This window comes from Lactuca sativa, chromosome 5 (genome assembly GCF_002870075.4).
Source record: "Lactuca sativa cultivar Salinas chromosome 5, Lsat_Salinas_v11, whole genome shotgun sequence".
In the NCBI taxonomy this organism is placed as follows: Eukaryota; Viridiplantae; Streptophyta; class Magnoliopsida; order Asterales; family Asteraceae; genus Lactuca; species Lactuca sativa.
Genome location: NC_056627.2, coordinates 110529641 through 110601729, shown reverse-complemented (window position 1 = coordinate 110601729; position 72089 = coordinate 110529641). Strand labels below are relative to the sequence as shown.

General features: G+C 38.1%; 1 protein-coding gene and 1 pseudogene across 1 annotated transcript; both read right to left on the bottom strand.

Annotated features, from left to right (window-relative positions):
- Nucleotides 1-35747: 35747 nt before the first annotated feature.
- On the bottom strand, nt 35748-37474 carry LOC111915486 (homeobox-leucine zipper protein ATHB-6). The gene is made up of 3 exons (XM_023911145.3): nt 36951-37474; nt 36491-36870; nt 35748-36419 (listed from the first exon to the last, which is right to left on the bottom strand). The coding sequence occupies exons 1-3, from the start codon at nt 37009-37011 to the stop codon at nt 35991-35993; spliced, it is 870 nt and encodes a 289-aa protein (XP_023766913.1). The 5' UTR covers nt 37012-37474; the 3' UTR covers nt 35748-35990.
- Nucleotides 37475-67458: 29984 nt separating this feature from the next.
- On the bottom strand, nt 67459-67576 carry LOC111915487 (5S ribosomal RNA; annotated as a pseudogene).
- Between the last annotated feature and the right edge of the window lie 4513 nt (nt 67577-72089).

Genomic DNA, 72089 nt, shown 5'->3' with positions numbered 1-72089 from the left:
CATTAAACCGTGAACATACATAAAAAGAACGCCCAAATCTGACTTCGTATGAGGAAGTTATGATTTTTCGAAGTTTTCGTATAGCGGTAGACAACTAAAAACTCGAAATCGAGATCGAGTGACTTTTGGCCGAAACAACCTGAATGTGAATCGAAGGTCTCGACAATGGTATTGCAACGGTAAAAAGTCTGGCAAAAATGGACGTCGAATAAAGAAATTATGGATTTTTAACGGACTTTTTGCGTCCCGGCCTGTTAAAAATAATTAATTAAAAAAATAAAGTCAAAACTAGCCGACGAAGTCTAAATGAAAATTGTAGATTCTATTCTCACCTACACGTGCATATATAGAACGTCGAAAACGGATCTCATACGCGGAAGTTACGGATTTTACAAGTTCGAAGGGCGCAAACCGAGACGATTTATGCCCAGCGTACTCGGGTGCTAGACCTCGGATCGTCCACGTCGCCCCTCTACGCCTCTATGCCTATCCCATCCAAAGTCTGGCAGGTGAGGATGCGGTAAGCTATGACGCACGAGTACGCCCTGTGTAACCTCGTACGCCCAGCTTATCGAGGGTCTTCAGCCTTTATAAAAGGGATGCGAGGCTTCCGGGCATAAGTGCTCAATTCCTCTCTTTCTCTTGAGTTTTTACTCCGTTTTGCGTGAAAGAAATATCCCGAAGCCTCGGTTTTCATACCCAAGCCCCGAAGGAAGTTTTACGCTCCCGAGATTCTCGAGAATCCCGAGAAATCCGCTTTCTCGAGCCGAAATTCTACTCAGTTTTCGTCTCACTTTCTTCAATCAATCAGGTGAGTTCATACCCCTATAACTACGTTTTCAACTACTTTATAAATGATTTTATACACTTTCAAATGGGGGGGATACAAGTAAAACACACGGTTACTCTCGTGTGGAAAACAATAAGCTTTTACTACACTTATAACAAATCATATGTGATTCTTAACTATCATATGAAAATGTTCGCATGCAACACCTATTCAATAACATCTTGCCGTTTAAGAATATATACATGATGTTATTCGAATGTCAAACACTTCATTTATATTTTGGTGAATAACTATTCAATAGGGTTATTACAAATGTTATACTTACAGACCAAGCTGATACTGCACTAGAGTTTATCATACAACGAATCATACAATTGAGAAAAACTATAATAGGTATAGTTTACTAAATATTCAAGAAGTTTTACATACTATAAGTACTATATCAAAGAAATACTTTCATATACAAGAACAAAAGAGCTTTCCATACATAAATCTATTTGATACTAAGTTTTGTGAGACGTTCAGCTTCACATACTTTCGAGTATGCAGTTAAAGTCTTGTATTATATACCATAATCTCTTGTAGGGAGAGCGTGATACTTGTGTATAGATCTATACGAGATTGACAATCCCGCACCTAAACTGTTAGCTACAGTTAGACCAGCAGGTCTGGGGTAACAAACGTCATAACACTCCAACGCCTGAAGAACGTCGTTACAAGCAGTCTGGATCAATTGCATGGTTGTAAAACTCATATGGAGTATTAAAAACACGTTGATTTACGGGGTTATCAAATGTCTCAGCGATTTTATACATACATAAATCTACTATTCTAGGCATGAAAAACACTATTGCCGTATAGTTTTTGAACTTTTAAACTATCATACACTTATGGAAAAATATTGGAATTTTAGAAACGACATTCAAAACGGTCGGGTCTTAGTTGAAGACTACTTTTATACTAGTAGAAAATATGGGATTTTCTAGGAGTTTTCAAACATCGATAAACAGATTCATTCAAATTTATACAAGCATTGACATCAAATACTTATGAACTCACCAGCTTAAATGCTGACCTACTCTTTCAAATCTACTTGTATTTCTCAGAGATTCAGTAATACACGTAAACCGTAGCTTTTGGAGAAGTGATGCTAAGGCGTCAGTTTTAAACTCATTTTGTCATCATATTGTAATTTGTTTTTGAAACAAGTATCTTAAAAAAATGTAACTTTTAAATTATATATATGATGGTTGTGTTTACTTTCTTTACTATGTACTCAATTGTTTCGATACTACATGAAGTCATCCTCCCCCAAACGATTCTGACATTCTGGTTTGGGGTGTGACATCTAACTACAACAGGATGGGGCACACTGCCGGTTTCTCCAATGCTTGGGCAAGGCCGATCAACCAAGTCCCCGACGTTGGTGTGGGCCAGGCTTGCTATGGTTGTGGCGAGGTGGGCCACTACAAAAGGAACTGCCCTAAGGTAGGGAATGCCAGTGGAGTAGGAAGGGTTTTGGCTATAGGCCACGAGGAAGCAATTGTCGACCCCACAGTGGTCACTGATACGTTTTTGCTCGATAACTCTTATGCATACATTAGGTTTGATAGTGGAGCGGAGAGGAGTTTTGTGAACCAAAAATTTGCTCACTTACTTAAGCAAAAATCACGAGCACTTAAAGAACCATTCACTGTAGAAATGGCTAACGGAAAGACTGAGAGCACTGGCAGTATATACATTGCATGTACTCTAACTCTAGATAGCAATTCTTTTTCAATCGACCTCATGTCAGTCTCAATTAAAAGTTTCAACGTCATTATTGGCATGGACTGGTTGAGTTTACATCGTGCCAACATCATGTGTTATGAAAAGGTTGTTCGCGTTAATTTGCCGTCTAATGAAACTCTAGTAGTCTATGGCGACAAACCCGGCATGAACCTTCGTATCATCTCGAGTATTCAAGCCAAGAAGTACTTGCGAAAGGAACGTCGTGCATTCCTTGCTCATGTTGTCGATGTGATCCAAGAGACGAAAGACATAAAAAACAACCCAGTCATACGCGATTTTCCCGACATCTTTCCAGAAGAACTACCAGGATTACCTCTACAACGTAAAGTCGAGTTCAGAATCGACTTAGTTCCAAGGGCTACCCCAGTAGCCAAATCTCCCTATCGTCTAGCACCAGCTGAGATGCAGGAACAATCCGGTCAACTTAACGAGCTGCTCAGCAAGGGCTTATTAGACCAAGCTTCTCACCCTGGGGAGCTCTGGTCTTGTTCGTGAAGAAGAAAGATGGATCGTTTCGTATGTGCATCGACTACAGAGAGCCAAACAAGCTTACCGTTAAGAATCGTTACCCTCTGCCTCGCATAGACGATTTATTAGACCAACTGCAAGGGGCGAATTACTTTTCAAAGATAGATCTAAGATCCGGGTATCACCAGTTATGAGTGCTTGAGGAGGATGTTCCGAAGATAGCCTTCCGAACTCGTTATGGACACTAGGAGTTCGTAATGATGCCATTCGGATTGACTAATGCGCCCGCAGTATTCACAGACTTAATGAATAGGGTATGTCATCCCTACTTGGATCAATTTGTCATTGTGTTCATTGATGACATACTTATCTACTCTCATAGTAAGGAAGAGCATAGTAAGCATCTACGTCAGATCTTGGAAACATTACGATGAGAGAAGCTCTACATGAAGCTCTCTATATGCGAGTTTTGGATTCGAAGAGTCGAATTCCTGGGTCACATTGTTAATGAACACGGAATTCATGTGGACCCTTCCAAAATAAAGGCCATTGAGAACTGTTCAGCACCAAAGACGCCTACAAAAATTCATCAATTTCTAGGCCTCGTTGGCTACTACTGTAGGTTCATTCAGAACTTCTCGAGGATCACAAAACCGCTTACTACATTGACCCAGAAAGGCGTGGCCTTTGACTGGGAGGAGAAACAAGAGAAGGCGTTCCAAATGCAGAAACGAGCCTTATGCAGCGCACCGAAACAATACCTCCCAGAAGGAATAGAATACTTTGTGGTTTATTGCGATGCATCAAACCAAGGACTCGGTTGTGTTCTCAAGCAAAGAGGTAAGGTCATCACCTATGCCTCAAGATAGCTAAAGACGAATGAGGTCAACTACACCACACCTGATCTTGAGTTAGGAGCAGTTGTGTTTTCTCTAAAGATCTGGAGACACTACCTATACTGTACAAAAAGCACTATCTTTACAGACCACAAGAGCCAACTGTTGGATTAGTGTCTAAGTCCATAACTATTTTGGTATGTACTTGACCTGATGGTGCAAGGTCCTTTTGGGTTGCCTTCACCACATCAACTTGATAGGATGAATTATGGAGAGAAAGGATTAATTATGATTTATTAATATATTATTAGAATAATATATTAAAGGAGAAATCGTATTGTTTAATTAATATTAGTCAAAAATTAATAAGAATTAATTTTGTGGCTACAAGACATTAATTAAATGAAGGGGACTAGAACTGTCAATTTTGTGATAGTTGAATATTAGGCTAATGGACTCCATAGAGGATGGAGTGGACGAATTCTATGGGGGAAACCCATTAGAAATCGTCCAAGGCCTCTAAGGAGGGATTCCATGGGTTGCTTAGGGCCTAAGCATCCAAATTAGGGTTTCCTTGTGAGATAACCCTAATAGTGACCCCTTGGGCACCAAAAACGTGGGAAACTGAATCCTTAGGGTTTCTACACGTTTTTGGGTGTCTCTTCTCTTCTAATTCTTCATCCTCTTGCTCTTGGTGTTTGTGAACCATTAGAGGAGTGACATTTGTGACTCTAAGCTTTCTAAAGTCATTACAAGGAGGATTTGAGATTGTTATTGCTACATAACAATCAAGGTAATATCTTAAACCCATTGTTATGTTAATATTGATTATCATATACTAGATCTAGGGTTTGAAGTTCTGGATGAATTGCATTTACAATAGAGAAACCTAGATCCAAGCATTAGGGTTTGTATGAGCACATAGGATGTTCTTATGGCCAAAACCCATTAGTGGTATCAGACACTTGATTGGTTTCTATTGTATTGATGCCTAGCATATTCATTCTTGTTGCAAAATTGATTTTTTGGCTCCCTGACTGCTGAACTCGGCGAGTTGGCTCCAATTCGGCGATTCCATAGAGGAACTCGGCGAGTTCGAGCGTCAGAAGGAGGCAGTTTCGGGATTTCTTGCTGTTTTACTCATGGATACTTGCCTTAACTGTTTTGGGTCATTAAAATCCGATTTTAAACATAATTTTTAGTATATCCTTGATTAAACAAAAGATAATTACCAATTGATTAGATAATAACATTCTTATATGATTAAAGTTTGATTATTTGTATTAATTGAGTAACTTATCTTGCAAGAAATTGTTTTTAGGTCAAATGTAGATAATCATTAAATTAATTGTTTAATTTAAATTATTTGCTATTTGATCCTTTGTGTTTTGAATTGTTTCAAAACTTGAACTCAAGTTTTGGAATTTAAAAGTTGATTGAAAGTTAATTTAGAGATGTTAAATTCTAAAACCCTAATATTGTTTTGAAAAATTCAAATCTCACCCTTATGGTTTTATTAATTAATTAAGGTGTATAATTAAAAGAGATTTAATAAATCCATAGAGTTTTTGGTTTACATTTAATTAAATTAAAGGTATAATTTTTAAATTAGACCAACTAATATTTTAAAAGTGTAAAATATACCCTATATTATATATAACATTGAAAGTCTAATACTATATATGTATGAGTAAAATTTAGTCTTACCTTTAGTAGGCCTCATTCACGAAGTTGGTCTATAGGGGGTGTTTAAGGAAATTGCCTATAAAATGGCAATTGAATGGGTATCCACTCTTACCCACCGCACTCTTGACTAGTGGAGGGTCGTTAGCCGAACGGGTAGGATAGGACATAAACCTTCCATTAAAAGTATAATGAAGTACAAAGTAACTAAAAGTTTTTTTACAAAATTCCCAATATTAGTTACTTTAGGCAAAATTGAATTGATGCAATTCCATGAAATTACACTTTGTGCCCTTGCGAAGACGTTAGTGGAGCGTGTGTGGTTAACCGGCACACTAAATGGTTCTAAGAAAAGGTAGCAAAGGGTGACACAATGTTTGTCATAGTTCGGTGGAGCGTGTGTGCTTAATCGACACATCGAATAGGTGACTGTAACATGTGGGGGCATCATGTAGATTTTCATGGTTATTCACACCTGCTTTGTGATCCTCGGCATCCAAGTCACAAACTAGAGGGGCATATCGAGATTTAAACATGCCATTGAAAAGTTCAATGAATCTCAAAGGATCTAGGAGTTTTCAATACATTTAAAACTTAATCTGTTTTTGTTTTTTATGGTGGAAAATTAGTGAATCGTCATTCACTTACCTTCAAATGTTCTGCAATTTGGGTTACGGCATCCCTCTCCCGAGTTATGTAATATTTTGTTGGGTCCTAGCCTTAGTATATCATTTGGGTGATTTACTAAGGACTCAATAAATCAACTAACTTGAATTTATTTTCTCCCGTTTTGTAGATGTCAAAGTATGACAATCATGGTCTTTCCAAATTTCAAGGAAAAGGTGTTCCTGCTGAAAATAAGTTGTTCCGCTATTCAAGTGAAGAATCAAGGTGGACTAGTTTGATTTCATTTCCTCCTCCTCCTCCTGTTGTTCTCCCTAACCCACAAGATCGAAGAATTGAAAGGTTCAATGTCACTAAAGCCCTATTGGCAATGAAACATGAGGATGGTAAGCCCGTGTGTGCCCACATTCTAGGAATGAAATCACACATCGATAGCTTGATTATGTTGGCTGCGTCATTCCATGATATGTTGGTTGTAGACTGGGTTCTGCAATCACTCCCTGAATCATATAATGATTTCAAAAGAAAGTATTATATGATAGATCATGACACAAACCTCATTGACCTAACTTACATGCTCATTGCTGCTGAATCAGAAATGATTTGGCAAAGCAATGGAACATATTTGTTGGGAAAGTCAACCAACCATGCTTCCGAGGACGTTCTAGGAGAACCGATCTGCGTTTGCTGCCAAGTGAAAGGGCGTTGGATACAAGTCTGCCCTAAGAGCCTAAAGAGTCCAGAAGATGGGAGAGTCAAAGAGTATGGATGTGCTCCAGGTAAAATCCACTATCTAACTCCATTAAGTTCCTATTCATTGATTCTTAATACATAATGTGATAAGATTCCATTTGAATGTTTTGCAGGATCAGTGAAAGGAGAGGAAGCCTGATGGAAAAGCAAGATGAGTCTGATCATGAAGAGATGGATCTCGATCACATGGATTCGAAGATTAGATTTTGAGCTTAGAAATATATGATATAGTTGTTAGGAATATTTGATTACATAGTTTTTCAGTTGATTTTGCATTGTAAGGACAAATGTTTTCCGCTGCTTTTATGAATAAAATAAATTTTTGTTGGACGTATTTATTTATTTATTTGTTTATTTATTTATTTCCTTGCAATGAAATCGTTATGAAAAATTGATGTTTGCATATTTCTACAACGAATGGATGTGATTCTTAATTATGTTAATTGTGGAAATGTCAAGAATTTACCAAATAGGGAGAGTTTCTCATCATCCAAGTTTCAAGGGGACAGAAACTTGGAATCATGCAACAAGTATTGTATGATGAATGAAAAACTTTCACATTTGGGAAATTTAGACTAATTTGTTGACAAAGTGTCGAGTGAAGGACTACGAGATCGAGTACATAGAGTTGTGTGTTGTTTAAGTCCACCACAAGAGTGATAAAGATATTCGTCATGATTTACTAAAGGTTTAGTAAATATGATCATACTTATAAGATTAAGTGTAATTCTGAATTGATTGAAAGAGTTTTAATCACTAGCAGAACGAATCAGAAAAATCAAGTAGGCAGAAAGATAAAAGTTTCTTTATTCTAAGAAGAAGTGAGAGTACCTTTTATTATGTATTATGATATGTCTTAATGATTAAGAACCATATCTCAATTGATCCTCTAAGTGAGTCTTAGTGCAATTGCATGTCTAAGAAGAGGAATCAAGAATTGAAGAAATGGTTAAATCAAAAAGTCAATCATACTTCGTTCCAAAACAAGTCGTAGATTATGACATTGAGTGACAAGTATTAAGAAGGTTTATAACATTCATCAAATGTAGAATTTAGAAAAGGTTTCTCTTATTCTTGCACATTTGGAATTGGTAAGTTGTGATGTCTGGGATAAAACAAAGACCAACTAGGACCAATTTTGTAAAGTGTTTTATCTTGGTAAAGGCTACACTAACTCTTGAATATTTGTTTGTCAAGAAATGTTTATTGACAAGAGAATCTTATATGTCAAGGAGTCAGTGGGAGTCTTAATGGTCTTGAAAAGGTTCAAGAACTAACCAAGAATAAACCTTATCGATCATCACTAGCACACGAGTTGAGGTCTACAACCTATCGTGTTGACACTATTTTGCTTCTGTGCCATTCCAATTGAGTTAATGATGCATATGAGTTCTATGAGTTCTCATTTGAATGTATAAAAGGCAAGCACCTTGATCAATGAAAAGTACATTGATAGGAAAGGATGAGCTGCTTAACTACTTGGAAGACATGGTGGGCACTCGTGTTACCATAAGGCAAGAAATCAAAATTAAGAGTGTTCGGTCCATATGAGTTTGGATTTGTCGCAAACTTTGGTTTTGACGAATTTGCATGGATAGGAACACATACACCATTAAAATCTAAGTGTCATAAGATTCCCTCCTTCATGAAGATGATTGTAAGGAAATGCTTTCACTAAGTGAGATTTTAAGAAGATAGTTATTGTGAATTGTATTCTCGAATTCGATTATGGTCACGGTATCCCTTTCCATGATTTGAATTGTGAGATTTAGCAATTAGTCTGGATTGTTTAGACACACATATGAGCTATCTAAGGCAAAGGTGTATAAGACTAAGAAGCTTGATAAAAGATTATCAAAGTATTAGGTATTAGAAATATGAAATTAAGAAATTCAATAGGTATTGTTTTTATGGAAGTTAAGTTGTTTTCTGAATACATGTCAAAGCTAGTGGGAGCATAAGTGTTATGCTATTATAATCATCATGATAGTGGGAGCATAAATGTTATGCTTGTATGATTATTAAGACAAGTATTGCATGTTAGCAATATTACTTATAGAAAACAAGAGTTATACTTTGCAAAGTTGTAAGGATTGAATAGTTTTTTTGCTATAATTAAGGGAGAGAATATTATGCTTCATTTCAAAACTAAAGGCTTAGGTTCTGGAATGTTAATAAACTTAGTCAAGGATACATAGTGTGTTCTTAAATTTCGATTATGATTACGGCTTTCCTCTCATAGTTCGAATTGTAAGAACATAACACATAAAATATTATGGCAGAAGATTGATAAATTATCAAATCTTTATGTAAGACATTATGCATCGTGACCCATATGCTTTAGATATAGGATCGATTGTAAGTGCTATAATATTTGACCACTCTAAAATTTTCCAAATGTCTAGCGCATTTAGAGGGAAAAAGGACAAGAATCGGTTTTGACTAAGATAATTACACAACTATCAAAAGACGATCCAAAGCTTGCTAAGGATTGGTCGCTTGTGAGTAGTTGGAAGTATGATATTGGATGGAGCATATCGACATTATAATGAATAGTTAAGATTCTATTAAGAATGAGTTGTCATATGGTAAGTATGGAAAGGTTTCCATATTGGGAGTTGGATATTGAGAATCTATGTCTAGATTAGAAACCTTTATGCAAAAGGATGTTCAAAGGAATGTACTTTGAGTGAGAGACATCACATCTATGGAATTGTCTTGTAACAATTTTTGATAGAGAGCTTTGTAGTTCATTGGCAATAGTAATTGTGACCTTAGTGCAGTGAGATTACAAAAGGATCATTGCATAAAATGTTAGAATCTAACATATTCTATAAGTGGCAAGAATTTGATATTCTTAGACTTGTGATAAGGATTGGGAGTTGTGAAATGAGTATGATTGGAAATGTGATCTATTTCACAAAGTAAGGACTATAGGTTAGCATTGTGTGCATGCTAAGAGCATGGAACAAGTGTAGTTGTAATTCAAGTAAGAAGTTGATTACCTGAAACAACAAATAATGAGTAATCGATATGGTGATAAATAAAAGGTGTTTTATTTATACTCAAAGGTTTGAGGCCATATGGGATTAGTATTATTCTTGTGTTTCACTTTGCATGTTTTGACTTCCTGCATAATTTAATTGGTTCAGAACAGTAAAATTATTCGAACGGGCCACAGTCGTTCGTATGTTGGAAGTAGGTACGAATGAAGACTGTCGTGAATTGGTGTGTGGATTGTCTAAAGTGTATTAGACATAAGCAAATGTTTGCTGCAACGTTCATGAGTGCTTATGAATATGATTTGAGCATTGGACTAAACCCACACTCACTTGGATCACTTCATGGATTTTATCATGAGTGATTGGTGAGACGATAACATCTTATATTCTTGAAACCGAGATGTGTGAGTTGTATCTTGCGAATCGGTTGCATATTGATAATATGTAAACGCACCAGTAACTTGGTGTTAGAAAACATATTGTTGTGTGTGATTCGGTAAGTGAGTGCAAGGAAGCATTGAATCAAAGTTTATCTGTTCCTTTTATCCAAAGTAGGATAAAAGCGATATCTTTGGGCCCCTCGATGATTTAGTGATGGCACCTAAGTACTTGTCCAAGCCGGGACTAAATCGATGGTTCAATTGTAGTCTCTTGTCAGTCGTCATAAATCGGAAGTCGGGAAATAGTATAGAGAGAATGATTAAGTTCATGTCTCATATCTATACGATATCTAGAATGGAGGAATATATGATCCCTTATCTAAAGGACACGCGTATCTGATTAGATCAGAGTTGACAGTGGCTTTGGAAAGCTATGATTGCAGATCAGGATCTGAAGTCATATGCAGAATAGTTGTTAGACTTATCCAAGTGGGAGACTGTTGGATTAGTGTCTAAGTCCATAACTATTTTGGTATGTACTTGACCCAATGGTGCATGGTCCTTTTGGGTTGCCTTCACCAAAGCAACTTGATAGGATGAATTATGGAGAGAAAGGATTAATTATGATTTATTAATATATTATTAGAATAATATATTAAAGGAGAAATCATATTATTTAATTAATATTAGTCAAGAATTAATAAGAATTAATTCTGCTGCTAAAAGACATTAATTAAATGAAGGGGACTAGAACTGTCAATTGTGTGATAGTTGAATATTAGGCTAATGGAATCTATAGAGGATGGAGTGGACAAATTCTATGGGGGAAACCCATTAGAAATTGTCCAAGGCCTCTAAGGAGGGAGTCTGTGGGTTGCTTAGGGCCTAAGCATCCAAATTAAGGTTTCCTTGTGAGATAACCCTAATAGCCTCACTATTTAAGGACCCCTTGGGCACCAAAAACGTGGGCAACTAAATCCTTAGGGTTTCTACACGTTTTGGGTCTCTCTTCACTTCTCATTCTTCATCCTCTTGCTCTTGGTGTTTGTGAACCATTAGAGGAGTGACATTTCTGACTCTAAGTTTTCTAAAGTCATTACAAAGAGGATTTGAGATTGTTATTGCTACATAACAATCAAGGTAATATCTTAAACCCATTCTTATGTTAATATTGATTATCATATACTAGATCTAGGGTTTAAAGTCTTGGATGAATTGCATGTACAATAGAGAAACCTAGATCCAAGAATTAGGGTTTGTATGAGCACATAGGATGTTCTTATGGCCAAAAGCCATCACCTACAACATATAATCAACCAAAAGGAGCTCAATATGAGACAACAACGGTGGGTTGAGCCACTCAGTGATTACGAATGAGAAATTCATTATCATTCGAATAAAGCCAACGTAGTAGTTGACGCCCTGAGTCAGAAAGAATACTCTGGTCATAGAGTCAAATCATTGACTATGACTATCCATTCACACTTGTCCACACAAATTAAGGAGGCTCAGCTTGAAGCCTTGAAACCTGAAAATGTGGCGGGTGAATCCTTGAGAGGGATGGATAAGAACTTGGAAGTCAAGGGTAGCGGAGCCTTATATTTCATGGATCGAATCTGGACACCGAAGCACGGTGGCTTCAGAGACTTGTTCATGGCAGAAGCGCACATCACTCGATATTCTGTCCATCCAGGTTCAGATAAGATGTATCTGGATCTTAAAAAGTTATAGTGGTGGCCTAACATGAAAGCAGAAATTGCTACCTTTGTGAGTAAATGTCTTATTTGCGCCAAGGTTAAGGTCGAATACTAGAAACCATCAGGTTTACTCCAACAACCAGAGATATCGGAATGGAAGTGGGAGCGGATCACGATGGACTTCATAACCAAGTTGCCTAAGACTACGGGTGGTCTCGATACCATATGGGTGATCGTAGACAGGTTAACCAAGTCCGCACACTTCCTACTTATCAAAGAAACTGACAAGATGGAGGAACTAACGAGAACCTACACTAGGGAGATCGTACGACAGCATGGTGTTCCCATATCCATTATCTCTAATAGAGATAGTAGATTCACTTCGAGGTTCTGGCAGTCATTACAAAGTTCCTTAGGAACTAGGCTGGACATGAGTATAGCCTACCATCCACAGACCGGCGGGCAAAGTGAGAGAACTATCCAAACCTTGGAAGATATGTTGCGAGCCTGTGTGATCGACTTTGGGAAAGCATGGGATACTCATTTACCCCTTGTCGAATTTTCTTACAATAACAGTTATCACACGAGCATAAAGGTTCCTCCATTCGAGGCCCTCTATGGCCGAAAGTACAGATCCCCTCTGTACTGGGCTGAGGTGGGTGACAGACAGTTAGCTAAAGAACGCCTTCCTGACAGCACTCTCACAGGTCCGGAAATCATTCGGGAAACGACAGAGAAGATCGTTCAAATCCATGAACTATTGAAAGCCTCTAGAGACCGACAGAAAAGCTACACAGACAAGAGAAGGAAACCTTTGGAATTCTATTTGGTGACTGTGTTTTATTGAAGGTCTCACCCTAGAAAGGATTGATATGCTTCGGAAAACATGGAAAGCTAAATCCAAGATATGTAGGGCCTTTCGAGATTCTTGGTAGAATCGGCCCCATAGCTTACAAACTCAAACTACCTCACGAACTCAGTAACGTACATTCTACTTTCCATGTCTCAAACTTGAAAAAGTGTCTGTCCGATGAGACTCTTGTAATCCCACTCGATGAGATCGAGGTCAACGAGAGCCTCAACTTCGTGGAAGAACTTGTAGAAATCATGGACCATGAGGTCAAGCAAACGAAGCAAAATCGTATCCCGATAGTGAAGGTTCGTTGGAATGGAAATAAAGGACCTGAATTCACTTGGAAGCGTGAGGATCAGTTGAAACTGAAACATCCTCATCATTTCTATGACAACCCAAAATTTCTATTCTATACAAACATATCAAGTCAATAGAAGTCAGAACAGTTGCTGTTAATTTTCAGACTTTTTAGAATAAGTTTGAGTATTTCAGGATCCACACTTTAAGATATATCAGGAGAGAGGATGCACTAGGGTTATTGTGCAACACTGTTATTCCAAAATTCTATGAAATTAGAGTTTACTGCCTGAATAAAATATTTTCTGCCAAAAACCCTAAATCTGGGGGTATATATAGGACTATTTGTCATTATTTTCATTTTTCCAAATTCTCAAGATCCAAACCCATTTCTCTCTCAAGTATCATCCGAAATTTTTTCAAATCTTCAATCTAGTAAGTGATTCTATCTTTCTTAAGTGATTATAAGCCTTAATCTAGTGTTTTAACACACTTCTAACCGTGAAATCATTCCAAAAGGTTGATTCTTCCATTTCCACCAAGAACACACACTAGTGTTCTTGGAGTTTTAGCTCATTTCAAGCTTCCATATAGTAATTACTTCTATCCTAGAGTCTATTAAATCTTGTTATACATCTATACATCAAGAAAATGTCCCAAGAACACAAAGACCAAGGTGTTCACAGTTCAAGAAGTTATTGAACCGTAAACACCAAGTTAAGGTGCCAAAGGGTGCCTTAGGGTGCCTTAGTCTTTCACAAGCCTTTGAAACATGTCTAAATCCTTACTTGATGTGTTTAAGCCCATGAAAAGCACCAAAATCTCTCATTTATATGTGTTTACGGTTTGGGGGTCTCCCAAAACCGTAAACACCCCAAAGTATGTATAAGTGTCCCATATTCCTTCCTATGCCTTAGTAACTAACATGAATCCATTCTTTGATGAGCTAAGGACTTGAAAACCCCCAAAATACCATAAACCTTATGAGTTTATGGTAGTAAACTCAAAGGAAAATGGTTTAGGAACCATAAACTCCAAATAGGAGTGAAATGGTTCCCTAGTTCCTTCCTTAGTCACATACTTCAAGTAGAAAAGCTTCTAGGGACTTTTAAGGCTTCAAAAAACAAATGGTCAAAAAGTGTGTGAGCATACGGCCGTAAACTCAAAGGTTTACGACCGTAAACTCTTTTGGTTATGACCACAAAACCGTAAACTCCCTAATGGAGTTTTCCTTGAACCCCAAGCACACTAGCCTTTCCCTACAACACTTAGATTCAATCCTTGGGACCTATAACACTTGTATAAGGTGTTTAGCATGTCCTAGGTTGTCTTGACTTTGTTTATTAGTTGTTTAAAGACTAATTGGATACATATATGTGATATTATATGTTAACTAGGATCATAGAGTGTGTTCAAGACTTCATTTGACACCTAGCAATCCTACATCTTCAGTTCATCCGTACCACTCACTACAGGTGAGTTCATACCCCTTAATCAATGGTTTAAATGTTTTTAAATGCTTTTATGGGGGGAATACAAGTTGAATACTTATAGTTATTATATCGATTAATAACTACCACACCAGTAGTTTTCTTACTGTTCAAATTGTTTTGCTTCAAACTGTTTTACAAACTCTTTTACTTGTCAAATACTTTTACTTAAACTCTTTTATACTTATTATCAAATGCATGCCTATTAATGTATAATAATATAAGTAATGTTTAAAGGGCTTAGGAAGGCCAGCTCGCTTTATCTCCTTTTCCTCGTTGGGATGTGGCTGTAGTGCATCGACTATCCGTCCGAAGGTCGTCTAGCTATTAGTTATATATTTTGTATACATATATAGACATAAAAGTTCTATCAATCAGTTCCATACCTTTGGGAAGCAAGGGTTTACAATCATGATCATTATATTACTAGTAAGCTACCATAGGGGTAGTATAGGAAGATACTAATACTGTTACTAGAACAATGAAACATACAATGAGTCAGTTCATTTATGAGTCAATACGAGTAATATACACAGTACATTACTATGCATGCTAGATAGAGAGAGAACACCCATTACAGCTAGCACACGTAGAACATTACAGTACATACAGGCTAAACAGAGAAAGAGTACACTTTATAGTTAGCACATTCATTACATGTACATTCATGCATTTATGTGAACCATTAAACGGGTCATGGCACTTCCTGCCATGACCGTTTTTTTATCTAGAAGGGACATACACACAGACACTAGATGCCTTGGTAGAAGGCTACCATTAGTAGGAAACATAGGGTTTTCTAGGAGAGTTCAAACATTTTACAAAACATCTTACAAATTCTTTCATACAAACACATACATTAATATACTTATGATCTCACTAGCTTTAAGCTGATACTCGCTTTCAAAATAATTTGTATTCTCAGGGCACCAATCGACAGGTACAGGTGCCAGGTTTTGAGAAGATGGAGTTCGTTCAAGACTCGTCTTTTATTTTGATATGTATATTTTGGTTTCTATATAACTTAACATAACACACATGTATGAAATTATATTACTAATGTAATGGATGATGTTGTTGCTTGTTTATTATTATTCATTGTTGTGATACTGTACATGACGTCCTCCACCCCAGAACGTTCCTGCCATTCATGGTTTTGGGGTGTGACAGATTGGTATCAGAGCATTGTTTATAGTGAATTGAGTATATCAACCCATAAAAGATATACTAAGTATAAGTACAATGGGATTAAAATACTCTGACCAAGAGTTTATACTATAAATATTAAAATATTTAATTAAGTATACGTGCCTGCATTCATACTAAAATCAGTGTCACTAAGACATTACAAAAGTATTACGATTGTGGGGCAACACAATTAGACTTAGAGACATATGGTCAAAACTGGGAAGATATAGCCTGATCAACTATATTATCCGAGGGTTGACTAGCATGTGCCTATTGTGGTTGTGAGGTTGCAACAAGTATACAAAATTACCCACAATACCACAATGAGAACAATAGAACCTAAACTTAAAATACTATAGGGGTATTTTGCATTACTATAAGTTACCTATGTGCTAGATTCTTATACCTCTCTTCTTGCATAGATTTATTGGCTGGGTTCCACATTCCCGGAGACCCGTACTATCCCAACCATGGCAATGCAGGATGGCTGGAAGAAGAACCAGAAGATGATCACCCAATTCCTTTGGATGATCAGGAAGCTGAAGGATTTTCTGATGGTTTTGACTCAGAGCCAGAAGTCAACAACCTGCTTCCAGCTGATCAAAACCCAGACCCTCGTCCAGCATTTTAAGGACCCACACCTCTGTGGGCCACAAACTTGAATACATGGAGCCATGAATAGGGTCAACCCATCCCCTACAATGGAGACAGAAGTTTCTACAACCTCACTGAGGGAGGTTCTGCTGACAGAGTCGTACCCGTCATGGTTCGTAGGATTTCTCGGAACACGATACTAAGTCAATCAACTATCAATCGGGTCTTGGAGATTGACGCCAACTCTGGTGTTAACACTATCCGCATTCGCCAACTAGAGTCTGCTCATGAAAGGGCTCTGGTTCACAATGCAGCTCTTCGGAGGAAACTCACTGAAACCCGAGCTGAAGTTAGAGAACTTCGAGCTCAGCAAGCAAGAGCTGACAGGCGCATGAGGGACATAGAACGTTTCCTGTCGGGATCAAGAACTCACCCTGGTAGTTCTCGTCACCGATAGATTCTCATCAACTTCTCTCTTTTGGATATAACCTAGTTATGTAAAACTCTGGTCTAATTCCCTACCTTTGTAAATCATAGGCCTGTTAGGTCTTGGTTAGGTTGTAATTCTGTCAAAATTTTCCCATTTTGGTTTATGTAAGGCCTCCTTCTGTTGGCTGTTTTTCCCGAACTTGTTACATCTGTAATTCCAGTAATATTGACAGGTACCCAATCTTATGGGAGTTATTATGCAAATGTGATCATCTATTAGTTCTAGATTTCCATTCAATCGTATTGTTGGGCTATAGAGAGTTAGTCCATGAGTCATTCTCATCAATTCTTCCATTAAAATCTTATCAATGTTTTCATCTTCATAAACTTCTAGATCAAAGATGCCACCTAGTAGAAATCCAAGGAGAAACCTCAATAATGAAACACCACCTCCTCAACCACCTACTCCTCAGTTCGACACGACAGCCTTAAATGTTGTTGTAGCTGCAGCTGTGGCTACAGCCATGGCTCAATATCATTCATCTGGTTCCACTGGAGGAGGAACCCCTGTCCTGTCAACTCATGGTGAAATCCCGGTGCGCTTGAATGAGTGCTCTTACAAGGACTTCACCAACTACAATCCATTGTCCTTCAAGGGGACTGGTGGAGTCATTGCTCTCTCGCAATGGTTCGAGAAAACTAAATTGGTTTTCGAAATATGCTCTTGTCCCGAGGAGAGCAAGGTGAAGTTCGTTGCTTGCACCTTTGAAACGAAATCCCTAACGTGTTGGAACAGCCATGTTAAGTCACTATCTCTTATAGTGGCTAATGTTATGGGATGGGAAACTTTAAAAGACCTCATTATTAAGGAGTACTGCCCGAGGGGCGAGATCCAAAAGCTGGAGGAGGAACTGTGGAGCCTAACCATGAAGGGATCCAACGTAGTCGCCTACACCGCCAGGTTTTGTGAACTGATGGCCCTCTGTCCCAACATGATTCCTTCAGAGGGAAAGAAAATCGAGAGATACATATGGGGGTTGGTGCCACCATACCAGGGAAATGTTTTGGCATCACATCCCACTACATTTGATAGTGCAAAACGATTGGCACAGCGGCTCATAGACCATGGGGTTCGTACCCCGGCCGCAACAACTACCCTGGCAATCTCAGAACCTGCAAGAACCGCTGATTCCAAGTGGAAGTTTTGGGATGACAAGAAGAAGGCTAAGGCTGCCAAAAAGCAGCAGGTCGTGGAAGTACATGCTGCGATAACACCTGCCGCTGCTGCTCCGGTAAAGCAGTACGCTGGAAGTTTGCCTAAGTGCAATAAGTGCAACTTCCATCACGTCGGCGCCTGCCGGGAGATGCAGTGTCTGAACTGCAACGGGAAGGGGCACACTGCCCGTTTCTATAAAGCTCTGGCGAATCCAATCAACCAAGCCCTCGGTGCTGGAGTGGGCCAAACTTGCTACGGATGTGGCGAGGTAGGCCACTTCAAAAGAAACTACCCGAAGGCAGGGTTTGTCAGTGGATCGGCAAGAGTTCTGGCCATAGGCCATGAGGAAGCGATTGCCGACCCCACAGTGGTCACTGGTATGTTCCTCCTCGATAACTCTTATGCATGCATTCTATTTGATAGTGGAGCAGATAGGAGTTTCGTGAACCAAAAATTTGCTCATTTACTTAAGCAAAAGTCACGAGCACTTAATGAACCCTTCACTATAGAAATGGCTAATGGAAAGACAGAGAGCACTAGCAGTATATTCATAGGTTGTACCCAAAAGTTAGATAGCCATTCATTTTCGATCGATCTCATGCCGGTCTCAACTAAAAGTTTCGATGTCATTATCGGCATGGATTGGTTGAGTCTTCATCGTGCCGATATCAAGTGTTACGAAAAGGCTGTTCGCCTTAATCTGCTGTTTGGAGAAACCTTAGTAGTTTATGGCGACAAACCGGGCACGAACCTTCGTATCATCTCGAGCATCCAAGCTCAGAAGTTCTTGCAAAAGGAATGTCGTGCATTCCTTGCTCATGTGGTTAATGTGAGCCAAGAAACAAAGGACATTCAGAGCATTCCAGTAGTACGCGACTTTCCCGACATATTTCCAGAAGAACTCCCAGGATTACCTCCGCAGCATCAAGTCGAGTTCCGAATCAACTTAGTTCCAGGGGCTACCCCCATAGCCAAATCGCCCTATCGTCTAGCACCTGCAGAGATGCAAGAAATGTCTGATCAACTTAACGAACTACTCATCAAGGGCTTTATAAGACCAAGCTTCTCACCCTGGGGAGCTTCAGTCTTGTTCTTCAAGAAGAAAAACAGATCGTTTCGTATGTGCATCGACTACAGGGAGCTCAACAATCTGGCGGTCAAAAATCATTATCCGTTGCCTCGTATCAACGATTTATTTGACCAACTTCAAGGGGCGAACTTCTTTTCAAAAATTGACTTGAGATCCAGATATCACCAACTACGAGTGCTAGGGGAGGATGTTCCAAAGGTAGCCTTCCGAACTCGATATGGGCACTACGAATTCATAGTGATGTCGTTCGGATTGACAAACGCGCCCGCTGTATTCATGGACTTAATGAATATGGTGTGTCGTCCTTACTTGGATCAGTTCGTCATCGTCTTCATCGATGACAAACTTATCTACTCTCGTAGTAAGGAGGAGCATATTCAACATCTACGACAAGTCCTCGAAACATTACGTTCGGAGAAGCTCTACGCGAAGTTCTCAAAATGCGAATTTTGGATTCGGCGAGTCGAATTCTTAGGGCACGTGGTTAGCGAAGAGGGTATACACGTGGACCCTTCCAAAATCAAGGCCATTGAGAACTAGTCAGCATCGAAGACGCCTACAGAAATTCGTCAATTTCTAGGCCTCGCTGGCTACTATCGTAGGTTCAGTCAGAACTTCTCCCACATTGCGAAACCTCTAACAACACTGAACCAGAAGGGCGTGGCCTTTGACTGGGAAGAGAAGCAGGAAAGAGCGATTCAAACGCTCAAACGATCCTTGTGCACCGCACCAATACTATCCCTTCCCGAAGAAATAGAAGACTTCGTTGTCTATTGTGATGCGTCGAATCAAGAGCTCGGATGTGTTCTGATGCAGCGAGGTAACGTCATCGCCTATGCCTCGAGACAGCTAAAGACACATGAGGTCAATTACACGACCCACGATCTTGAACTAGAAGCAGTTGTGTTTGCTCTGAAGATCTGGAGACATTACTTGTACGGAACGAAAGCACTATCTTTACAGACCACAAAAGCTTACAACACATATTCTACCAGAAGGAGCTCAACATGAGACAACGACGGTGGGTCGAGCTACTCAGTGATTACGAATGCGAAATTCGTTAACATCCGGGTAAAGCTGATGTTGTAGCTGACGCCCTAAGTCGGAAGGAATATTCTGGTCGTAGGGTCAAATCATTGACTATGACTATCCATTCACACTTGTCCACACAAATTAAGGCGGCTCAGCTCGACGCTTTGAAGCCTAAAAATGTGGTGGGTGAATCCCTGAGAGGGATGGATAAGAACTTGGAGGTTAAGGGTGGCGGAGCTTACTATTTCATGGACCGGATCTGGACCCCGAAACTTGGTGGTTTCCGAGACATGGTCATAAACGAGGCACACAACACTCGTTATTCTGTGCACCCGGGATCAGATAATATGTATCTGGATCTCAAAAAGTTATACTGGTGTCCTAACATGAAAGCAGAGATTGCTACCTTCATGAGTGAATGCCTTACTTGCGCAAAGGTCAAGGTCGAATACCAGAAACCCTCCGGTCTATTACAATAGCCTGAGATACCAGAATGGAAGTAGGAGCGGATCACTATGGATTCATAACCAAGTTGCCCAAGACAACGGGTGGACTTGATACCATATGGGTCATTGTCTACAGATTGACCAAGTCTGCACACTTCCTACCGATCAAAGAAACATACAAGATGGAGAAACTTACAAAAACTTACATTAGGGAGATTGTACGACTGCATGGTGTTCCCTTATCCATTATCTCGGACAGAGATAGTAGATTCACTTTGAGGTTCTGGCAGTCGTTACAAAGTTCCTTAGGAACTAGGCTGGACATGAGTACAGCCTACTATCCACAGACCGACGGGAAAAGTGAGAGAACTATACAAACCTTGGAAGATATGTTGCGAGCCTGTGTGATCGACTTTGGGAAAGCATGGGATACTCATTTACCCCTTGTCGAATTTTCTTACAATAACAGTTATCACATGAGCATAAAGGCTGCTCCATTCGAGGCCCTCTATGGCCGAAAGTGCAGATCCCCTCTATGTTGGGCTAAGGTGGGTGATACCCAGTTAGCTAAAGGGCGAGTTCCTGAAAGCACTCTCACAGGTCCGTAGATCGTACGGGAAATAACGGAGAAGATCGTTCAGATCCGTGAATGATTGAAAGCCTCCAGAGACCGACAGAAAAGCTACACTAATAAACGTAGGAGACCGTTGGAATTCCAGGTAAGTAATTGTGTTCTATTGAAGATCTCACCCTGGAAGGGCTTGATACGCTTTGGAAAGCGTGGAAAGCTAAATCCTAGGTACATTGGGCCTTCAAGATTCTCGCAAGAATTGGCCCTGTAGCTTACAAACTTAACTTACCGCGCGAACTCAGTAACGTACATTCTACCTTCCATGTATCGAACTTGAAAAAGTGTCTGTCCGACGAGACTCTTGTTATCCCACTCGACGAGATAGAGATCAACGACAGCCTCAACTTCGTGGAGGAACCGGTAGAGATCATGGACCGAGAGGTCAAGCAAACGAAACAAAGCCGTATCCCGATAGTGAAGGTTCGCTGGAACGCCAAGCAAGGACCGGAATTCACTTGGGAGCGTGAGGATCAGATGAAATTGAAATATCCTCGTCTTTTTGCTTAGTTATTTGTAACTAATTATTTGCTTAAATTCTAATTTTGGGACGAAATTCCTTCTAAGGAGGGGATGATGTGACAACCCGAAATTTCTATTCTGTACAAACATATCAAGTCAATAGAAGTCAGAACAATTGCTGTTAATTTTCAGACTTTTTAGAATAAGTTTGAGTATTTCAGGATTCACACTTTAAGAGATATCAGGAGAGAGGACGCACTAGGGTTAGTGTGCAACACTGTTATTCCAAAACTCTATGAAATTAGAGTTTACTGCCTGAATAAATATTTTCTACCAAAAACCCTAAATCTGGGGGTATATATAGGACTATTTGTCATTATTTTCATTTTTCCAAATTCTCAAGATCCAAACCCATTTCTCTCTCAAGTATCATCCGAAAGTTTTTAAATATCTTCAATCTAGTAAGTGATTCTAGCTTTCTTAAGTGATTATAGGCCTTCATCTAGTGTTTTAACACACTTCTAATCGTTGAATCATTCCAAAAGGTTTATTCTTCCATTTCCACCAAGAACACCAAGAACACACACTAGTGTTCTTGGACTTTTAGCTCATTTCAAGCTTCCATATAGTAAGTACTTCTATCCTAGAGTCTATTAAAGCTTGTTATATATCTTTACATCAAGAAAATGTCCCTAGAACACCAAGAACAAGGTGTTCACGGTTCAAGAAGTTCTTGATTCGTAAACACCAAGTTAAGGTGCCAAAGGGTGCCTTAGGGTGCCTTAGTCCTTCACAAGCCTTTGAAACATGTCTAAATCCTTCCTTGATGTGTTTATGCCCATGAAAAGCACCAAAATCTCTCATTTATATGTGTTTACGGTTTGGGGATCTCCCAAAACCTTAAACACCCCAAAGTATGTATAAATGTCCCATATTCCTTCCTATGCCTTAGTAACTAACATGAATCCATTCTTTGATGAGCTAATGACTTGAAAACCCCCAAAATACCATAAACCTTATGAGTTTAGGGTAGTAAACTCAAAGGAAAATGGTTTAGGAACCGTAAATGCCAAATAGGAGTGAAATGGTGCCCTAGTTCCTTCCTTAGTCACATACTTCAAGTAGAAAAGCTTCAGGGACTTTTAAGGCTTCAAACAACAAATGGTCAAAAAGAGTGCGAGCTTATGGCCGTAAACTCAAGGGTTTATTAACGTAAACTCTTTTGGTTGTGACCACAAAACCGTAAACTCGCTAATGGAGTTTTCCTTGAACCCCAAGCACACTAGCCTTTCCCTACAACACTTAGATGCCATCCTTGGGACTTATAACACTTGTATAAGGTGTTTAGCATGTCCTAGGGTGTCTTGCGTTTGTTTATTAGTTGTTTAAATACTAATTGGATACATATATGTGATATTATATGTTAACTAGGATCATAGAGTGTGTTCAAGACTTCATTTGACACCTAGCAATCCTACATCTTCAGTTCATCCGTACCACTCACTAAAGGTGAGTTCATACCCCTTAATCAATGGTTTAAATGTTTTTAAATGCTTTTAGGGGGGGGGGGGGGGGGAATACAAGTTGAATACTTATAGTTATTATATCGATTAATAACTACCAAACCTGTAGTTTGCTTACTGTTCAAACTGTTTATCAAACTGTTTTGCTTCAAACTGTTTTACAAACTCTTTTACTTGTCAAATACTTTTACTTAAACTCTTTTATACTTATTATCAAATGCATGCCTATGTATGTATAGTTATATAAGTAATGTTTAAAGGGCTTAGGAAGGCCAGCTCGCTTTATCTCCTTTTCCATGTTGGGATGTGGCTGTAGGGCATCGGCTATCCGTCCGAAGGTCCTCTATCTATTAGTTATATATTATGTTATACATATATAGACATAAAAGTTCTATCAATTAGTTCCATACCTTTAGGTAGTAAGGGTTTACAATCATGATCATTACATTACTAGTAAGCTACCATAGGGGTAGTATATGAAGATACTAATACTATTACTAGAACAATGAAACATACAATGAGTCATTTCATTCATGAGTCAATACGAGTAGTACACACAGTGTAACGCCTGTGTTTCTGGGCTTGCCATTTTTAGCAATGTAATAGTCTAGGTTAACCTTAATAACCCAATTTGAAATAATAAAAATGTATTATTTGTGAGATATGTGAATTATGCGAATTATGTGTGTATTTTCTTAATTATTATAATTTAATGAATTAAGAATAAAATGTGCGTCAAAATTTAAGTGTAAAATAAACTCGATATCTTTGCATAAAGTTGTAGTGGCCGATACAAGGTTTCCAAATATATATAGAACGCCCAAATCTGACTTCGTATTAGGAAGTTATGATTTTCTGAAGTTTCGACTTGGCAGTATGCAGCCCGAATACTCGATTTGAGATCATTTCTAGAATCATTTATGGTGTATGGATTTTTGAAGTCTAAACGAAAGTTGTAGAGTGTAGTCTCACGTACGCGTGGATATAAAGAACGTCAAAAACGGAGTTTGTATGAAGAAGATATGAATTTTTGAAGTTTATTAAATAATTAAAATATAAATTTAATTAATAAATCTGATATTATCCGAAGGGGAGTTACCGGACTTATCCGGGTTATGCCCAACGTAATGTTGTACGCCCAACGTACAGCGAAGCGTGACGAAGCCTCGCACTCGAGTACTCCGATGACGCAGGCAATGACGTTTTGGCGTTACACCCAGCGTACCGAAGCAGTATGCCCAACATAATGCGAGGGTTCAGCCCTATGAAAGGGGCATGCGAGGGCAGCTTCTTTCTCTTACAAACTTCTTCCTTTCTCTCTAAGTTTTTCCTCGATTTGCGTGTCGTTTATACCCCGAAGCCCCGGTATTATTTCCGAGCCCCAAAGCAAGATCCGAAGTCCCGAGGATCCCGAGAAGTGATATTTTCGAGCCGAAGCCCTGCCCGCGAGGAGCCCGTTTTTTGTGATGATCTTCCAGATCTACGGAGAAACACTACTTCTGCAAGCCGTAGTGCTGCCCGATCATCTTCTGATCAAGTGAGTGTGTAGTCATTTTCCTCTAACACATTATTATGAAGTATTTTATACGAAATACATGTTACGTGTATACTTTGTTGATTATATGTGTGAATGTAAATTCACTTTCTTCTGTCTCATAGATCTGATTTATTCTCTATGAAATACGTGTTATGTGTGTGTGCCTCATCTGTTTTGTGGAAAAATGTATTGATCGAGCATGGTATACAGGTTTTAAACTATGTATAAAAATGTATATATTTATCTACTAATATGTTGGGTAGAACATGGGTAGATAGTTGGTGTGTAATAAACAAATGAGAGGCCTCGATGTTGTTGGTGTTATTCTAGTCACTCAGCAGAGTATGGATGACGACCACGGACTATTCTGGACAGTCCTGTAGAACACTAGCAGGCTCATAACCTGTAGGTGCTGTGAACGACGTGTTCACCGGTGTACTCTATCCCCCTCATGGTTGCCTTTAGGATATTTATTGCTAAGGAAGCCCCTTTGCAGTAATGTTCGTCCCGATAAAAATCCTAGAGTAGGTCCCTTATAATAGATGTTGTTTTAGGGACGTAAAGTGAGGATAACGGGAATGGGTAATCGGGTTATTGTTGATTGTTGAAATTAAATATAATTATTTATTGTGGGTTGAAAACCCTATATGCTCACCAGGCTCCCAAGCCTGACCCACTCAGTTTATTTGTATTACAGGAAGTGGCGCAAGGGCATAAGATGGATGAATCATCAAGTTGTTTTGTTTATAAGTCTGTATATGTATATATTTGTTGAATGACTTGTAATGTTATCGTTTATGCTTTATGGTCTGTATCGGAACATGACATCACGATTTTGATTATGAAATGAAATTATATTTCTTTATGAAATGTTTTGATAAAAGATCTATTTTATCATGTTTTGTTTTTGGGAACAAATTCTGCATCTCTTTTAAAAATCAAAAGGATTTACTCTGAAAATGTTTAAAAAGCATAAATGAGACCGGTCTTTTCTGGCCGAGATTTTGGGGATGTCACACAAAGTACATTACTATACATGCTAGATAGAGAGAGAACACCCATTACAGCTAGCACACGCAGAACATTACAGTACATACAGGCTAGACAGAGAAAGAGTACACTTTACAGTTAGCACATTCATTACATGTACATTCATACAGTTATGTGAACCATTAAACGGGTCATGGCACTGCCTGCCATGAACGTTTTTGTATCCAGAATCTCCTTAATTGGGGAGCGTATGAGTTTGCGTAAAGATCTATACTGGATTGACTATCCTACACCTTGTTGCTCGCTACAGTGGGACTTGCAAGTCTACGGGTGCCAAATGTCATTTCTTACGGCGTCTTACATCGTCATTTTACTAGAGTCAGTAGCAGGATTTTCAAACCCCGAAAACCAAAGGCGGAAACATTTCCGGGGTTGACTCCACGTTGAGTATCAAATCCAATGTACATAGTAATCACAGTAAACAACCATTACATTACATATATTTGAAAGTTTACATTTGTTTCAAAAGTAAATTGTACAAGTGTTATACATATATCATATGAACAAAAGTTGAGACGAGTCTTCTGAGCACTCCGTCTTCTCCAAAAGATATCGCCGGGTACCTGTCTAACGTGGACCTGAGAATACAAGCCGTTTGAAAATCAGCATAAAGCTGGTGAGTTCATAAGCGGTTTTGTTTTATGAAAATGTATCGGTTTCCTTTAGTTTTCCGAAAAGGTTTGTTATCCAAGAAAATCCCACATTTTCTTATGTAAAATTTATTTGGTTATCTTTCGTTACAGTTCAGTTACGCGTTATATGTTAACCCCAGGAAAATCCCATATTTTCCTAAATGCAAGATTGATTGAATAACACAGAGTATAGTTTAATACACAAAACTATATATTGAGAATCATGGGATTACTATCCCGAATTAAATATGAAATACTATAATATACATGAATTATAGATAGAAAGTAGTTTGAAAACCTTGGGACTATCATCCCGAACTAGTTACAAGATAGTTTGATATAATTGAAATTATAGATTGAAAACCATGGGACTACTATCCCGAACTAGATATAAGATTGTTTGATAAAACCATGGGATCACTATCCCGATATAGATATAAGATAATTGGATAAAGTCATGGGATTATCATCCCGTACTAGATATAGTTTCAAACCATGGGATTACCATCCCGTACAAGATATAGATTGAAATCATGGGACTATCATCCCGTACTAGATATAAGATATATACATACTGAAAACCATGGGAATAACATCCCGCACTAGATACAAGTTCGATAGACTGAAAATCATGGGACTACCATCCCAGACTAGATATAAATTCTAAAACCAAAGCTGTGAATAAACTTATATTAATACATATTGTGAGTCGGGTAACCATGCTGATACGACAACGAGACCTCCTTGACGTTTGTCAGACATCGAACGATATCCAGAATTGTGAGTCGGCTTGGAATAATTTTTAAACACCAAATGGACATATTTAAGGGAGTTTATGGCCTAGCATAGGACTCATGGTTGTAAACTCCTATATACTCATGATTAATTGATTTAATGCTTCCAAACAAATCACATGTGATTGCTAAAATTGTTCCAAGGCCTTACATGAATTTTTATGGAACTTTTGAGGTGTTTTTGGAGTTTACGGCCCATGAGACCCCCCTCATGGCGGTAAACTCTCCTAGAGAGGGAGTAATTATGTTTTAAGGTCAAAAACTTGTTTGCATACACTTCTAAAAATTATTCTAAGGCTTTAGGGGTGTTAAAGTGGCTTTCTAACACCTTAAATTGAGTTTACACCCAAGTTGGAGGAGTTTACGGCCCAGGCACATGCCTTGGCCGTAAACTCATATAAATCCCCCAAAATTTATGTTTAAAGTGTTCCAAGGCTAAAGCAATTAGTCTAGAAGTCATATCCATGTCTTATTGAGGTTTAGGAAGGGTTTAAGGGCTTAAAAATCCTATAATTATGAGTTTACGGCCTAAACACCATCCTTGGCCGTAAACTCATATACAAGTCTCCAAATTATAGTTTAAGGCATTCTAGGTCCATTCGTTAAAGCCATCTAGCCATATCTAAGTCCCAAAATTGTTTAGGAGGGGTTTAAAGGCATAAAAACCCACTAATTATGTGTTTACGGCCCAAGCTCCCTCCAGGGCTGTAAAATCATCTACAAGGTCTTAATTCATGTTTTAATCTCGAATTTGAAGGCCAAATATGCTATACAATGAGTTTAGAAAGGTACCTTAGAGATTTGAGGCCTTAAAATTAAGTTTTGGACCCTTAATCTTGGATTTAGGAGAGAGGTTAGAGAGAGAGTAGAGAGAGGAAGAAAAAGCTTCAAATGAATGTTTAAACACGTTTATATAGGTCCTAAAACTTGGACACGGTGGAATTTTACCCGATACCGGCCTTAAACGGGGCTTTAGGTCGCACCCGATTAAGTTTCCGTCACCTGGCGGGGACGTTTCTAAACTTTTTGAAATGAACAATTTTGGGCTAGTTTCATGAGTTCCTAAAGGGTTTGGACACTCAATGGATTATAATAAACGTATAAATTTATTTAATTTAACCCAAAAAGGAAACGAAACGAATTGATTAACGGTGAATTTTTACGGGTAGAACGGGTTTTTCGACGATGGAAAACTTCGGGTTGTTACATTATCCACCCGTTAGAGGGAATTTCGTCCCGAAATTCAAAGAATAAGATATAGATCATGAATTTGTAATGAGACACGAATGGATTTGTTGCCTCGGATCTTCACTTTCTCAAGTGGAATTAGGTCTCTACTAGGCGTTCTAGCGAATTTTTACTATCGGGACATGTCTTTGTTTTGCACATTGACTCTCTCTCAATCTACGATATTAATCGGTTTTCTCATGGAAGTTCCAACCCTGGACGACTTCGGTTTCCTCAAAGGAATCACTAGGGTTTCGTTGGGTAGATGCTTCTAAGGATTCGAGACATGATGTACTGGATAGATGTTACCAAGTTCTAAGGGCATCCGAAATCTGAAGATTGCATAATCGATTTCTACAAAGATCTCGAAAGGTCTGATGTGGAACTAAACTAGACATTCGAAAGAAATTCCCAGGAATCCTTCGGGAAAGACATTTAGAGGAAAGAGCTGCTAACTTCTCATTTCTCAGTGATCACAGAAACGAGGGATGCATGGTAATTCATATTGGGAAAAACTTTTGAGTTTTAAGGCATGGAATGATACGAAGGTTTGATGCCGAAGATCATGAGAACTGGGTCGAGGAAAAGATCTAGACGAGCGACCCTTTCGAAACCGAGGATAACAACATGAATGAGACCCGGTCATTTCATGTTAAACATAGCATCAAAGTATTTTCGTGAAAAGTTTCCCCCTTTTAGATCGAATGGAACAGAATAGTCCTCCGGACTGAGGATTTAATCTATAGGTACGAAATTAGTGTTCTCTATCTCACTGGTTAGTCATCTCGACGGTACACATCTCGATTAAATACGAAGGATTGAGTTTAGAAAATGTTCGAATAGGCAGATAACAGGTTTCCATTTTTGTACTAGAATCGGAAAGAGTTGCAGGTATAAAAATTATTAAAGAGAAGTATACCTGCGACGACAGAGGGATCAGTGGTTGTAGCTGCTTTGGGGAATTCCTTTTGAAGTGCCCTGCTTCGCCACAATTGTAGCAGGCCGGACTGATTCCCGCTCCGGATGATTGGTTTGTTGATTTGGCTGGTTTTCTGCAGGTTCGAGCAAGATGGCCCATCTTGCCACAGTTATCACAGATCCTTTCACGACAGGGGCCAGGAATGCGGTGATGGTAGCTGCACTTATCACACCAAGGAAGGGTACCAGTGTATCCATTGGTAGGAGTTTGGGCCGTGGAACCGACAGCCGAAACAGCAATAGGGGCAGTAGCAGCATGGACTGCTACTGTTTGTTGTTTCTTAGAAGACCCTTGCGTACTCTGGGCCTTCTGCTTGTTCCAGAATTTCTTTTTGCTTTCACCTCCACTAGTAGACAGGTACCGATGACCAGGATTTGAGAAGATGGAGCATGTTCAAGACTCATCTCTTTTTTTATTCATATTTTTGGTGTCTTATAAACTATACAAAACACACTTGTATTAAAATTACATTTTTCATGCAATGGACGATGTTGTTGCTTGTTTTACTATTATTCATTTTTGTGATATTGCACATGACGTCCTCCACTCCCGAACGTTTCCGCCGTTCAGGTTTTGTGGTGTGACAATTATAGTCGGGTTCACAAAGAATTTTTTGTGATCTCTTTCTGGCGGGCCATACTTCATTTTGTTAAACAACACCCTTGTAGCACCTGATTTTTGGTACGTATTCTCTTGTTATATACCTTGCATTTTGGCCTTGGACTCGGCGAGTTGAAGGTCCAACTCGCCGAGTAGAAGCGGGAAGGGACACGAGACTTAAGCGGTGGACTCGGCGAGTCGGGTCCCGGACTCGGCGAGTAGACCCTGTTTGGACAAAAACCCTAATTCGAGGGTTTGCACCCTATTTAAACGCCTTAACTCGGCCTCTTTTATCCCATTTGCTCCCAGAAGGCCCCCCATAGCAAACCCTAGCCGTTTTTGAAGCAATCTAAGGCATTTGGAGTGACTTTGGTGCTTTTGTGATCCAAGGAGGGAAGGAAAAGCTTGAAGGAACAAGAGGAGGCTAAAGGGATCCGAGTTTGTCCACCATTTTCAGCTTATTGAAGGTAAAAAGCCTGTACCTTGCTCTTCCATTTGCTAGATCCCATTTTGTGAAGTTTTAGGGCTTTTCTAAGCCATTTTGGTCATCAGCCATGATTGCAAGCATGGTTTCGAGTTGATGTTTCGGATCTAGGCCCTTAGAGGGGTTACAAGGCAGAAAGGAGTGGCTCTAGCACTCAAAGAAGGCCCCATGCTTTGAGAGGGCTTGTTTAAGGACCTTTTAAGCTCAAAGTCCCATGCAAGCACATAAAGGTTATAACTTTATGTGCTAGATCGACTGTAGAAGCATAGATCTATCTTTTGATCAAGGGTTGTACGTCAGAAATAGAAGATTCAGTGGGTGGTTGTGACTAACTCGGAGAGTCCGTTCTTGGACTCGGTGAATCCAAGGTTCTGTCCCGTATCAGTTGACGGTCATAAGGACCCAGTTGAGTGTGGAAAGGTTTTAAGGGGGTCCCAGGGAGTGACCCAACGTTCTGTACTAAGCCATTGTTCTGGAAATTCATGGGACACAGCGAGTGCATGACCAGACTCGGCGAGTCCAAGGCAATCTTCTTAAGGATGAAGATGAACTCGACGAGTTGTTCATATAACTCGGCGAGTCAAGGACAGGACCTGTGTATCAGTTGACGATGAACTCGACAAGTTGTTCATACAACTCAGCGAGTCGGATGAGGATTCAGTCGATGTTCGTTTAAAAGGAAAAGTCGTCGAGTCATCGCCTAACTCGACGAGTAGAGACGGGTATGACGTCTAATGGAAGGATAGGGACTCGGCGAGTTGGCGAGCCAACTCGACGAGTCAGGTCAACTAGAATTTGACTTTGACTTTGACTTGGTCAGGGGTAAAATGGTCATTTTACCCCAAGAGTAGATGTCAGTTTCTGACTAAGTGATTTGTGGCAATTATAGCCGGAGGATTTCCGGGGCAGCAGTCAGAGGATTCCCACACAGTTTAGCATCTACTACGAGGTGAGTTACCTTCCAGTAGCGGTGGGTCTACGACCACAATGTCGGCCCACCAGTAGGGATCATATGTTAGATGTTTGTCTTTGTAATATTCATCTGTGTTGCTACTACCTGATATGTTATATGCTAGCGTGATATTATATGTGATAGTGATAGAGTTCGGTTGTTAGGACGGAAAGGGTAGGTTAGGCACCCCAGATATGCCTAACAGTATGTTATGATATGTTCAGCTGCTAGCATGATATGTTATATGAGATAGAGGTAGTAGAAGGGGGAAAGTCCCCAAGATTCGGTCATTAGGACTGAAGGGTAGGTCGGACACCCCAGATATGTCCGACAATAGATTATGCTATGATATGTGTGATAGTAGTAGTAGGGGGTGATATGGTCCCCGAGGTTCGGTTGTTAGGACCGAAGGGTAGTCAACACCCTAGAATAACTCGACATGGGTAGGTCAACGCCCCAGAATGGCTTGACACGGGCAGGTTGGCACCCTAGAATGGCCGTACGGGTAGGTCGGCACCCCAGAATGGTTGTACCCAGTAGGTCGGGCACCCCAGAAATGCATGGCAGTATGTATGTGATGTGTTGTATGGTATGTGGTACGATGGGGGAACTCACTAAGCTTTGTGCTTACAGTTTACAGTTTTGTTTTCAGGTACCTCTTCAGCGAAGGGGAAAGAGCTGGCACGGTACCTCTTCAGACACGAGATATATTTTATGAATTGATATGATCGGATGATGTTTTACTACTAAAGTTTTGCTAACCACTTAAATTAAAATGAAATTTTTGGGCGTGAAAATTTGGGTCGTTACAACTCTGTTATCATATAAGCACTAAATTCATTAAACAAATTTTTTTTAAGACATAATGTTATTTAAATTAAATTTCTTGCACTTATATCATATAAGATACAATGACAGCATTGGTCAACTCATCCATTGTAAGAACTGCTTCAAAATAATCCCAATTTAAGTACATGTACCTATCAACCTTTGTAACTTGTCCATCAACCATCATTACAGTCATTTTCAAAATACTACTCTTATTAATTCTTATCCTTGTCTTCACATGTGCTCTGGTCCACCTTCTTTGCAAGGTCACATTTTGTTTCTCCTACATTTTAATCTTCTTTTCTATTCCATTCCCTTCTTCCATATCACATGGTTCTATTTGTCCATCAACCAATTTTCTTGTGCCATTTTCTTTCTTATTACTTCCTATTTCTTTTTTTTAAGGTGTTGCATCTTTCTTCACTGGTGTTGCATGTTTTTTCACTAGTGTTGAAAGTTTTTTCACAAGTTTCACCACCACTTTTCCCAACAAAAACTATAAAAAATACATAATGAAACATGGATCATTTACCGAAGGTGAAAGAGAACTCACTCAAATATGAGAAAAATTAGGAAAACCAAGGGTAAATATGTGAAAACGTTGTCTGTTTAAATCAGTGAAAACTGTCTGTTTTAAAGGAGGATCTGAAGTATTTGATGATGATACTAACAGAAACAAGTTAGGATTAACAAAAACAAGTATACACAGACAATTATTCAAACAACTTAGGATTAACAGAAACAAGTATCAACAGAACATAAGCAAGGCAACTTTTTTCTGTCAAACGGTAAAGGTGTATGTGCAAATAGTATTACCAGGTCAGAGCATTAAATAACTAAGTGTCTTGGCCAACTTAGTATGTGTCCAAGTGCATCTTTGACCTTCACAATGAACTCCTCTTCATGTGGAATGGGTATTAAATCTTCTCCTTATAAAGTTGTTTTCACCATAATATGAATGTTTTCATCTATTACATAAACGTAAAAAAAATCAAAGATCTGTTCAACCTTTGCAGCATACAATCCTTGGCTAGGTGGTTTTTGCCATGACACTAGTTACAATCATAGCCAAAGTCACCCATGAGCTTCTTTTCCTTCTTTTACCTCTTCTTTCTGAGAATTGTTTGAATTCTCCTATTTCACTTTCTCAGAGCTGTAGCTTCCCTGCTAGTTTCGGTTCTTATTCCTGTTGAAGTTCTTCTTCGCGAACCTCCTTGGGTTAGACACCATCATTGCGAACTCTTCTTTAGAAAGTTCAGAATCAGAGAGCTCAAACTCCGAATCCTCATCTTTTGTAGCCTTCTTACCTGTAGCTACCAGTGCCAGCGAACCTACTCCAGAAACAATTTTTCCTTCTTTTGTCACTTCATCCTCATGTGACCAAAGGATCCGAACCAGCTTAGCCAGAGTGTAGTCCTTAAACTACTCATGTGTTTTCACTGTAGAAATAACAACTTTCCATTCAGTCCTTAGACCATTCATGAATGTGACTGTCTACTCGATAAGTTCACGTCCAATTTTATGTTTCGTCATCATGCTGAGAAGATGATTATATTGATTGAAGGTTTGATATTAAATTTCTTCGAGCTTTTGCACAAAAGCTCCAAACTCTGACAGTAGTAACGTTTTAGTTGAATGCTCTAGATCAGCGTCAGTAGAGGTCAATTCCTTAAGCCTATCCCAGATACCCTTTGTTGTATTGAATGAACTAACCAAACGAAAGGTGTCCGGTGGTATGGCAAACCTAATGATCATCATCGCCTTGACATTGTTGATTAATTTTTTTCCTTCTCATCTTGTGGAACATCCTACACTTCAAGAAGAAGCTTGTTATAATCAGCCTGAGTTTTAACTTCTCTTCCAGTTCCAGTATGAACAAACGCCCCAACTGTGATCACATCCCAAATCAGATAGCCATTGTCTTTCAGACCAAGGAGATAGTCTTCAAAATGCAGCACCCAAACTTCATATTCACTAGGGAATAAGATAGGAATCCTTGTTGTGGATCCAATGCCGCTTAAGAGATTTATAAAGTTAATGTAGGAATCCTCTAAATGCATATTTGTATATCGAACTGAACCTGTATGAACTAGAGTTGTAAACAAGATTAGGGTAATATTATGATCAAAATCAACGTCAACTGATGAACAAATGATGATGACGACTGACACTATATCCAATAATAGCGGAAACCCTAAAAAGCTTCTTTCAACAGAAGAGATGCGTATAGATTACACAGTCTCCTGCTCTGATACCAATTGATAGGATTGGATCCTAATTAGATCGAATAGATTCAAACACCTAAAGAATAAGAAAAATGTAAATAGATCAAATATGTTGAATGATTATAAGTCATAGCCTCAAAAGAACTCGATGAAGAATTGCTACTGTAGAGGTGTGTAGGGCTACAAGAGTATTTCAATGTTACAAAACACGGTGCATGCATACACCTTAAATACTATAACCCTAATAATAAATGACGGGTGGATAAGCCCAAGCCCGTTTACAAAATTAACCACAATGGCACAACACATATACCTAACAATATGACCCCCTCTAACACTCCTTTTTACACATCTTCTTCCCTTCACCGCTTTGCTTCACCATTTTTTCATAATTTCATCTGTTCTTCATCACATGTTAAACTCGTTGATTTGTCCCTCAATGGTTACGTTTTTCTCTTTGAATTGTATAAGGAAATTGCGTTTTTCTCTTTGAATGGTTACTTTTGATCGTGTGATTCGTTTGACTTGAAGTTTCAGATTGAATTATTGATGGGTTTTTGCTCAAATTGAGAATTAGGTTTGATTCATTAGATGAGAATTTTGGCGGAATCTGTGATTGGATTTAGGGGTGTAATCCCGTCCGAGATGTAATATTTGGTGGAATCGATGGTTGGATTAGATGTATATTTATTTTTGTGAGTGATTCAATATATGTTCACCATTTTCTGGTTTGAAAAGGTGGTGTCCGCTGAAAATGTCGCCGGAGAAGATGATCGTAGATGTCTTTAGAGATTATGTCCGCCGGAAATAGAATTCAAACCCCCAAAATAGGTTTTACCTGCTATTGTAGATAATAGTTGTATATTTTAAACAAAGAAACAAGTTTAATGATTATCGGTACATAAAAAAATGACCAAATATGTTCAAATGATATAGTTTGTTACCCTTTGAAATCATTATACCTAAACAAAATATGAACAATTAAATAGAAAAAGCATTCCTATTTTAAGATGTTATAGTTTTCTTTTCTTTAAAAAAAAAAAAAAAAAAAAAAAAAAAAACCACATAGACTCTCTAAATGATATGATTTAGCAATTAACTGAAGCATGGTGATGAGTTGTAGTCAGAAATAATGATTCAGATCCAAAACATGTGCAAATCAGTGAATGCATCTGAATTTAAAGTAGCATTGACTTGATTATTGTCCAATATTACAGGATGTTTCCTCCTTTCAAGTCGAAGCTTTTTTCTACTTTAATGGCAGAACATGAAGCTCAAATCGAAAACTAGGCATCTATAAATACATTCTCATGCCACCGATTTCATTCTTCATTTTAATTTACATTTTTTGCTTATTTTAAAATTGTTTCCATCGGTAACAGATCGGTAGTCGGAGATTAACAGGGGATTTTAGTTTTCATCTGTTAAGTTCCACTGATCTTGACAGTACCATTGCAGCGTCGGAGCTTGATCGTCTGAGAAGAAATTGCAAGACTCATCTCCACCGAAGAAATTGTGTTCTTCAATCTTCACAAACTGTGGTTGGTAAGCTTTCTGTGCAGCACCCATTATGTCTTTTGACTCTGTCAATTGGTGGCCCTTCATCACGTCCGCCATGGATGTCGTCATGTTGGAGCTGTTGTTGTCATCGTTCAAGATCGCACTTGAATCACTATCAGAAGACCCATCTTTTAAATCCGGGAAATATGTTGTGGTTACCATGTTTTCATTTTCATACATCACTTCCGGTGATTTTGGCTGCTTCTCGTCGGCTTCTTCCTTCACCGGAATATTGCTTTCTTCGTCTTCCCCATACAATTTCGACTTCAGTTCCCTGATCTGTACGTACAATAAACTAGTTTTAGAGATTAAATTATATAAAACCCAAAAGCAAAAGGGGTTGAATCGACCTGTTTGAGTAGAGATTCGTTGTCGTGTTTGAGGGAGTCATAATTGTGTTTGAGTGAATCAAAATTGGCTTTAAGGACACCATAATCTCTTTCCAGTTGTTTGGTCTTCCACCGTGCACGGCGGTTCTGGAACCAAACAGCGACTTGTCTGGGTTGCAGGCCAAGCTCTTGAGCAAGCTTCACTTTCCGCTCCGGCTCCAGTTTGTTCTCCATCTCGAAGTTTTTCTCCAAAGCCTTCACCTGATCCGCACTTAGTCGTCGTTTCTTCTCCGAGATCTGGCCTCCTCCGGCACAATCGTCTCCACCACCATCTTCATCCAAACCTTCCATTAACATCGACTGAAATTCGCGTGTGTACCCCACAGGACTGCTGCTTTCGTCTACACAATCACAAATCTTATCTCAATTTTACTTTTGAATTCCATATAATTAATTAAACATATATGAATCTAAATTTTACCTATGGTTTGGCACATGGGTATCAATCCCGCCATTGAATCTGAGCTTCCAAGCCTTTTCATGGCTCAACACCGGCCAACGACTATTTTTACAGTTAAAAGAGGAAGAAAACACAGAGATCGTTTTGTTTGATTACAGCCACAGCCACACTCACCCCACAAATCTAGATTCAACTAAAACCTGTTGCTCATGGTTGAAAGACAAGAACTTCCATGGCTGAAAATGGCGGTGGTTTGGTTTGTAGATATGATGCGTTCACAAGGTGACCATTTCTCTCTCTTGTCCACTCCATCTTTCTTCTTCCCCATAGCTGCCAGTTGTTGATCCCTTTGGGAATTAATTAAGAGATGAAGCCAATTCACATCTAAATAATACAAAATTCAAGATTTTAAGATCACTACAAACCTACAAGATCAAGAAAGTAAAGGGGGGTCCATGGACTGTTCATCTGCAGAAGAAAACAGAGTGAGAAAGAGAGAGATGGGTATGGGCAGATGGGAAAGCAGGTTTTCAGCCCAGCTGGCCTCAGTCTTTCCCTTTGTTTAAATAAACTTGAGCTGTGTCCATTGTCATGGTTAATTTCTGACTAGGGTTAGGTCTTAGTTTATGTACACTGTAAAGGTAGACCCAACAAAATATTTCAATCCGATCCATGTGTTTGCATGGCTGTGTTATGTTTTTTACTTTTAGGTTAAGAATATCATTTTTCTAATTTCATGTTCTTCATTACAACATTTGTCAGTCTATGTAGGAGAGTTCAAGAGTCTAATTTCATGTTCTTCACTACCACTTTTGAACCTGGTCATAGGAGCGATGATAACCATGTGATGCATATATTTTTGGTACTTATTTTTATGGTAAATAAAAAAATGAAATCTTCAGAAAAAAATCATAATATTCTAGACAAATTTATGAAAAAAATTATAAACTAAATTTTATTTGAAAAGAGAACTTTGAAAAAAATCTTTTTTTTTTGCAAGTTTCGTGGATTTAAACCGTATTCTATTATTTTTTATTAGTTTGGTCAAAATATTAATAGTTTTTTGAAATTTATCCAATAACCAAAATATTTGGATTTTTCTGAAAATTATCATAGAATTAATTGATATTATTATTAACAAATCATTTATAAACAAAAGAAATATATTTAATGTTAACTTTTATGAATACAATGGTGGACTAATTACTTTTTTAGTGTTTGTTGACCACTTCAAACTCTCTATGTTTCTCATATACATCGTTGTGTGTGTCATGGTGACATGTACTATATGACTCTTCCTTTAATGTTGGTGTTTTTTTTATGTTCTTTAACTTAATTATCACCCAACATTCATACCTCACATGTTAACAACCATGGGCTAGCACATATATATCAAATGTGAAAAGGAAACTGTGAAAGACAGTTTATATGGAAACATGTGAATGTTGATTATGTATTTAAATTGTCATTCAAAGTTTACTTTCCACTCTCAATATATGTGTGTATTTCGATGGTTGTTAACAACTAATGTATGAAGGTTAAGTGGTAGTTAGGTTAAAAATGTATTGAAAGATTTATATGTTTAAGAATCATTGTGTAATGATATTTTCTAATAACTTGTGATCATATATCGTCACATTTTATAGCAAATAGACACTTATTGATTTTTATTATGTAATGTGATTACTAATAAATATTAACTCTTGTCTTTAATTAGAGAAACGTACATAATACATCGCACCATCACCCCCACAATGATACATGGAACGAACCTAAAAAGTTTAAAGTGATCATCAAACTATATTCTATTCCTAAAAATTAAAAACAAATGTATTTCTTTGGTTTATATAAAAAAAAATATTTGTTATGTTTATAAATGATTTGTTAATAACAATATCAATTAATTTATGGTAATTTTCAGAAAAATCTCAATATGTTGATTATTAGGTAATCTTAAAAAAAATCTTAATATTTTGACAAAACTAACGAAAAACAACATAATACTGTTAAATCTGCGAAACCGACCAAAAATGATTTTTTTTAAGCTTTTAGTTGGTATTTTGTACATTTTTATAAGCAATTTAAAATTTTCTCTGAAATATTAAAACTTTTTAAATAGTTCTAAATGAAAATTGTATAAACAAAATTCTTTTTTCATAATATTGCTTAACTTGGGTAGAAAACATGATCTGACACTACTTTTGTCTTGCTACTGCTCTTCTCCATTAATGATTTATGCACATATTTATTCTCAAATCCCTATAAAATCTAGTAAACTATTCATATTTTAATGTTCGCTTTTGATTATTTTAATATATTTCCTATAGCAGATTTTTTTTTTTAAAATAGCTAAGACAGTTGGGTGTGGGCAACGTCAAAGGAGGCGTTATTGCATGTTATAACGGCACAAACACCGCCCCACCTCCCCGTTATTGCGCGTTATTAGCTTCCACGTTACTTTTCGTTACCACCATCACGGCCTTTAACACCGTTTTCTTCTTTTTTCTTAAAACACGTGAGTGGGCGTTGCCCACTCCGACCAGTCTAAAGAAATACATTGTTTACGAGTCTGTAAAAATGCTATACAAAGTTGTGGTATAAAAAATTTGTGGATTACTTTAGTGTTTCTAACGAAATGCAAGACAAATACATGGTAAATGCACATTTCGGGTGACAAGGTCTCGTATATATTGTTTTTTTAAGTTTTCAATTTTAACCTTAAATATGTATATATATTTTTATATATAATATATAAAGTCTCAAAAATATTAAGTAAAATTTTCTTTAAGTCAACCAAAACAACAATTTATTCATTCCAAAACTCAATCAAAGTATAAGAAAAAATATATCAAAATCCATCAGAGTACAAAATAAATCAGAGAGTGCGAAACACTGGTAGATGCGATGCAATCATGTCGGGCTCTTCCCTTTGGAACCATAAATACATGAAATATAAATATAAAACCGTAAGCACAAAGTTTAATGAGTTCCCCAAAATACCATACATCAAACACAAACGGGCCCAACCCAACATACATTGCTTCAGACCCAACCCATGTAATTCGGGCCCATGCCATATCATACATAATCGAGCCTAGTGTAACACCAGTTTTTCAGAATGGATCTATTTAGGGTTTCAAGGAGTAAAAAATTTGATTTTTAGAGAAAATGGAGTGTCACGACGTGACCATAGGGTGGTCACGACATGACAAGTGTAAATAAGAGAAGCGCGTTCAAAACAATTTTCACGACGTAAGACATAAGGGCTCGTAACGTGAGAACTATTGCAACCCAAGCCCAATATTTTTTAGGGTTTTTTTATGTCTCGATTTTCAACCTAATTTTTCATTTTTTCTATTAAATTATATCAAAGTATTTATTACATTATGCGAAAACATGATTGTGAATGTGCGTATGTACAGTCAAGGCTTGCCTTTCTCACAAGTTCATAAATTGTTGGGTTCGAAATAGTTGTAATGTATTGAAGTGTCCTATGTCTTTTATTAGTATCGAAGTCAGTATTGTTTATTTGCATAAGGGTATCTTGTAATGGAGAAGTGTGAATGTTAAAGCCCTTATGTATTTTTTTTGTCTGCTTTTGTCATCCATATAAAAAGGGGTTAGATATTAGAGTTAGAGTATTTTTCGAAGTAATAGCTACTTGTACTCGATTTCCTCTATATCTTCAAAACCAATATATTGAGCCAAACAAAAATTATTTAAGATATTGTGTTCTCCTTTGATTCATACTCTGATTTCATTTCATACATTCGATTCATAACTACTATATTTGTTATCAGAAAAGGATTCATTTCGTTGATCTCTGAATTTCTCCAATTTTCAAAAGTTTTTAATCTCGTTCTAGATTCAAAATTTCCGCACTTTTAATTTTGAAAATCTATTCAGATCATCTAATTTAATTCAATTATGTTCTTAGTTTGCTAATCGAGTGTTCTGTGATTGATTCCAGGAAATTTCATCCATCAGATCTTAATTTCTGAAGATTTCTTCAAAACTCATCCATACAACAAAGCCGAATTTTAATATGAACACAATGACGTCTTATTCACATCTCCTTGGTTCTTGAACCAAAATCCCTATGTTGATCCCTGAGTACTATAATCAATGGGCGAATATAATAGAAGACTATCTTAATGGGATTGATGAAGAACTCTGGAAATGTATCACAGGTGATATTGGATCATCGATCTCCTTACCAAATATTGGATCTACTGCTTTTAGTCGTGAAGTTTCTAATCAAGCATAAAGGAAGAAGAGGAATGAGAAGAAATGCTTGCGTGAATTAAGAGGTGCTCTTCCACCTGTAGCGTACAATTATGTCCGTGGTTGTTCTACTGCTAAGGGAATTTGGGATACATTGAAGGAAAGTATCAAGGAAGCGAGAAAACCAAAAAGAGTTACGTTAAGCAATGTTTGCTTGAGTTAGGTGAATTCAAGCAAAAAGAAGGTGAGAAAATTAAGATCTATTAATCGTTTGAATGAGTTAATCTTCAAGTGTAGCGGGTATAGAGTCAACATATCAACAATGGAGTACAATGTGACTTTTCTCATTGGACTTCGTAAGGAGTGGCGCAATGTTGGTCTGATGATAAAAACTCAACAACGTTTCAACAATCTTTCTCTTAATGATCTTTACAATGAGTTGAAGGCTCATGAATGGGAAGTAAATAAGATTGCTGAGGAAAAAAAGAATCATTTTGGATGGTCCCCTAGCCTTGATGTCTAAGGTGACAAACAAAGAAGTTGAGATTGAGTCTACTGAGAATGAAGGTTTGGAAGATGAAGAACTAATTATGAACTCTGATGATGAAGCAATAAAGTGAAAATGTTTTTCAAGAAGCCTTTCAATTCAAAACCTAAAACAAGTGATCCAAAAGGTAGTTCATTTGTGAAGGGAGTGAGAGAGGAGAAGAAAGTTGAGAAGAAGTAAGTTAGGATTGAGGATGTGAAGATAGAGAAACAGCTAAAGGGTGATTATGGCTTTTACTGCCATTATTGTAATAGTGTGAACCACATCGTGAGTGATTGTATGTTGATAAATAGAGATGAGAAGAAGAATAGGATAAATGATGAAGCCTATTATGTGGAGAGGTTCGAAGAGGTAAGTGTGAAGACAAAAGGGGCGTCATTGGTGGCCAAATAAAGTTGTGATGAAGAAGGCTGTAGTGACAAAGAACATGGTTTGGCATGCGGAATTAAAGCTTGCACAATTGAACATGGTGATTTGGGTGATTAAGAGATGTATTGATTGTATATGGTGTTACAAAAAGGATCTAGATCTAGACTACATAAATAACACACACTTACACACTCACTTTTACATCTCTCAAGCGCACCTCTACAAGTGGTATGAACCCACTATTTATAGAGGTGTTTACATGTCTCTCTCTCACTCTAACAAACAAATGGGTCTAAAGGCTAAAGCACCACATGCAAGTGGGTTTTACAAAAGTCAAACATTTACAAAGTCATGAATGAATAACTTTGCACCCCAACATTCTCCCCCTCAAAGTTAGGAATGAATGACCCACCTCAATTCTTCCAAAATCAAGCACTACGCGGTTCGAGCCTCAAAGGTGACACATGTTGAACCGAACTTCGATCTTCAATTCTTCCATGACTCTTCAATTTGGGCTCTAGGATGTGAGACCATATAAACCAAGCAGCAACGAATGATCAAGAGTATTCCAAACTCCAAATAATCGCCCAAAAGTTGTGCATAAAAACACACCCCAAAAATCTTCAATAATTCCAAACCCATTTCGAATACATCACTTCCGAACTTCCAATTGCATCATCTCGTAATCTTCAAAACTTCAAGATCACTTCGGTCTTCAAATCCGCGTAATATGAAAAATTCAAGTTTGAATTTCCATATAAAACTTCTCCTCCTTTTTATAATTGAAATTTGATTATAAAACCTCCAAGGAAAAAGAACGTGCTCTATTCGGAATTTTTCATGTTAAAACTCCCCCTTAACATGTGGCATAAACTTTGTGCTTCAATCCAGAAAACCCAAAAAATATTCAATTTTTATTGCCGTTACCGGATTGCCTTTGACAAAATTTCTCAAAAATAGGTAGAAATTGTCAATTTCAAAATTCTGCAGTGACCCGTTGCGCCAAAACAATCAAATATGCGAAACACACCCCCATTTGCAAAACTGGGTAGAATGTGTAAATTCGCACAAACTGCAAGGGCCTGAAATGCACAATCTTCAATTTTCAGCAAAAACAGTCCTTTTTCGAATTTGGTTGAAAAGTGTCAAACATGCGAAATTTGAGTTAATTTGCGAAGTGTAAAATATTCAAAGATTCAGGGGCCGTTTTCGAAACTTCTTTCCTTTTGTTCTCCAAACGTGGGAAGAGTAGCCCTTTTCTTCCTTCTTAAATTCGTACGAAATCTCTTGTCAAACAAACAAAATTTTAAAGGCCAGTTTTGTAAATTCGACTTCTTCTTTTTCAATTCATATGTTTCACAATGACACGCTTCGCAAGATCCAGTCAAACAAATTCTTCGCACATCACTGATGCGAACCATGGATGAAAATACTTCGCATCTTAACCCAATTTAACCAAATGCGAAATATTGAGACCCAAATGCGAACTCAACAAAACTTCAAATCTTCATAGATTGCAAACGAACTTCTTGTTTGTCTTCCAAATCGGTACTGGATGCGAACTATTTTGAAACTCAGATGCGAACTCAATTAAGACCCAGATGCGAACTCGCACAAATCAAATTCGCAATCATCGACATCAGAATCTAAAATCAATTAGCCCAAATTCCATTTTTCTTGACTTCGCATCGATCATCTATTCTTTAATGGATCCAAGTTTTCATCGATTCCAATACTTCCAAGAACAAATCCAAACTCCAACATCATCGATATCGCATCCCCGTTCCAAAACGAAACCAAAATTATCAACAACACGGTTGAGTTCATAGCCTTCCCCAACCATCGACTCCCAAAATTAACAATCGACATATATCATCTGTTCGTTCTTCAGTAACATCTTTTTAACAAAAATATGATCGTGACTCCAAAATCTTCAATCGTTCTTAATCCCTTGAGCATTGAAATCAAATCCCAGCATATCTTGTTCAAATATGAACGAACACAGTGTTCGTTCATCATGAAATCAATCCCATTTCGAAATTAAACCCCAAATCAAGTATGATTTCAACATTCATAGCCTCTGTTCAACTCGTATTAACCAATTTTAGCCTCCAGTTCACAGAATCACCACAAAAAATCGAATTTGACATTTTCTGGGTTTGACTTTTCAAAGTCAAAGATCAAGAAACATCAAATTGATGATTCTAATACCAAATTTCATATCAAAAACGTGTTCAATCAATTGTTATTCACATCCTTCAATTGTTCTTGACCAATTTTATCAAAATCAAAAAGTCAATTTTCGATTTCTTAGTTTTGACTTAATCATAATCGATTTTTGTGATAAAACTCAATACATAGAATCGATTCACAAGTTCATCTCAACAATAAAAACTCATCGATTTTTAAGAATGATGAGAAGAAAACGAGACTCAAGAACTTGGAAACAAAATATGAGTTACGAGCATACGAACGTACAACCATCTTAAGCTCACAAAAAAAACGACGCAAGTTGTGATCAACGAATTTAAGGAATCAAACTAATTTGTGTGAGGCTTTGGGCTTATATCAATTTATTATCGGATTAAAAGGAATTATATGGGCTCAAAATTGTTTGTGAATAGTAATGGATTCATTCTTTTGGATCATAAACAAACAAAATATTGGGCTCTAGAATATCAGATGAACAGTAATATCAAGACTTGGATTCAAATTGTGTTTATCAAATTAAGGGATAAATGTTGTTTCTAAAGAACAATTACAAATTAAGAATCAAATCGAACAAAGGCATAGGATTGGATCGGGGCTAGATCAATGAAAAAATTATTGGATCATAATAAATGGGTTTTTCAGAAAAAATTGATCCAATGAGTCAAACGATCAAAAATCAAGAACGCAACGCACAAATTCAACAAAATTACGAGCGATCATAAAGAGAGACTCACCAAAATTGCTCAAATTGCGACAAAAATTGCCAAACCGAGAATCGTTCTTCAAAAATCACCTTGATCTTGAAGACCCGCTCTGATACCAATTGTAGTGACAAAGAACATGGTTTGGCATGCGGAATTAAAGCTTGCACAATTGAACATGGTGATTTGGGTGATCAAGAGATGTATTGATTGTATATGGTGTTACAAATAGGATCTAGATCTAGACTACATAAATAACACACACTTACACACTCACTTTTACATCTCTCAAGCACACCTCTACAAGTGGTATGAACCCACTATTTATATAGGTGTTTACATGTCTCTCTCTCACTCTAACAAACAAATGGGTCTAAAGGCTAAAGCACCACATGCAAGTGGGTTTTACAAAAGTCAAACATTTACAAAGTCATGAATGAATAACTTTGCACCCCAACAAAGGCACTTATTGTTGGGTTTTGTATACTACAACATCCTATGGTGCACATACAACCCTAAATACCTTGGATCTATGTTTTCACTAATAATACATGCAAATGGTTTCCAAGGTATTAAACCTATAACTAGCATGCATTTGACATAAACCATATAAGATACTAGTTAGGGTAACATACCTTTTATGTAGCTTGAAGTCTTGATGTATTTGGCCTTAATAGCTTAGCCCTAATAGTGTGGAAGCCTCAAATGAAGTCACAACACATCATGGACAAAAGTAGAATGTGAGAGAGAATTCCTTCCACACCAAAATCAGTTCCATGTGCTCCAAGAACTAGAAGTCACAATTTTGGCTATCGAGTGACCTATTTATAGGTAGGATCCCAAGGGTCACGGGTATAACTGTAACACCTGTGTTTATGGGCTTGTCATTAATGTTGATATAATAGTCTAGGTTAACCTTTGTAACCTGTTTTGAAATAATAGAAGAATATTATTTGAGTATTATGTGTTTTGTGCTTAATTGCTTAATTATGTGGTTTGATTAATTAAGAATAAAAATAAGCGTCAAAATTAAAGTGTAAAATAAACTTGATATCTTTGGATAATGTTGTAGTAGTTGAAACGAGGTTTCCGAATATATATAGAACGCCCAAATCTGACTTCGTATGAGGAAGTTATGATTTACCGAAGTTTCGGCTTAGCGATATGCAGCCTGAAATACTCGATTTGAGATCGAGCGGTTTTTAGCCGAAGCAATCTAAACGAGGATCGAAGGTCTCATTGTTGGTATCGAAGTGATGAAAAGTTAGACGAGAACAGACGTCAAACGAAGAAGTTATGAATTTATAAAGTCAAAATTAGCCGACGGAGTCTAAACGAAAGTTGTAGAGCGTAGTCTCACCTATGCGTGGATATAAAGAACGTCGAAAACGGAGTTCGTATGAAGAAGATATGAATTTTCGAAATTTATTAAATAATTAATAATTAAATTTAATTATTAAACCCGATATTATCCGAAGGGGAGTCACCGGGCATATCCGAAGTACGCCCAACGTACTGCTGTACGCCCCGCGTACAACGAAGCATGACGACCTTCGCACTCGAGCTCTTCGGGTGACGAACGCCATGACGATTTCGGACGAGTACGCCCCACGTACATGCGTACGCCCCGCGTACTCCGAGGCTCCAGCCTCCTATAAATAGGATGCGAGGGTTCCGGGCTTATTTGCTCATTTCTCCTCGTTTTTGTGCCGAAGCTCTGCGCGTAAACCCCCGAAGCCATCCCGACACCCCGGATCTCATATCCAAGTTAAGAAGGAAGTTTTACGATCCCGAGATCCCGAGAAGTGCGGTTCCTGAGCCGAAGCTCTGCCCGTGAGAAGTTCGATTTTTGTAGAGATCTTCCAGATCTGCTGATGATTACTACTTCTACAAGCCGTAGTGCCGTCTGATCGTCTTCTGATCAAGTGAGTGTATACTACCTTTCATAAACACGATAATAATACAAGTATGGGTTGAGTGTATTAAGTATATTATTGTTTATGTGTATAATTTTGTTGTTATATGTGTGAATGTATATTCATTCTCTTCTATTTTATAGATTTGATTTATTTCCTATGAAATACGTGTTATGTGGGTCTGCCTCATCTGTTATGTGGAATATGTATTGAATGAAAATGATATACAGGTTTTAAACTATGTATGAAAATATATATTTTTATCTACTAATATGTTGGGTAGAACATGGGTAGATAGTTGGTGTGTAATAAACAGATGAGAGGCCTCGATGTTGTTGTTGTTGTTGATCTAGTTATTCAGCGGAGTATGGATAACGACCACAGACTCTTTCTAGACAGTCCAGTGGAACGCTAGCAGGTTCATAACTTGTAGGTGTTGTAAACGATGTGTTCACCGGTGTACTCTATCCCCCTCATGGTTGCCTTTAGGATATCTATTGTTGAGGAAACCCCTTAGCAGTAATGTCCGTCCCGATGAAAATCCTAGATTAGGTCCCTTGAGATAGATGTTATTTTAGGGACGTAAAGTGAGGATAACAGGAATGAGTAATCGGGATAGTGATTGGTTGGTGAAATTAAATATAATTTATTTATTGTGGGTTGAAAACCCTATATGCTCACCAGGCTCCCAAGCCCGATCCACTCAGTTTTATTTGTATTACAGGAAGTGGTGCAAGGGCGTAAGATGGATGAATCATCGAGTTGTTTTGTTTACAAGTCTGTATATGTATATATTTGTTGAATGACTTGTAATGTTATCGTTTATGCTTTATGGTTTGTATCGGAACATGACATCCCGAGTTTTGATTATATAATGAAAATGCATCTCTTGATGAAATGCTTTGATAAATGTTATTTTATCATGTTTTGTTTTGGGAACAAATTCCGCAACTCTTTTAAATCAAAAGGATTTACTCTGAAATTATTTAAAAAACATAAATGAAATCGGTCTTTTCTGGCCGTGATTTTGGGGATGTCACAATAACCCAAATCCATACCCATGGGTATTATGATCCATGGTTCATGTGGCCCAACTCTTTATGTGTCCATACATAAACTTGGTCCAACATGGATCATAAACCCAACACATATAAATATAACTAATTACCATAATTAGTCCCCATAGATTTAGTTAGTCTCTTTTGATAACTAAATTAATTCCCAATTAATTCTCGATTAATACTAATTAAAACATATTATTTCATATTAATATATTATAACTTATAATATATTAACAAATCATATATATCCTTCTCTCAAGAGTCTATCCTAACAAATTGACTTAATCATATGCAACCCAAATGGACCATGCTACTCTCGGGTTGAGTACATACCAATAATAGTTATGGGCTTAGACATCTAATCCAACAGTCTCCCACTCGGATAAGTCTAAAACTATTATTGCAAGTATGTCTCCAAAACCCGACTAACAATCGTAGCTCTTAAAAGCCGCTATCGAAATCTGACCTAGTCAATGACACGTCCATTAGATAAGGGATCATATATTCCTCCATTCTAGATATCATATGGACTGAGACATGGATTATAATCATTCTCTCTGTCCATTTGTTGTTTCCCAATTTCTGATTTATGACGACCGACTAATTGAACAAATAAAATCAGTCCACGCCCAGCCGAGCACTTACGTTTTTCATCATTAAATCATTAAGGAGCCCACAGACATCGCTTTTATCCCTCCAAGGGTAAAAGGAATGGATAAACTTTGACTCATATGCTTGTACTAACTACTTGTTGAATCATACACAAAGGCACATTTTATAACATCAAGTTACTGATGCATTTTTCTACAATCAATTTACAACCAACTCATAGTCAACAACTCATATCTCTAGGTTTGAAGAATATAAGATATTATCGTCTCACGATCACTCGTGATAAAATCCATGAAGTGAGTCAAATGAGCGTGGATTTAATCCAATACTCGAATCTCATTCCAGGAGCACTCATGGATGGTCCAACAACTTTTTACTATGTCTAAACACTTTAGACATCTAGAAGCCCAATTCATGATAGTCTTGATTCATACCTACTTCCAAAGTATGATTGAATGTGGAGATTTTGAATAAACTAGTTATTCGGGAAGTCAAAACATATAAAGTGAAACACAAGAATAATCGAATCCAATATGGTCTCAGAACTTATGAATATAAATAAAACACCTTTTATTTAATCACCATATTGATTTGTCACACCCCAAAACCGGAACGACGGAAACCTTAGGGGGCGGAGGACGTCATGTACAGTATCACAACAAAGCATAGTAGTAAACAAGCAACAACATCATACATTGCATTAATAATATAATTTAATACAAGTGTGTTCTGTGAAGTTTATAAGACACTAAAAATGTAAATCAAAATAGAGATTAGTCTTGAACGAGCTCCATCTTCTCAAAACTTGGCATTGGTACCTGTCTACTGATGACCTAAGAATACAAGTTATTTTGAAAGAGTTTATCAGCTTTAAAGATGGTGAGTTCATAAGCATTTTAGTGTCATTGTTTGTATGAAAGATATTTGTAAGTGTTTGATGTATAAGTTTGTAAATGTTTGTAGTAAATGTTTGTATCGCCTAGAAAATCCTATATTTTCTACTAAACGTAGCCTTCTACCAAGGCATCAAATGTTTTGTGTGTTTGTTTCTTATAAGAGTGTGTATTTTCCCAAGTGTGACTATTATTAACCAAAAATATAGTTTCTACATTACCGTTTATGTGAGAAGATCACAAGAATGTAATGGGGAAATAATAATAGTACTGTAGTGTTGTATTATAGTAACTACTGTTGTACTAACTACCTTAAACCAATTGTTATTTAAGGTATAATGTGAAATGGTTGCACCATAATATCGACTAATAACACGACGATGAAAGACGTCGGAAGAAATGATATTTGGCACCCGTAGACTTGCAAGTCCCACTGTAGCGAACAACAAGGTGTGGGATAGTCAATCCAGTATAGAGCTATACACAAATCCACGCTCTCCCTCTAGGAGACTCTGGCTACAAAACGAGCCATGGCAGTGATGCCATGCCCCGAAATAATGGTTCACATTTATGTTATATTATTCTTTTATATGTATTGTATGTACTAGTGTAATGTATGTTCTCTCTGTCTAGTATGTAGTGTGTTCTCTTTGTTTCTCATCATAGTATGTTCCCTTGTATAGTGTATAGTATGTATTGTTTCTCATTATAGTATGTTCTCTTAGTTTCTCATAATAGTATGTATTGACTCATGTATGAACTGACTCTTTTTATGTGTCATTGTACTAGAAGTAATGAGTAGTGTCTTCCTAAACTATACCAATTATAGTTTACTAGTAAAGTTGTTTGTATAACTGAGTGTATTGAACTGATATAAAAGCTTTTATGTCTATACATAATATATAACTAAGGATCAAACGACACTCGGACAAACAACATGGTACTCTAAGTCCACAACCAAACAAGGAACAGGAAATAAAGTGTGTTATCAGTCCTAAGTCCTTCCAACCTTACTTATATAATTATACATGCATTAGACATGGTTTTGACAATATATAAGTTTAAAAGAATTAAAGGAAAGGTTTGTTATGTTAGAATAGGTTTGATTAAGAGTTTAACATGTAAAAGAGTTTGATAAACATTTGAAGTAGTTTAACTGATAAAACAGTTAAAAGTATAGCAAATCATTTGTTTGATAGTTATTAATCACATGTGATTGAAATAATAACTATTATGTTTCAACTTGTATCCCCCTATAAAATCATTTGTTTGATAGTTATTAATCACATGTGATTGAAATAATAACTATTATGTTTCAACTTGTATCCCCCTATAAAAGCATTTAAAATTATTTAAAAGATAGATTAAGGGGGTATGAACTCACATGTAGTGAGTGATACAGAAGTATGTTTGGAAATAGGATGTAGAGTGTCAGGTGAAACCTTGAGCACACAAAGATCCTAATAAACATATAATGACATGTATTGTGTATTTGATTAGTGTATAAACAACTAATTATAAGGGATAACACCCTAATAGACTAGGAGACTCTTAGATTTAAGGGATACAATCACATATGATTGCATAACTAGGGTGTATGGCCACCCTAAAGAGTTTACGGTCCAAATGGCATGGCCATAAGTGTTTACGGTCAAGATGGTTCACGGTCCTATGTGTTCACGGTCCTATGGTTTACGGTCCAATGACCTTACGGTCATGGAGTTCATGGTCTAAGGTGATCCAACCGTAAACTCATCAAATCTTGCACAAATGATGGTTTTCAAAGGCTTCATTCAAAGGCATCGAATTCTAGGGACCATGCTTAGCCTTAGGAAGGGTTTAAGGACTCTAATGCACCTTTCATTAGAGTTTACGGTCTAAGGAGATACACTTAGACCGTAAACATCTTGTTCTTGGCTAAAAGTGATGTTTTCAAGGTGATTAACTAGTGATTCTAGTATATAACAAGCTAAGGGTAGTGTACTTACTTATTAGAAGCTTGTAAGGGTAATTAGGATCCAAGAACACTAGTGTGTGTTCTTGATGTTCTTGGTGAAATAAAGAACACTTGAAGATCTATCAAAATGAAGAGATTTCATGGATGAAATCATGTGTAATCACTAGATATAGAAGGATATCCACAAATCAAGGGAAGAAATACTTACAATCTTGAAGATCTAAGAGAAAAGTCGGATGATACTTGAGAGAGAATGAGTTCTTTGGCTTGAAATGGTAAAGGTGATTGAAAAATGACTAAGTGTCAAATATATATATATATATATATATATATATATATATATATATATATATATATATATATATATATATATATATATATATATATATATATATATATATATATATATATATAGCAGGGAGTTTATGGTCACCATGACGGTAAGCTCTAACTTTACTGACCGTAAACTCCTTTTGAGGAGGTTTACAGTTTGGCAGATGGTTTGTAAATTTAACTGACAAATCCAAACACTGATTCCTTTGATGTACTAAGCTTAGAATGCTTAAACAGACTTGAAACAGTGCTAAAAGTTAGCAGATCTGAGTCTGACGTTGATTGAAATGAATGGTTTGTACAAGATAGAAATTTTGGGTTGTCACATCATCCCCCCGTTAGTGAGAATTTCGTCCTGAAATTAGAGTTTAAGCAATCAAGTTAATATAAATAACTAAATAAAAAGATGAGGATATTTCAGTTTCATCTAATCCTCTCACTCCCAAGTGAATTTAGGTCCTCGCTTGGAGTTCCAACGAACCTTCACTATCGGGATACGACTTTGCTTTGTTTGCTTGACCTCTCAGTCCATAATCTCTTCAGGTTTTTCCACAAAGTTGAGGCTCTCATTGATCTCGATCTCATCGAGTGGGATTAAAAGAGTCTCGTAGGATAGGCAAATTTTCAAGTTCGAGAAGTGGAAAGTAGAATGTACGTTATTTAGCTCGCGAGGTAGGTTGAGTTTGTAAGCTACAGGGCTGATTCTAGCGAGAATCTCGAAAGGCCCTACATATCTTGGACTGAGCTTCCCACGCTTTCCGAAGCGTATCAAGCCCTTCCAGTGTGAGACTTTCAAAAGAGCACAGTCTCCCACTTGGAATTCCAAAGGTTTCCTTCTCTTGTCTGCGTAGCCTTTCTATCGTTTTCTAGAGGCTTTCAATTGCTCACAAATCTGAACGATCTTCTCTGTTGTTTCCCGAATGATCTCCGGACCTGTGAGAGTGCTTTCAGGAACTCGTCCTTTAGCTAACTGGGTGTCACCGACCTCAACCCAACACAAAGGGGATCTGCACTTCCGACCATATAGGGCTTCAAATGGAGCAGCCTTTATGCTTGTGTGATAATTGTTGTTGTAGGAAAACTCGACAAGGGGTAAATGAGTATCCCATGCCTTCCCTTAGTCGATCACACAGGCTCACAACATATCCTCCAAGGTTTGGATAGTCCTCACACTTTGTCCGTCAGTCTGTGGATGGTAGGATGTACTCATGTCCAGCCTCGTTCCAAGGGAACTTTGTAACGACTACCAGAACCTCGAAGTGAATCTACTATCTCTATCAGAGATAATGGATATGGGAACACCATGCAGTCATACGATCTCCCTAATGGATGTTCTTGTTAGTTTCTCCATCTTGTCAGTCTCTTTGATAGGCATGAAGTGTGCGGACTTGGTTAACCTGTCAACGATCACCCATATGGTATGGAGACCACCCATCATCTTGGGCAACTTGGTTATGAAATCCATCATGATCCGCTCCCACTTCCATTCAGGTATCTCCAGTTGTTGAAGTAAACCTGATGGTTTCTGGTATTCGACCTTAACCTTGGCGCAAGTAAGGCATTTACTTACGAAGGTAGAAAACTCTGCTTTGATTTTAGGCCACCAGTATAACTTTTTAAGATCCAGATACATCTTATATGAACCTGGGTGGATGGAATACCGAGTGTTGTGGGATTCGGTCATGACCAAGTCTCTGAAGCCACCGTGTTTCCGTGTCCAGATCCGATCCATGAAATGTAAGGCTCCGCCACCCTTGACTTCCATGTTCTTATCCATCCCTCTCAGGGATTCACCCGCTACATTTTCAAGTTTCAAAGCGTCGAGCTGAGCCTCCTTAATTTGTGTGGACAAGTGTGAATGGATAGTCATAATCAATGATTTGACTCTACGACCTGAGTATTCTTTCCGACTTAGGGCGCCAGCTACTACGTTGGCCTTTTCGGGATGATAACGAATTTCACATTCGTAATCACTGAGTAACTTGACCCACCGTAGTTGTCTCATGTTGAGCTCCTTTTGGTCGAATATATGTTGTAGGCTTTTGTGGTCTGTAAAGATAGTGCTCTTTGTACCATATAGGTAGTGTCTCCAGATTATCAAAGCGAACACAACTGCTCCTAACTCAAGATCATATGTGGTGTAGTTGACCTCGTGTGTCTTCAGCTGTCTCGAGGCATAGGCGATGACCTTACCTCATTGCATTAGAACAAAATGAGCCCTTGATTTGATGCATCGCAATAGACTATGAAGTCTTCTATTCCTTCTGGGAGGGATAGTATCGGTGTGGTGCATAAGGCTCGTTTCAACGTTTGGAACACTTTCTCTTGTTTCTCTTACCAGTCAAAGGCCGTGCCCATCTGGGTGAAAGTCATAAGAGGTTTCGCAATTCGAGAGAAGTTCTGAATGAACCTATGATAGTAGCCAACAAGGCCTAGAAATTGACAAATTTTTGTAGGCGTCTTCGGTGCTGATCGATTCTCAATGGCTTTGATTTTGGAAGGGTCCACATGAATTGCCTCTTCACTAACAACATGACCCAGGATTTCGACTCTTCGAATCCAAAACTCGTATTTAGAGAACATCGCGTAGAGCTTCTCTGATCATAACGTTTCCAAGATCTGACATAGATGCTTACTATGGTCTTCCTTACTACGATAGTAGATAAGTATGTCATCTATGAAGACGATGACGAACTGATCCAAGTAAGGAAGACATACCCTATTCATTAAGTCCATGAGTACTACGGGTGCATTAGTAAATCCGAATGGCATCACTACAAACTCGTAGATTCCATAACGAGTTCGGAAGGCTGTCGTCGGGACATCCTCCTCTAGCACTCGTAACTGGTGATACCCGGATCTCAGATCTATCTTCGAAAAGTAATTCGCCCCTTGCAGTTGGTCGAACAAATCATCTATGTGCGGCAGAGGGTAACAATTCTTAACGGTAAGCTTGTTGAGCTCCCTGTAGTCGATGTACATAAGAAACGATCCGTCTTTCTTCTTGACGAACAAGACCGGTGCTCCCTAGGGTGAGAAGCTTGGTCTAATAAAGCCCTTGCTGAGCAGTTCGTTAATGTCACACCCCAAAACCGGAACGACAGAAACGTTCTGGGGCGGAGGATGTCATGTAATTTATCACAACAATGCAAAGTAGTAAACAAGCAACAACATCATCCATTGCATTAATAGTATAATTTTAGTTACAAGTGTGTTCTTTCATAACATACAACAATAAAATGAATAATCAGAATATAAGACGAGTCTGGACAACTCCGTCTTCACAAAACCTGGTCGTCGTACCTGTCTATTTGTGACCTGAGAATACAAGTTATTTTGAAAGCGAGTATCAGCCAAAAAGCTAGTGAATTCATAAGTATTAATTTGTCTTAGATTTGTAAAACTGGAAAGTAAAGACTTGTGAACATTTGGACAAAGTTTGTATAAGTATGAACTGTTTGAAAATAGTTTGAAAACGTTTGAATACCCTAGCAAATCCCTATGATTTCTATTAGTATAAAGAGTAGCCTTCTACCAAGACCCGAATGTTTTGAAAGTAGTCTTCTACCAAGACCTGAATGTTTGTTGTAATAAAGATGGTTTTTCCCCCTTTTGATTACTACTAACAGTACATAGTCTACCTCATCGTTTATGTGAATGTATCACAAAATAACAGAAATATGAAAAATATAGCCATGTAAGTGTTATCCTTTTGTATTAGGATCAACTCGACATCGCGACTGCCGAAAAAGTATTAACCTTGAATATCCGTAGATGTTCATTTTCCTCTGTAGCTAACAGTAGGTTGAAGGAATGGTTAGTCCCGCAAAGGTACCCTTAACATAAGTATTAACCGTAGGCATCCGTAGATGTTCATTACCTCTGTTGCTAACAGTTGGGTGTCAGAATGGTTAGTCCCGTCTTAGTAAGTAAGTAGTCTTCTCACGAGACCTGCTGTAAGTAAGTAATAATATAATTGGTAGTCCCTATTCTACATTTGGAACTAAAGGTGACTTCCGCAACGAATCGCTAGGTTGAAATCCATATTTATTACCAAATCATATATACGCCCAAACTATACCTGTAATAGCTTACTAGGGATATATGAACGTATACCTTTGCTACCCAAAGGTACTTGTAAAGCCCGTGTTTTTAGGCTAGGCATTAATATTGACATAATGGTCTAGGTTAACCTTTGTAACTCATTTAGAAGAAATGAAAAGGAATTATGTGAATTTTAAGTGAATTATGTGTTTTATGCTTAATTATTAGGATCTAATTAATTAAGAATAAAAATAAACGTCAAAATTAAAGTGTGAGATAAGCCCGATATCTTTACATAAAGTTTTAGTGATCGAAACAAGGATTTCGGGGATATAAAGAATACCAAAATCCGAGTTATAACGAAGAAGTTATGACCCGTCGAAGTTTCGCTACAAAACCGGCACGGTGTTGAATGTCGTAAAAAGTGAGTTTTTGATAAACTACTTTTTAGCCTTAGTGATCTAAACGAAAGTCGTAGTATTCATTAAACCGAGAAGTTCGATAAAAAGAACGCCCAAATCTGACTTCGTATGAGGAAGTTATGATTTTTCGAAGTTTCAGCTTAGCAGTAGACAGCTAAAAACTTGAATTTTAGATCGGGCGATTTTTAGCCGATACAACCTAAACGAGAATTGAAGGTCTCGTCATTAGGAGCATAACGGTAAAAAGTCAGACGAAAACGGACGTCGGATGAAGAAGTTATGAATTTTTAACGGATTTCCTATCCCGGTCTGTTAAAAATAATAATATAAAATTTAAAGTCAAAATTAGCCGACGAAGTCTAAACGGAAGTTGTAGAGCGTAATTTTAGCTACACATGCATATAAAGAATGTAAAAACGGAGCTCTTATGCGAAAGTTATGGATTTTAGAAGTTTTGGTGCGAAAATCGAGAAAATTCGCATAGTCACGAGTTGCCACGTCACCCTCGCTGAAAAAGTGCCACATGTCCTGCTGAGTCATGCGAAGCCACGTGTCGGATTCTGATTTGACCGAAGGGAGGTCCAATCCGAGGCTAGCATATGGACCGAGCCTCACACCCTAGCTCCGAGCCTCACATGTGTGATACGACTCCGCGGTCCAATCAGCGAGTGCCACCGAGACCTTCGCACATGCTGACCACCTGCGCATCGGACACACGCCTCGGTCCAATCACAGACTGCCATCGAGCCCTCGCATGCGCAGACCATGTGCGAGCCATGTGCGAGCCACCTCCCCTGCGAGCTTCGGATCTGCGACGCGTGTCTTCCCTCCTGACCATCCGATCAGAAGCCTCGCCCCTATAAATAGAAGGGTGCGAGAACTCCCGGGTAACTTTGAAAATTTGTCAATTTTAACCCCTAAACCCATATTTCTTTCATCTTAACATCCTGCGAATCCCCGGTATCGATTGTAAACCCCGGAATACACCACAAAGTGCCCGAGAAGCCCGGAAAATTTATCTTTTCAGTTTCGAAGCCCGACTTTTACAAAGCCCGGTTTCTCAATAAAACTCTCGGTTTTATTAGAAACGATCGTTTTAGGAAACGAATTGCTGCCCGATTATCACCAAATCATGTGAGTGTATATTCACTTTCATTTTACACATAGATATGAAGTATTTACCTTATAATACGTGCTATGTGTAAATATATAAATTGTTTATTTGAGGTGATTGTTGTGTTGATGTTTTATAAAAGTTTTAAACTGTATAAGTATTTTTATCTACAAATATGTTGCGTAGAACATGGGTAGATAGTGATGTGTGATAAAATAAAATTGATGAGAGGCCTCGATGAGTTTTGAGATCCAGTCATCTAGCGGAGTTAAGATGATGACCATAGACTTTCTAGACAGTCCAGTGGGAAACATTAGCAGGTCCGCAACCTGTAGGTGTTAATGAACTGAGAGTGTTCATTCGCTGTACTCCATCCCCCTCATGGTTGCCTTATCGGAACATGACATCCCGAGGTTTTGATATATATGGAAAATATATACCTTCTTAATGAAGGATTTTGATAAACTTTTATCATATGTTGTTTGGGGACCAATTCTGCAACATCTTTTAAAAAGATTTCACTGATTTTATTTTCAAAAACATAAATTAAATCGGTCTTTTCTGGCCGAGAAATTAGGGGATGTCACAGTTGGTATCAGAGCATTAGTTTAAGCGAACTAAGAAATTGTAGGATTTCTAGACTTAAACTTCGAATGCTAAGTGATGATTGTGAGATGAGTGTCTACCATATTTTTGTTGGATTAATGTCTAAGTCTATAACTATATTTGGTATGTACTTGACTCGACCCAACATGGTCCATTTGGGTTGCACTTCACCGGCACAATTTATATGGATAATCTTTTGAGAATAGTATATTTATGATTAATATTAATATATTATAAGTTCTAATATACTAATATGGAATCATATTATTTAATTAGTACGGATCAAGAATTAATTTAGAATTAATTAAGTGATCAAAATGAACTAATTAAATATGGACTCTTATATATATGGAATGGGCCAAGTTCATTTAGGTTGGGCTAAACTTTCATGGATAGTCCATGGAGTGTTTAACCCATGGATCATATGAAATGAAAGGTCATGGGTTTAACCCTAGTCTCCATACAATATAAAGATGTCATTGGTTTGTGAAATTGGCACTAGTGTGGGTACACTAAGAGGGCTAGCCAATTTTACTAGAGAGAACTAAGTATCCATATTCTCTAAAGTCTTCCAAGGTGTTTTGGTGATTTGTGATTCCATTTGAGGCTTTCACACTATTGGGGCTAAGCTCTTAAAGCTTGAAGACATCAAGCTACACCAAAAGGTATGTCATCTAACTAGTCTTTGTAGTATAGTTACCTCATAGTATGCTCGTTAGGATTAAAGCCTTGGAAAGTTCTTATTTGCAAGTATAATAGAGAAAACATAGATCCAAGGTTTATAGGGTTGCATGTACACCATAGGAGTGTTAGAATGCTCAAAACCCATCAATTTTAGACACGAGCACTAGTTTATTTTAGGGAAGATGCCTAAAATGCCCTTATGTGCTAAATGTTATATATTTTCCATATATGCCATTATTTGTTCGGATCTATGGTTTGTTGCCGACCGGATCTGGAAACCTTATGTTTGTAGGATTCTAACCGTACGATTACGAGATTAGAACAAACATGTAAACGTTTCGGAGGGATAAGGGTATTTAAATACCTGTCAAGGGTAAAGACCTAAATTCACCTTATTTGGTATATAGATTGTAATGGAAAGAACTCGTAGTGGAACTACAAATGCAAATGGAAACAGGGATCAACAGCCTCAACCTCAAGCAGTTGAGCAAGTACCTGTTATAGGAGCTGCACCTGAGCCAATGACGATGGTTGGGGTACAAGCAATGATCCAGATGATGTTAGATCGCCAGATGGAGGAGACAAGGCGATTACTACAACAACATAGGGAAGAGACTACGATGCCTGTTGAGCAGCCCATATTGAATGAAGGGAAATTAGTAGGAGGGAACTATAGTGGGACTTTTGGTCAAGCCAACCCACCGATAGTTAGACAAGACAAACAGGATGGAGGAATTGATGGATGCGGGTGCAAATATAATGATTTCATGGCATCTAAGCCACCGTATCTATCTGGGAGTCCGACACCGGTGGAAGTCATGAATTGGATCTCCGAAATGGAGAAGATGTTTGAAACTTGCGAGTGCAACAACAAACAAAAGACCACACTTGCAATTCCTCTATTAAAGTCTGGTGTGTTGAACTGGTGGAAGTTACTAACTAATTTGATGCCCAAGGGAAAAGCTAGTAAGATGTCTTGGGAAGACTTTGTACTACAACTAAAACTGCAATACAGCTCTGAGCAGGATCTTCTGGAAATTAATAATGAGTTCCAGAATTTAAAGAAGGGAAAGATGAGCGTTGCTGAATACGTTGCTAGTTTTACTGAAAAGATGAATCTTGTTCCTTACCTAGTTCCAACTGAACTCTCTAAGATCAACAAGTTTGCCCTCAGATTACCAGCGGACTTTGGTCCAATGGTTAAGCAAGCAACCACTTTGAAAGCCGCCATCTGGGCTGCTAAGAACGTTGAGGTTTAGATAAGAGAGAAGGGTCTAGAGAGGGCGGAAGTTGGTGAAAAGAGAAAATTTGAAGGAACTTCAGGTTCCAGCAAGAGAAGCAAGTTTTCTAAGTTTAAGAAGTTTGGTGTAGGAGGAGGTGAAGTGAAGTGGTGTCAGAAGTGCAAGAAAAAGCACTCAAGGAAATGTAGTGAGGAGGTGACTTGCTTCAAATGTGGAAAGACTGGGCATTATGCCAACGTGTGTCCATCCGACAAGAGGGTATGTTTTGAGTGCCATGAAGAAGGGCATGTTTTTAAAGACTATCCGAAGAGGAAGGATGCTGCAAAGCCCAATCTACCACCAAAGTCGAAGGCGAGAGCCTTTTAGATGACACTTGAGGCTGTAAAAGAAGAAGATCAAGTTATAAAATAGAAATGTGAATAGTAACAAGTGGTTAGGCCTATTAGAGGCATAGTATAGGGTAAACTTGAGCCTTTGTGTAATCATTTCAAGGAAATAATATAAACCCTGGTTTTGTCATATGATGAATTGAATGATTATGTGAAATTCTTGTATGGAGATTTGGAGAACTGCGAGACAATACTTGGGACGAGTATGAGTAGGTGCGAATGGTAGTAGAGGCCTATACTACCGGAAGCACATGACTTGTTCTTGGACCAGGGAAAGTCACAAGGTTACCAAGGATCTAGTATTTGATTTCGTCTTGTTCTAGTCTGTTGTTACCATCGTTTCAGTAATGACTAAGAAGATGATTGTTATTCCGACCTTAGAGTTCATATTGAATCGAGTCCAACTAAGATGGGTATGTTACATGGTTCAGAGAACCAAGTTCGATGTAGCATTTGACTTAAGGCAGAAGATTGAGGTGAAAGATTATTAAAGTGATCAATAGAAGCATCACACTCATTGTTAAAGAATTTGATATTTAGGAATGATACATGTTGAACTATGATTGTATCACATTAGAACATGAAGGAAGGTGTAGTTTGTTCCGAAAATTGTACCAAGGAGATCTGAGTCTAAGTAGTGCAGTATACAATGAGAGATCATTAGAACATGACCCACCGGTCTGTTACAATAAATGAAGGAAAGTACTTATTCCTAGAAAAAACAAGGAGTCCTCAATAAGGATTTATTTTGTAACTCGAAGGTTACAATTGTAATTCCTATGGAGATCTGAAGCTTTTTAGGATTAGCTGGATATTATCACTGAATTATCCATAGATTTTCTTCGATCGCGACTCCATTGACAGCTTTGACCCACAAAGGAGCTGTCTATACTTGGAATGAGAAGCATAAGAAGCTTTGAGAAGTTAAAGAAGAAGTTGTGTGAAGCACCGATTCTTTCGTTACCTGAAGGAGTTGATGACTTCACAGTTTATAGTGATGCCTCTGGAGTTGGGTTAGGATGTGTTCTGACCCAAAAGGGATAAAGTGATAGAGTATGCATCAAGGCAATTGAAAGAGCATGAAAAGAACTACCCCACTCACGATTTGGAGTTGGCAGCGGTAGTATTTGCCTTAAAGAAATGGAGGCATTATCTTTATGGCACAAAGTGTAAACTTTTAACTGATCATAAGAGTCTTCAATATCTCTTTAACCAGAAGGAATTGAACATGTGGCAATGACGCTGGCTAGAGTTAGTCAAGGACTACGACTGTGAGATACTTTACCACCATGGTAAAGCAAATGTTGTTGCTGATGCTCTCAGTCAGAAGGTAAACCTTGAAAAGAAAAGGTTAAGAGCGTTGAGAATTGAAGTTGTCTCGACAATTGTGGAAAGTATAAAGAAGGCTCAAGAGGAAGCTTTAGAGAAAAATGACCGAAAGGAAGAACGTTTGGGCAAAACGTTAGTGTTCGGTACAAACAGTCTATGGTTGAAGGTATTCCAAGATAGGATTTGGGTACCTAAGACGGGCGAAGTAAGAGATCTTCTGATGGAAGAAGCTCACAAGACCATGTACTCGATTCATTCCGACAGTACGAAAATATATAGGGACCTAAAACCCTATTACTAGTGGCCGACGATGAAGCTCGATGTTGCTAAGTATGTGGCTTAGTGTGTAACTTGTGCCAGGGTTAAGGCACAACATCAGAAAATGTATGGGAGTTTAGAACCTTTACCTGTACCCATGGGTAAATGGGAAGATATCACTATGGATTCTGTGACTAAACTTCCCAGAACGAGGAACGGTCAGGACATGATTTGGGTAGTCGTTGATCGCTTCACTAAGAGTGCACATTTCATAGCAGCCAACGAGAAATGGTATAATGGATAAACTTGCGAATTCTTATGTGAAGGAAAGTGTGAGGCTTCACGGTGTTTCATTAACGATTGTATCCAATCGTGAAAGCCGTTTTACCTCAAGGTTTTGGAGGAGCCTATAAGAGGAATTGGGTACCAAGTTGTGTTTGAATACAGCTTACCATCTGCAAACCGATGGTCAGAGCGAATGAACGATTCAAACGTTGGAGGATATGCTAAGAGCATGTACCCTAGAATTTCAAGGTAACTGGGATGAACACTTACCTTTAGTAGAATTCACCTATAATAATAGTTTCCACTCAAGTGTTAAGATGGTACCTTATCACGCTTTGCATGGGAAAAAGTGTCGGATGCCATAATATTGGCTGGAAGCTGAGGAAAGCGGTTTATGGGACTTGAAATAGTCCATTAGATTGCTGAAAAGTTGCAAGTGATTAGGGAAAAATATATTAGCTGCTCAAAAGAGCTATGCTGACAAGAAAAGACAACCGATATCATTCAAAGTTGCAGATTCTGTTTCACTTGAAGTCTCGTCGTAGAATGGACTTATAAGATTTGGTAGAAGGGGAAAGTTGAGTCCAAGGTTTATTGGACCATTTAAAGTTCTTCAGAGGATCGGGAATCAAGCTTACAAGCTAGAATTACCGGAAGAACTAGAGAGTATTCATAACACCTTTCATGTGTGTTATTTGATAAAGTTCACGAGAGGAGTGACCGACATAATTCCCATTTTTGAATTAAGGTAGGATGAAAACAAGAGGTTAATTGGAGAACCTGACACAATTGTTAACCGTAAGACTAAGAAGTTGTAACGTAAGACATTCGATTTAGTGCCTATACGTTGGAAACATATAAATGGTCCAAATCCCACCTAGGAAACGGAGAGTGACATAGTGAGTCGCTACCCGTAGTTGTTTGTCGTTGTGTGATTCCGGGGACGGAATCATCCTAAGGGGGAGAGAGTTGTAAAGCCCGTGTTTCTAGGCTAGGCATTAATATTGACATAACGGTCTAGGTTAACCTTTGTAACTCATTTAGAAGAAATGAAAAGGAATTATGTGAATTTTAAGTGAATTATGTGTTTTATGCTTAATTATTAGGATTTAATTTATTAAGAATAAAAATAAGCGTCAAAATTAAAGTGTGAGATAAGCCCGATATCTTTGCATAAAGTTGTAGTGGTCGAAACAAGGATTTCGGGGATATAAATAATACCAAAATCCGAGTTATAACGAAGAAGTTATGACCTGTCGAAGTTTCGTTACAAAACCGGCATGGTGCTGAATGTCGTAAACAGTGAGATTTCGATAAACTACTTTTTAGCCTTAGTGATCAAAACGAAAGTCGTAGTATTCCTTAAACGGAGAAGTTCGATAAAAAGAACGCCGGAATCTGACTTTGTATGAGGAAGTTATGATTTTTCGAAGTTTCACCTTAGCAGTAGACAGCTAAAAACTCGAATTTTAGATCGAGCGATTTTTAGCCGATACAACCTAAATGAGAATTGAAGGTCTCGTCATTAGGAGCACAACGGTAGAAAGTCAGACGAAAACGGACATCGGATGAAGAAGTTATGAATTTTTAACGGATTTCCTGTACCGGTCTGTTAAAAATAATGATATAAAATTTAAATTTAAAATTAGCCAACGAAGTCTAAACGGAAGTTGTAGAGCGTATTTTTAGCTACGCGTGCATATAAAGAACGTCAAAAACAGAGCTCGTATGAGAAAGTTATGGATTTTAGAAGTTTTGGCGCAAAAATCGAGAAAATTTGCATAGTCACGAGTTGCCACGTCACCCTCGCTGAAAAAGTGCCACGTGTCCTGCTGAGTCACCGAAGCTGCTGAGTCATGCGAAGCCACATGTCAGATTCTGATTTGACTGAAGGGAGGTCCATTCCGAGGCTAGCATATGGACCGAAGCTCGCACCCTAGCTCCGAGCCTCGCATGTGTGATACGACTCCGCGGTCCAATCAGCGAGTGCCACCGAGACCTTCGCACATGCTGACCACCTGCGCATCGGACACACGCCTCGGTCCAATCACAAACTGCCAGCAAGCCCTCGCATGCGTAGACCATGTGCGAGCCACCTCCGCTACGAGCTTCGGATCTGCGACGTGTGTCTTCCCTCCTGACCATCCGATCAGAAGCCTCGCCCCTATAAATAGAAGGGTGCGAGACCTCCCGGGTAACTTTGAAAAATTTGTCAATTTTAACCCCTAAACCCATATTTCTTTCATCTTAACATCCCGCGAAGCCCCGGTATCGATTGTAAACCCCGGAATACGCCACGAAGTGCCCGAGAAGCCCGGAAAATTTATCTTTTCGGTTTTGAAGCCCGACTTTTACAAAGCCCAGTTTCTCAATAAAACTACCTGTTTTATTAGAAACGATCGTTTTAGGAAACGAATTGCTGCCCGATTATCACCAAATCATGTGATTGTATAGTCACTTTCATTTTACATATAGATATGAAGTATTTACCTTTAATACGTGCTATGTGTAAATATATTAATTGTTTATTTGAGGTGACTGTTGTGTTGATGTTTTATAAAAGTTTTAAAATGTATAAGTATTTTTATTTACAAATATGTTGGGTAGAACATGTGTAGATAGTGATGTGTGATAAAATAAAATTGATGAGAGGCCTCGATGAGTTTTGAGATCCAGTCATCTAGCGGAGTTTGGATGACGACCACGGACTTTCTAGATAGTCCAGTGGGAAACATTAGCAGGTCCGCAACCTGTAGGTGTTAATGAACTGAGAGTGTTCATTCATTGTACTCCATCCCCCTCATGGTTGCCTTTAGGACATGTATGGCTGGGGAAACCCCTTAGCAGTAGTGTCCATCCCGATGATATTCTTTAGGCTAGGTCCCTTGTGATAAGTGTTTAGGGACATAAAGTAAGGATAACGGGAACGGGTAATCAGGGTTATTGTTGACTGATGAACTTAGTAAGTTTATTATTATTGTGGGTTGAAAACCCTATATGCTCACCAGGCTCCCAAGCCTGACCCACTCAGCTTTTTATGTTACAGGTAGTGGACCCCGAGCATAGTCGGTGGACGACGAGAGATTTTTTGATTATAGGCCAGTAGTTGTAAATAACTGTTGAAAGGCTTATAATGTCTTGTTTATGCTTTTGATCTGTATCAGAACATGATATCCCGAGGTTTTGATATATATGGAAAATATATACCTTCTTAATGAAGGATTTTGATAAACTTTTATCATATGTTGTTTGGGGACCAATTCCGCAGCATCTTTTAAAAAGATTTCTCTGATTTTATTTTAAAAAGCATAAATTAAATCGATCTTTTCTGGCCGAGAAATTAGGGGATGTCATAGTACTGAATTGACTGAATAGAACTATTATGTCCGTATATGTACACATGATATATAACTAATATTTAGACAACCTTCAGACGGATACCCGATACCCCACCAGACCACATCCCAACGAGGAAAAGGAAATAAAGCGGGGTAGCCTTCCTAAGTCCTTCAAGCATTACTTATATAACTATACATATACATGCATGCTTTTAACAAAGTATCTATGTAAAGGTATCCAAGTAAGTGTATCCATGTAAGTGCACTCAAGTAAGTGTATCCATGTAAGTGTATTCAAGTAAGTGTATCCATGTAAGTGTATTCAAGTAAGTGTATCCATGTAAGTGTACTCAAGTAAGTGTATCCATGTAAGTGTATTCAAGTAAGTGTATCCCTTCATATATCATTTAGTATAGACTCATAAATGAACTGACTCTGGTGTATTCCTTGTACTTGGAATGGTAAGTAGTATCTCCTAACTATACCTATAATAGTTACTAGTAAGGTACAAGTATACTGAAAGTATACCTTTGCTAGCCAAAGGTACTGAACTGACTGAGGGCACTTTTATGTCTACATATGTATACATGATATATAACTAATATTTTGACGACATTCGGACGGATAACCGATACCCTACCAGACCACATCCCAACGGGGAAAAGGAAATAAAGCGGTTTGATAAAGAGTTTTAAACATATAAAAATGTTTAAGAAAGTCTTTTGAAGAAATCTGTTTGGTAAAACAGCTAACGTATAGTAAATCCATTTGCATGTTAGTTATTAATCACATGTGATTGATATAATAACTAGCATGATTCAACTTGTATCCCCCCATAAAGCATTTAAAAACATTTAGAAACATTTAAAAGGTTAATTCAAGGGGTATGAACTCACCTGCAGTGAGCGGATCGGAAGGAAGTGTCGGACAAGTGCTTGGTGTCAAGTGAAGACTTAGACACACACAATGAGCGATTTGGGAAGAAAGACTGAAGATCCTTGAGAGAGAATTGGGTTTTCTCTAGTTGAAAATGGAACAAATGAAACAAATATGACTAAGGGCCATATTTATACCCCTTGGGGTCTTTGGTCTAAAATATCATTTGAGCTGTAAACTCCAACCTCGTGGAGTTTTGAAACTTTTAAGATGCTCAAAATAATCTAGGGTATCCTCTCTCCTGATTTCTCCTAAAGTGTAAATCCGGAAATACTCAAACTTATTCCAGAAAGTCTGAAAATTTAAAGTAACTGTTCTGACTTCTATTGACTTGATATGTTATACAGAATGGAAATTTCGGGTTGTCACATCATCCCCCTGTTATAAGGAATTTCGTCCCAAAATTAGAATTTAGGTAAAGGAGTAGGCATGAATAATCGAGTAAGGAGTTGGGGAAACTTACTAATTGATTTGGTACTCGCGTTCATAAGTGAATTCGGGTCCTCGGTTGGTATCCCAACGAACCTTCACTAATGGGAGGCGGCGTTGCTTCGTCCACTTGACCTCTCGGTCGATGGTCACTACAGTTCTTCCACAAATGTGAGGCTCTCGCTGATCTCGATCTCGTCGAGTGGGATTACGAGAGTCCTGACTGAAAGGTATGTTTTCAAGTTTGAGACATGAAGGGAGAAATGTACGTTACTAAGTTCGCCGGGTAGGTTAAGTTGTGGATGTTTCCTTGCCCTTTCTTACTACAAGAGTAGATAATTAAGTCATTTACAAGGACAATGACGAACTGATCCAAGCAAGAATGGCGTACTCTATTCATTACGTTCATGAATACTATGGGTGTATTCGTCGTATCCGAGGGGTATCACTACGGACTCGCAGTGTCCGCATCGAGTTTGGAAGATTGTCCTCGGGACACCCTTCACTAACACTCGTGGTGATATTCGGATCTTAGGTTCATTTCTGGAAGGTATGTCGTTGCTTGCGGTTGGTCACCTGATTCATCTATGCGAGGCAGAGAGTGATGATTTCTAATGGAAGTCCTGTTGAGGTCTGCACCACGAGGACTTCCCAAATGTCACCCATACTAGTACTACTCTCCCTCAAGCACGCTCAACTGTGGAGTTCTGATGGGATCCGGTGCATTAGTGCTGGTATGATCGTACCCCTGGATTCTGTCTTCTTGAAGAATAAGACAAGAGCTCCCAAAGGTGAGAAGCTTGGTCTTTCCATTCTGTTGCTGAGTAGTCGTTAAACTGTCCAGAGGTTTCTTGTTTCATTTTGACTCAGGCCAAGAGAGGAGTTATTATACATGAAAACTTAGCTCATACACGTTATGATATAATCAAGACGGGGCGGATAATAAAATGTGTGATTCTACTCTAGTCCCACATCCCAACGAGGAAAAGAAACTACGTTAGAAATCTCACATTCTATTGTCTACCAGGTCTTCGTTATATATAACTCGGGAATGTATAAGCGAGGAAAGTCATGACAATAATCTTCTTACGAATCTTTTTCGAGGAACTAAGATTTCCTAGTAAAGGCTACTATTGACCCTGGATGTACGTCGATCGCTCAATGAAAGAGTAAGAGTATGTTCTTGAAGGTTTGACCTACATCCCTATGATGCAGTCCTAGTACGGAATGAAAGTAAGTTCGTAGACTAGTCTCAAGACGTTTGTCGTTCGCGCCGAGGTACTATAGGTTGGTGGATAATATGATTCAACCACTGAAAGAGACTTGGAAATGTCTCCGGAGTTAAATTACTATAGTCCAATGACTTGACTAAAGCATGTTTCAGATAGACTCCAATGAAAGTATGATGAGAGTATTTGAACAAAAACGTGACACGGAAGTTAGCCGACTGTCAATATCATCGATGTTTAAGATGTAATAAGTCTAGGAAAATTTGACCTTGAAAAAGGTCTTACATCATATCCGGAGTAGCAAAAGTTTTGGCCGCATAAAGGCCTAACTAAAAGTACCTACAGTACAAGACGGTTTCATAGAAAATGCCACATAGGACATAGACAGGAAAAGGTTCTTTAAAACAAGAAGGAAAGTAAAGTATCTCCTACTGGTGACGATCATCCCTCTAGTGAACTCTTAGCTCAGCCAGTTGATGTTCCATATCAAGCAGGTGTCTTTCGTACACCCTCTGGCGTACTCGGAGTTCTATGACTTCGACTCGTGATTCAGCCAGTGCTTGAAGCAGGGTTTCATGGTCTCTTTCAGATCTCTCACGAGCATCTTCCAGATGAATGGTGCGAAGGGTATGAATTCTTGCATTGGTGACAACTTTTGTGATTTGATGTAGGGTTGTCCTGCCTTGAATCTCATTTCAGGCCACTCTACGGACCAGGATTGGCAAGATTCTGTCTACGGAGCTCCCATTGATCAGGTCATAAAAGCTTCGGTCTCCATTAAAAGGTATGGGTTGATCCTGTCCTTGACTCCATGTTTCCAAGCATTCTACCCAAGGAGGCGTCGGGCCATGAAAAGTCGGACGAGGGTTAGGATTCGGAAAGGGAGCTGCCTGGGGTAGGTTCTCAACTTCGGGTTTGGAGTTGTCATCATCCGCGAGGTCTTCAGCATGGTGATCATTCAAAGGGATAGGATGATCATTCTCTGGTTCTTCTCTAAACCATCCAGCAATGATTTCGTTCGGAAGGCATGGGCTACCGTGGGGATGGAGTCCAACCATGTTATCTACGCGAGAATTAGGGTAAGGAAATAATTATTAGACGAACTATCTAGATAATTATTAGAAAATCTTCATTAGTTACATCGCTATTTGTAAAGTGCATACCAGTCATATGTAATCAACACAGGATAGGCCTTCAAATAAGTGACCTTAACTCCAAATTCACAAGGAATAGGGGTAAAGCAAAAATTTCACAGATTCTAAGTCTATAACGTCCTAGGTACATATAGCCTTAGTGTATCCACTTAGCAGCTATCAACTTAGTAATGAAGATCCTTTTTAGTTCTGAAGTAAGTAATTATAGTAACACCAAATACCCCTATAGTATTATAGGTTTATGTTCTATTGTTCTCATTGTGGTATTGTTGGTAAGATTTTAGACTTGTTGCAACCTCACAACTACACTTAGGCACATGCTAGTAAACCCTCGGATAATATAGTTAATCAGGCTATATCTTCCCAGTTTTGACTATATGTCACTAAGTCTACTTGTGCTGCCCAACAATCGTAATGCTTTTGTACTGTCCTAGAGACACTGATTTTAGTATGAATGCAGGCACGTATACTTACTTAAATATTTTATTATTTTAAAGTATACACTCTTAGACATAGTGTTTTAATCCCAATGTATTTATAGTTAGTATATCTTTTATGGGTTGATATACTATATTCACTATAAACAATGTTCTGATACCAATCTGTCACACCCCAAAACCGGAACGGCGGAAATGTTCTGGGGCGGAGGACGTCATGCAATGTATAACAAAAATGCAAAGTAGTAAACAAGCAACAACATCATCCATTGCATTAATAGTATAATTTTAGTTACAAGTGTGTTCTTTCATAACATACAACAATAAAATGAATAATCAGAATATAAGACGAGTCTGGACTGCTCCGTCTTCACAAAACCTGGTCGTCGTACCTGTCTATTTGTGACCTGATAATACAAGTTATTTTGAAAGCGAGTATCAGCCAAAAAGCTGGTGAATTCATAAGTATTAATGTGTCTTAGATTTGTAAAACTGGAAAGTAAAGACTTGTGAACATTTGGACAATGTTTGTATAAGTATGGACTGTTTGAAAATAGTTTGAAAACGTTTGAATACCCTAGCAAATCTCTATGATTTCTATTTGTATAAAGAGTAGCCTTCTACCAAGACCCGAATGTTTTGAAAGTAGTCTTCTACCAAGACCTGAATGTTTTGCTGTAACAAAGATGGTTTTTCCCCTTTTTGACTACTACTAACAATACATAGTCTACCTCATCGTTTATGTGAATGTATCACAAAATAAAAGAAATAGGAAAAATATATCCATGTAAGTGTTATCCTTTTGTATTAGGATCAACTCGACATCGCGACTGCCGAAAAAGTATTAACCTTGAATATCCGTAGATGTTCATTTTCCTCTGTAGCTAATAGCAGGTTGAAGGAATGGTTAGTCCCGTAAAGGTACCCATAATATAAGTATGAACCGTAGGCATCCGTAGATGTTCATTACCTCTGTTGCTAACAGTTGGGTGTCGGAATGGTTAGTCCCGTTTTAGTAAGTAAGTAGTCTTCTCACAAGACCCGCTGTAAGTAAGTAATAATATAATTGGTAGTCCATATTCTACATTTGGAACTGAAGGTGACTTTCGCAATGAATCGCCAGGTCGAGATCCATATTTATTACCAAATCATATATACGCCCAAACTATACCTGTAATAGCTTACTAGGGATATATGAACGTATACCTTTGCTACCCAAAGGTACTGAACTGACTGAATAGAACTATTATGTCTGTATATGTACACATGGTATATAACAAATATTTAGACGACCTTCGGACGGATACCCGATACCCTACCAGACCACATCCCAACGAGGAAAAGGGAATAAAGTGGGTTAGCCTTCCTAAGTCCTTCAAGCATTACTTATATAAGTATACATATATAGGCATGCATTTAACAAAGTATCTATGTAAAGGTATCCAAGTAAGTGTATCCATGTAAGTGTACTCAAGTAAGTGTATCCATGTAAGTGTATTCATGTAAGTGTATCCATGTAAGTGTATTCAAGTAAGTGTATCCATGTAAGTGTACTCAAGTAAGTGTATCCATGTAAGTGTATTCAAGTAAGTGTATCCATGTAAGTGTATTCAAGTAAGTGTATCCCTTCATATATCATTTAGTATAGACTCATGAATGAACTGACTCTGGTGTATTCCTTGTACTTGGATTGGTAAGTAGTATCTTCTAACTATACCTATAATAGTTACTAGTAAGGTACAAGTATACTGAAGGTATACCTTTGCTAGCCAAAGGTACTAAACTGACTGAGGGCACATTTATGTTTACATATGTATACATGATATATAACTAATATTTAGACGACATTCGGACGGATAACCGATACCCTACCAGACCACATCCCAACGGGGAAAAGGAAATAAAGCGGTTTGATAAAGAGTTTTAAACATATAAAAATGTTTAAGAAAGTCCTTTGAAGAAATTTGTTTGGTAAAACAGCTATTGTATAGTAAATCCATTTGCATGTTACTTATTAATCATACGTGATTGATATAATAACTAGCATGATTCAACTTGTATCCCCCCATAAAGCATTTTAAAACATTTAGAAACATTTAAAAGGTTAATTCAAGGGGTAAGAACTCACCTACAGTGAGCGGATCGGAAGGAAGAGTCGGACAAGTGCTTGGTGTCAAGTGAAGACTTAGACTCACACAATGAGCGATTTGGGATGAAAGACTGAAGTTCCTTGAGAGAGAATTGGGTTTTCTCTAGTTGAAAATGGAGCAAATGAAACAAATATGGCTAAGGGCCATATTTATACCCCTTGGGGTCTTTGGTCTAAAATATCATTTGAGCCGTAAACTCCAACTTCGTGGAGTTTTGAAACTTTTAAGATGCTCAAAATAATCTAGGGTATCCTCTCTCCTGATTTCTCGTAAAGTGTAAATCCGGAAATA

Excerpts from the sequence above, each read along its gene's own strand:
- LOC111915486 (XM_023911145.3), bottom strand. The coding sequence starts at position 37,011 with ATGAAAAGGCTTGGAAGCTCAGATTCAATGGCGGGATTGATACCCATG. Across the intron at positions 36,871-36,950 it reads ACCCATGTGCCAAACCATAG|ACGAAAGCAGCAGTCCTGTG; the intron begins GTAAAATTTAGA and ends GTGATTGTGTAG. Across the intron at positions 36,420-36,490 it reads ACGAATCTCTACTCAAACAG|ATCAGGGAACTGAAGTCGAA; the intron begins GTCGATTCAACC and ends TTGTACGTACAG.